The sequence below is a fragment of the Lottia gigantea genome, assembly GCF_000327385.1.
Source record: "Lottia gigantea unplaced genomic scaffold LOTGIsca_8, whole genome shotgun sequence".
Taxonomy (NCBI): domain Eukaryota; kingdom Metazoa; phylum Mollusca; class Gastropoda; family Lottiidae; genus Lottia; species Lottia gigantea.
The window spans coordinates 4,753,596-4,825,684 of record NW_008710662.1 but is presented as its reverse complement, the minus strand read 5'-3'; the positions used below and the strand labels follow the sequence as shown (position 1 = coordinate 4,825,684).

The window sequence follows — 72,089 nt, the reverse complement described above, 5'->3', positions numbered from 1 at the left end:
TCATCACACCTCTTTCTTTCAGATATGTTTCATAAACCAAATTCTTAGGAATAAATAGAGCAGCCTGTATTCATAGTTAGATAATTATACATACACTATTGTGAGTTTCATTCATTTAGGTGCAAAAATGAAACTACTGTGGCCTAATATTCTTTTACCAGTCATCGTTAGAAGAAAATGTCCCCGTCAATTTGTGTTGTGAAATGAGCAGTGATTGTATTGTAAAACGATTAACATAAACTGTTAAAATCTATGTGTGAAATGAGTTTCTAATCGTGCCCCCTTCTCTATTGTTACTTATATCAAACTGTGTAAAACAAGTCAAAAAACAACTGGAGATACATTCATAATTTAGCGTTAAACTTCATTCACCTCGTTTCCCTCATTCCCAACGTTTTAAAAACCTCAAAAGAAAAACAACGCAGTATTAAATTGTTTCGTTCCAGTTCCTGCAACTATTCTCATATTTCCAGAAATTGTAACATAATGGTGTCGAGTTTTTTTGCAAGTTTTATGAGGCATTTCCAGACGACGGGTATAATATGATTAACAGCATGGCTACATTGTTTGACAACATACAGACTGGTTTGATACACAAAAAAAACCTTACCCTTAATGCTTTTTATGGAGTAAGACTCTTTGGAGCTTGGCGAACAGGCGAGGTGAAATGATGTTTTCAACACTATACCTACCGTAACTAATTAGAGCTAGAGAGAATGGAGTAAAATAAGTGTTTGTGTCGATATATCAAGAGAACAAACGTCTTAATTAAAATAAATAGAGAATCGAGGCATGCTTCTCAAAACATTATTCAATTTCAAAATTTAGAATTGGTCTGAAAAGGAAACATGTTACCGGTGCTGGTAGCATGGTCTTGGGTGACAATGACGATCTTAACCAATCAAAAAGACACTGGTCAGGATTGCAAATACAATGAAAGTCAAGTATTTTTTACAATAGGAATATCATAATTTTGTCGCGTCTTTCTGTAATTGAACCATAGTGGTCAAATATGAGTTTATGGTTGAAGCTTTACACATACGAATTGGGAACTTCTTTTGAAATTATTTTAGGTGCGGTGGTCTGCGTTAATTTAAGATGGATCCCAGATCATTTTACAGTATGAGTTAATTGTACTTGGTTTAATAACTATATATTTAACTTGATCTTTGTACACAGCTTGTGCAAATAAAGTCATCCACCTGCGATTATTGTTGCTCGAATGGTTCACACACATTTTTGCTCAAAACTGTATAAGCAAAATTGATTAAGCTTTTTCGTTGGTTCATATTTATGGTGATCTTTAAGTTCTCCTTGTCTTTATTTTGGTGATTTTTGGTTTTTTTTTTGTGACAAGGCCATGTGTTATTTCGTGTAGTGGCGCCACTTGTCTACTGTCGTGGAATGATACGGCATTTAATAAGTTTAAGGGTGGAACGTCCCTGAGTATCTTTTCTTTTTCTCTTTCATCACAATAAATCACAATGTATTTTCACACATAGTAATTCTCTTATCTTTAACTGAACGGATCATTTCTTTTATCATTACCTTCATATATATTATAAATTTTGTTGCTGTTGTGGCAAAAAATAAATAACTTTCCATACAGTTTTATAATATTGTATAAAATGCTATATATGTATTACGCTGGCTAATCACTAATTATTTTGAGTAGTACATGTATTACTTTAAATGATTTATGGAACTTGTATTAGGTAAAACTTTTAGCCTCCTAATACATGTATTATTTAACAACAGTGAAAATTGTATTATTACAACTATATGTACAATATTATGTTGCATTATATTATATTATAATAGTATTGTATTACTTTACATAGCTTTAGCTCTATTTTGTTTTAAGATAATGTTGTATTAATTAATAATCTTACTTTGTCAAAATAATTATAATAATTTCACCTGTGAGATTAAAGGCCCGTTAGAATAAAAAAAATCATTTTAGTTAGAGAATTCTCTAACCGTTCTTACTCAAATTTTGTTGGAAACATCGATGGATTATTGAAATGGTCCAACGACTTGCTTACCACATGCTTTTTAAAATATCTTATTTTAAAAGTATATCTTAAACATGGATATTTGTACATGTAAATTAACTTATTAGGCACAGATGGCATCTTTTATTTTGTTTACTGTATTTGTTTATCATTTGTTATTTTGATTGCATTAAAATGAAATATGCTTTGTGGATTTTGAAAGTAAACTGATAGTGGTAAACTATGTGTAATGACATGTTCATTATGTATTTTATATTACAAATGTTCACTATAACAACATGATTATATTATGTTTATATGTAATATTTCTCACCTCACAGACTGCTCGTTTATTTAGAAATAATTCCAGAGAAATACCATAGTAAAAACATAACATTTTATTTTCGGGTATTATCTTGAAATATTTTAATTATATTGTGTATTATTAGCGACCCACGTGTCTTCAGACATTCGTTACAAAATCACTATAATTTCTCTTGTAAAAGTAAATATGTACATGAGTTAGAACAAGAAAATAAATCTTTATTGATGGTAAAACATGAAATAAAGAATGAATGAAGGAATAACAGAAAGTAAAAGACATGTTTATATTCTACATTCTAACAAGACTAGAATAGCTGGTTGATAAAGGTTAGTCCTATCAACCATGGCAGTCATGATACTTAATGAATTCGTGTGTTTTTAGAGGTGGGGGTTTCAATTATGAAAACAATAGCTGACAGAGATACCAAATTACATCACGTCAATGGCGGACAGTAGCACGTGTAGACGGGCGCCAGAATAAAGTGAGAATCAGCTGAGAAAATAGAAGTAGTAGAATCATGACCACCATGAGAAGTATAAACTGTAGACTATTGTTGTATAGGTAGAAATACTATCTGGATATTTTATATTTTGTGTATCATTTGTCTACATTTTCAACACATCGTCTGAATAACATACATTTATAATATTAGGGGTTCGAATAATGCATCATATCATTCTGCTGTTTTGCACCATTCTCCTGAGCAGAGATCTTGTTGATAAATAACCCTTAACTAACGACATCATCTTTCCCATTGATATTGAATTGCATCACAAAAGTGGTGATATTGCCTTGGCTCGCTTGCAACGTATTAAACAATGTGTTGGGTAAGTTTGCATCCAATACCAGAAGGATTATTGTGTATATATTGCTAGTAAGATTTAACGTTCCAATCTTTTTGCAGGAAAAAGCAACACATATAACTTAGGTTGTATTCTCCTTTTGGTTGTGAGTTGTTCTGTTCAATTGAGAGACAAAGCTCATTTCAGTTTCCACTCATACATCATGTTCAAGTGGATAATTATTAGCGACAAATACATTAAAGTTACAAATTCCACACCTCTTCAATGTACAAGCAAGTAGCACTTAACATAATTTGTTGCCTTTCGCCCAATTTTCTTTTAATTTTCATCGCTGATATCCGATACGATAATTACAATATAGAGACAACCCACGTAGAAATAGAGAAGCGAAAATAAATGGTAATGCGTCTTCTTTTTACACTCATAATAAAGATAAGGATTTTGTTTATTGTAACATATACTCTTAATATACCCTCTTCTTCTTGGTCTGAAAGCCTGTCTATTTGTTTCTATCAGTAAAATCAAATATAGAAACCCAATGTTAATGTTCTAAATAATGAGGACAAAATAATGCCTTTAGAACAATTTAAAAATGTTGAACACAGAATGCCATGGAATGGATTTACCAATAAGAAATGTTATTGGCACTATTAGAGAGTTCCAGCATTTCAAACATGTGTGTAATTTGTCTTTTTTGGTCGTTCGAACGATTAGACATTTAAACTGTACAATTATAGGCCGCGCTCTATGTAATCTAAATATTTTCAAACAAAATAAAATTGTTCTTGAAAATCATTATAAAAATTGATTTGCTTTTCTTTAACTTAGAAATTCGGAAAAAACTGTATTTAAATGGAAAAAGACATCACTTTACTTGAGAACTGTAGATGTGCTACCAATATCAGACGACTCGTTGAAATGAAATGCAGTAAATTTTCAGCATCGTTCTAATTTGATTTTAGACTCGTCAGGCTTGGACAAGAACGACCTATATTTTATAAATTCAACTGACATTATATCCAAACATTAGAAATCTGCTATGATTTATTTGCGTATGTTTATTCAATATTTAATCCACATTATGAGTATGTATACCGTAAAGAGTTTTATTATCGTTAAAAGCAAAAGGTTTGCAATTTCATTGTCCACTGGGTTGAAATTATCTTATGCCGAAACTCTACTTTCAGTTATATTTAAGACACGATCACCGAAAAACATTCTTGGAGTCCTACACTAGTAGCAAAGTTGATAATAAATATCTCAAGAACATTTTTATGGGGCAATTATCTGGAATTTGGATTTTGATTCTGAACAATGCAACGAGTGAATGCAATTATATGTAAATAGCTCTATGAACTCGGGATGTAAACATTAAGAAGAATTATGGGTGATTTGATATACTTTTGAGCAGAAATATTCACCAATCATTGAAATCTACACGGCTAAAGGCGAAAATGCAATTGACTTAAAGAATTCATAATTCCATGTTAGTTTATAATTCTGGTGTGTAGACACCGTGCAGACTTTTTTCTTGCTTCCCAGGAATGAACACAGCTACAGACATGGGTCGATTCAGATATATTACTTTCTTTGACTTATGAGAGACAACTGTTGCCGCCGTTGATTTTAGTGATAATTTGAATGGTTTGGTATAGATGTAGGGTGGTATTGTGAGAAAATGTGCCTAACTATGGGTCCAGATGTTAAAATCTAGTTTGTCGACTTGACTGTATGATATATGTATATTATAATAAGATTCAGTGGTGAAATATATAATTTACAACTTGTTACACCAAACTTTATTGGATTTCTAACGAAATTTGTGTTTTTCTTGAAAGAAACCAGATAACACATGAGTTGAAGTAATTAGAATTTAAGTGCAAACCTATATTCAATTTAATTATCATTCATATCCCCTAGCATGTATTCTACTAGGTTTTTCTGCATTGACAAAGAGCTGAAATAGGTTTTCAGATTGATTTGTATAAGTAATTTCATCGTAGGACACACAATTTCACCTATCTGTGGAAAGAAAGTATTACCCAGTTGAAATAAATTGAAGAATAAAAAGTATAATGTCATTTATTCTGGTAAATTCTGAACACAGTTATATGAAATTAATGAATGGATGAATGAATGATGAATAAATGCATGATGGATGATGGATGAATACAAGAATAATGATCATTGGAACGGAAAATGAAAAGAAAACATGAATATATCTATACAAATAACAATAAAATAACGCTAGATATCATTTCTATTATTGTTCATTGGTGTCACTTCTGGGAGATGCCTGTGGGTGATCGGCAGTCACTTATTATTGGCTAATGATCAGCTGTTTTGCTGTCAATCATTCTGAAATAACACCCATTTATTATCCAATATTTATATAATAAACAACATGCACTAGTAGTTTATGTCATGTTCTTATGTTCGATGATTATTAACACGATTTGTTTTGGCACATTACGGAAGATGGATGAAAACAACTGGGGATCGCTGAACTTTCGGCACAATTAACCGACATTTTAATTGCTATTAGCCGCCATCTTGAATATTACTAATGAGCAATGGTGTATATAAACACGTTAAATGATATGATGGTATAATCAATTATTGTCACCAATATAATTCTTTCTTTGTATGCTGAGTTGGTAAATCAACACCTGAAAGTAAAAAAAACTTATATTAGTTATTCATAAACGAACACTTAATATTATGCTATACCGACACGCCCCGTTATTGCTTTATTGCTGGTATCTTTTGATCACATAGACTCCATGAGATTATACAGCTAAAAATGCTATTGCAATAATATATATTGAGATAGTAATAGTAAAATGGATCTATAAATAATAAAAAGTGATTCCTTACCAACCTGCGATGCCAGATTCCATACCCATCGTTGAAGCAACATCAGCACCAAACCTTCCCATTGAATAATAAGATGACGGAAAGGGATCTGCTCCTTTTGTTAAATCATATTGTGAATGGCGACTGTCCAAACGACTTGATAACGAGGGTGCTGTTGGCATCATCAAAGAGCTGTAATGTGAATTGAGTCTACTGGCAGAGTCTATACTTGGATACGTTAAACTATGTGCACTTTGTCCATAAGAATGAGTCTGTGAATAATATGGCCAATTTTTATGAAAGCCGTAAAACGAAGTAGGGAAATATGTGTCGGCACCTAGAGGGAAGTTACTATGAGAGGTGGAAGCTGGTTGGTAAGCACTATTCCAAAATGATGGTGGTAATTTTCTCTGACACATTAAAGTCGAATCTGAAAGTAGAAAGAAAGAGAAGAGTTAATGTATGATGTGATATGAATGCTTTGTTCAGTAATTATTAACACATCTTTAACTGGTGATAAAATAGTCAGTGATATTTATAATAAATAAAATATGATGAGTATATGATATGATTATAATATTAAACATGTGCTCAGAAAACATCTATAGAATATTCTCACCCCTATCAATACAACATTATAATGACTATTTTAAACTAAAATAATAATAAATTCACCATAAATATGAGCTGGGTTAAAGAAGATATTTTCTGGGTTTATTTTCTAAACAAAATGAAAAGAAGTATAGAAGAGATAGAAGAAGAAGACTTAAATTTCTTCTCTTTGTAAAAGAAGATAGAAATTGAGATTTAATTTGGACCATGTTGACCACCCCTTTAAACCCGCCTTAAACCTCAGTAGACATGTTGTTTGAGTTTATTTCAGTGGAAATGAGGAAGAATACGAATAACACTAGATTTTTATTGTTTATTACGAGTATCTTTGTTTCGCCCACCAGAGATGTGTGGTCTTTCCTACTTGAAATACGATCAGAAACAACAGCCGATTTGAATGAAAGATGTTTGGGAACAAAATGGAAGTCGAGGCAGACGTTACCGTTAGTTTGGCGGTGATAAGCAGACAAGTTTGGCAGCGTCAGGTGTCTCAATGCGCATGACATATGTTTGAAATTAGAGAAATGTTAACAGTGTATAGATGATGATAAGAATGATTTCCACTAAATGATGATTGATTATTGTAGATTTCAATGTATTTATCCTACAACTCATTAATTCTATTATCAGTTTCACTTCTATTTTCAAACCATTTAAAATATCTATTGTATGGAATTATGCTGCATCAATTCAGAAAAAGTCTTAGAATTATAAATTGTGTAGAATAAGATTGGCAATTTTCTGGTATTGTTAAAAGCAAATAAATCTAAAACAGGGCTGAGTTGCTGTTTTCTGTAATTTATAAATAATTTTATATATATTTTCACATATTACCACTAAATATTGAATTTATTAGCTGCGATTGTTGCATTCTCTACAAATTGAAAATGAACCATGACAAACTACTTGAAATACTTTCTCTTGAAAACTTACAAATGTCATTAAAAGGAAATAAAACATTTAACGACACATGTCGCTTATAGCATGAAACATTTCACCAAATATTGCCTACAGACAACAACATGGCGTATCTTACTCACGTGCGATAATATTTCACTTCAGTACCCCTGTGCGTTAAACAAATTAAATGGCCTCTATAAAAATATCTCAAGGGACGTATTCAGCAACACTTGAGGCATGTCGATCTTACTAATTGCTGAAAAAGTCAATGTTTATCTACTTATCTATAAGATAGCTTACTACTGTTTATAGCAGATAAATAGAAGATATTATTATTTCTCTCTAATTCATTGTCTTTAAAATACAAGTCCTATTTAAACACTAAACAGTTCTAGGTAATGCTCCTGGCTTTATTATATTATACTGTTTAATAATGTTTAATTTATTAGAGTTTCTGTTTATATGAGATTTTAAATAAACAGTAATGGACAATATGTTGAACAGACTGACAGGGTGGTATCAAAATATCAATGTTTAACTGTAGATTTTACTAAGATTATAATACATGGCTAATTACAATAATCTCCAACTCGTTAAAATAAACATTTAAAAACAAATATTGTTTACAAAGTACTGTTATATGGTTTCACATTTGTGTACAGGTAGATAATAAGTCACTTTGTTAAATTCTTTCACGATATTTTTAAGAATTTTTCACTATGATATTATTATCACATTTTTATATGTATCTGATTTTTATAGGAAAATACATATATGTAATAATTTATTGAAATTATTACATGTTATTTTGTAACCATCACATATTGTAGACTAATCGTCTTAGTGTAATTGTACTTTATGTTCCATTGTAATTATTATTCATGTATGTTATTCTCCATTGTAATTACAGGTATTTTCATGTATCTTGTGTTTCATTGTAATCATTTATTATCTTATGTTCCATTGTAATAAATAAACAGGTATTTGATATTATATTGAATTCATAATTCATGTATAAGATTTTCCATTGTAATTATTATAAATGTATCTGATATTCCATTGTTATTATTATTAATGTAAATACATTGTAATTATTAAAATACATGTACATGTTATATTCCATTGTACTTATAAGCACACATGTATCTGAAATTACATTGATTACAAAATATGTATCTGACATTCTATTGTATAATAACACACGTTTCTGATATCCCATTGTGATTCTTTCACGCGTATCTGATATACCGTTGTATTAATCTCTATTGGTATATTATATCACATTTTTGTATTATGTTTTGTATATTTGTGTAATACAAGTAATTGGTAGATTCCTCTTATAAAAGCCTATCCACACGACCACATCAAATGAAGAAGATAAAACTTTATACAAAGGATTATAGTTTTTTGTAAAATACAATCGACATTTAATTGTTTGTAATATTTACCAAATATTTGTGAAAATCTAGAAGTGTTTTTTTTTTTTATATTTTACAAAATACGTATCTAATATCGGTAATGTATATTTCTACTTATTCCTTTCTCAAAAGTATCGAATATAGAAATATTATATATCTGACCTAAATAATTGCTGGCTTATCAGTTGTTTTCAGCACGTGCCTGGTGATCAGATGTTGATTACATCCTAGTTGCAGGAAATCAATTTCTTTTTAAAGTTTTACCAACAAAAAAATCATTATAATTATTACAAAATCATAATCCTAGTAAATCATAGTGATTAGATTTGTAACGTTTCACTACAGGGGTTTTTAATTATATGAGACGCCCTACTAATTTCTACCACATGTTATATTTAGAAAGATGGAAATGAATCGTTTCTAATCAGCTTAGTTTGGTCTGTAGGCTACTCATCATCTTACATAGGATTAACATGTTACACTTTTCTTTACAAACTCAAATTATATATAACGGAAGTTTTCCTTTTCTAATGATTTAACTGGTAAAATGTGACATGTATTACACAAACTAATTTCAATAAACGGTTTTATTTTTTACACTTTAAAATACCTGTTGCCAGCTTCAACTCTATCACGAAAATGTCAAATGTATCAGGGATAAAATGAAGATTTCAATGTATTATTATTATTATTGTAATATGTAATAATAGTATTATAACAAACTATATTTTTTTCTATGACATGTCTAGCTTTTAGATGTCTTATAGTTCATATCGCGTACATCGGTATCCCCTTGTTTAATTTACCTCTTAGAAAAATATCACTTGGGGTAAACTAAACTTTTAACACACCATGAATCAGACAAATTCCTGTGAGTCGAGGATTATCCCGTCGTGAAGACAAAATACAATGTAAAGGTTAGTTGATGTTCTACATGAGAAACGCCTCGTTGTTCATTTATAACCATTCGAAATGGTCAAAATCATTACACATAATATACATCAATGGGTATGATTTAGTTTTGTTTCAGAATTATCAAAGAAAAAGAAAATGACCAAAGCTGTAAATGACAATAAGTGCTTTTGTTTTGTAAGAAATCAAAATTATTGAAGAAATATAATTCAAATTTTCAAATTGAAGATACCATAGTGTTTCAGTATACTTTATCAATGACTAACTAAACGGCATTTCAAAGGAGATAAGGTGGTTAGATCGCAGAATAACTATTTATTCAAAAGAAAAGCCACAGTAACCTAAAAATAATCGCCTTCTTCCCAATTTGACCACTGCCTGTGATCGAATAGGATAGTCCTTGAAACAGTATCTTAGATTTAAAAACAACAAGATTATCGAATCAGTATTTTGAGGGCTGTAAAAATATGAGGGGTTTTCAAAATCAAAAAAAAGCAAAATTCTGCAAAACACTGCAAGATACATCTTGCCGAAAATAAAAACAATACATCCCATCTGAAATTTGACTGTTACTGTTCAAACTACTATCGTTAATCGACAAACAAAGTTTTGATATTTCTTGTTCAATGATAGAATTTAAAATCAAGTATGATCAATGCTGAAACGATGGGAAACTTTCCAAAGAACAAAAACTATTTGTGATATAATTTGTTAAAAACACAATAAAACGTGACAGCCGTTAAACGCGATTTCTTGTGATGAAAACCTCAAAGAGAGATGGTTTCATCTCAAACTCTGGTTATATAAAACTACAAATAACAGAAGAGAAGACTTGAGTTTATTATTGTTATTAAACTGACCTCTCTACAGGTCATTTTAAATACACTTTACAAACTAACTTTCTTTCTTGTTTCGCACTAACCAAATATACCAATCCAATAAACTAAACTTAACAATGCTACTTTCAGGTTAGGTCAACTGAAGCACGTGTGACTTGACCACAATGATCCTTTCTTAGATTATATTCTTTATTGGTTTAGGTCACAGCGTTCGTTAATCCTTACATTTATCCACAATTAGCACAAATTGGTGTCGTGCACCTTTCTACAGATCACGAACAAATCAAGAAACACAAAAGCCCGATGCATGGTTACTATGATGAAATAACGACAAAGATTTCGAAAAAAGGAACAAGCTTTTCATTTTGTCATGAATAGTTTATTTTCAAGATCCTAATAAGACAGATCAACAAAAATCGCAAAAGTATCCGAAACAGATAAACAGATTTAAAATTCTCCAACAAGAATACTAACTTTTGAATCAAATGTTCGATGAACGTTGTTAATTCCATTGGAGCGAAATAATTTTTCTTAAAAAGGTCGTAAAGAGGTTTTTCTAATTTTTCGCGATAAGTGACCTCATGAAACATTTAGTTTTAGTGGAATTGCAGGAACCACAGACGTCTGATCGAAAATTGGAATGGTACATTTGATGATATTCCCCAATACACATAAATTTCAGAAAACCTCTTTACAATCTCTTTAACTTATGAGAGTTAGAAACAAATTATTCTGGGATTAACACCTTTATTATAGAATAAACATATTGCACATTTTATGTTATTTTGAAATATCGAATTATTATGTTGAGGTTTTTAAGTCAAAACTGATAAAAGAGAGTTTCAGTTTGCTAAGAAGACAGAGGAAGTTCATCCTTCCTGAACACATCATTCTATCACTGTACAACAAAAATATTATCGACATTCAAATTTTTGAAGGACCATAATATAATATTTATCAGATACATTTGGATAATATTATCTCTTCATTGCATGAATTCTGATGGACATTTATTATTGTAGGCCTAATAGCATGATAGTGGTTTGTCATAATGAAGTATAGTATAAAGTATAGATATATGTTAAAACCTTTTAAATGTAATTTTGAATAATTTTTACAACATTCTTCTTTCTATTATCTTAAATTAAGTTCTAAAAAAGATATTAAAGCTTAAAATTTAAAAAAAGCAAATCACAAAGATCAATTTTAGCTACCCGGAATCCAACGTTTTTAAATAAAAATGAAATTTATAAATAAAGCCTTCAGAATTAAAATTTGATTATTTGGACCTGAAATTTGAAATTAAACTCGTGTCTCCTTTATTCCGGTTTTTTTTAACGAATGTACCTTAATATCAGATTAACATTCTGAAAAATACCATGAATGGCACAAATCATATTTGAAGACCCGACATTGTGTAGTGGTTTAAATAGCTGTTATTGGATTTGAAAAAAAAAATCCAGCAGATTTAATGTGTCAAATTTGAGAATATATCAAAAACAAATCATAATATTTAGGCTAATATGATTAAGGCCTAAAATGTGTTTGTGATCGAAAAGTCTGGAAACTCGAAATCATCGTCATGTACATTTAAGTGATATTTAACTCAAAATCGTCGAATTTGCATGTTGTCAAACGTGCCAATACCAGTGCAATAAAATGTAAAATTTCTTGATAATTGTTTTTACACATATCAAATTTCGGAACATTAATTCACAGTTCAAAACACTTGTTTGATCTTACTGGTTAAAATACACCTCTTTTCCAACTCCCGTAAAACAGATAATCAATTCATAATCGTATTTAGATCAAATATAACTTCAGTTGCATATTTACAAAAAATTGAAAATTGAATAATATGTTGATTACTATTACGCAAACGTTTTATATCAGTGCGATCAATATTAGAACATAAAATATAATGATCTTAATCTTTATTCTATTTTACAAATTTACGTTACGAATCTACGATTGGTATCATAAAATAATATCAAAACAAAACTTTCCTAAAATTCTATTGATTTGTCGTGGACAAATTCGCATCTGGAAAATTAATTTATGATCTTTTAAAGAAAATTTGCGTTTGAGATTACATAATATGTTAAACGGATCGCTTTAATTTTAAACATTCTACAATGAACAGAAATTATCGTTTTGAATTAAAATTCTCATTGTTATATATTTGTCTCCCAATAGTAATTCATGCGGTTAGCAAATTGTAAGCAATTGTTTGTGTATGTCGAACTAGAATATGGTTATGCAAGGTGTTGATGATTAGGTTAGCGTTGGGAATTTGAATTTGAATTTAGAAATCATTCAGATGCATTTAATATACTTAAATGCTATGTAGCCTTATACTTGATGAAATTTTAGAAAATGTGAATTTGAATTAAAACTGGTAAATGGCAAAAGGAAAAGAAAAAACAATTTACCTGTTCGTCCAAAATGTTTACTACCCTGTCTATCTACAGTATAACTACTAGGTTGACTTAAAGCTTTACTAAAATGTTCATCGACATTTGTGGCGATATCTCCGGTAAAATAAGTTAACAATAAACAGTTTGGATTGAGATATTGAGAACCATGTGGTTGCTCTTTTTCACTATCACTATCTTTTTCTCTGGGAGAAGTGTTCGTTTCTAGAAAATGTCCTGAAGATGTAGATGTCGAGGTTGTAGAATGGCTATCATACATACTAGGTACGCTGAATTTCTGGAATGAAAAAAAAAATATTTTTTTTACATTTCATGAAAGTAAAACTATATCGACTACCAATGGAAGTTTCAATGACAAAAAGAAAAAGTTACTGAAATTTATCTTGATATTTTTGGCCTTTGTATTGGCCTTTTTATGATGAATTTATTTTTGTATGCTTTTATACAATACATATAACACAAATCAATTAAACATGTAATATCAATACCACATAAACTGAATAATAGTTACATGAAGTAAGGCATCATATAAGAATATCTTCATTCTATAGGTTATATAATATTATATAGGTCCTATAAAATTATATGCTAAGAAGTTTTTTCATTTACAAAAAGTACAACCAAAATTTCAACAACATTAGAACAAATAATTTCATCTCATTGACAAAGTCATTTTTAAGTAAAATCAGGAATTTCTAAAATGGTGTGGTTTGCTTCCATGAGGCCTCAACAAAATCCCACGACTGTCAAGCATGCATGTTATCTCTAGCAAGAATGGTATGTTTCCAAACACGAGAATTTTCTGCCACAATTATGCTTTTATGAAAATCTGAAAGATTTTGCGGTAATCAATAAATCAGAAAGTGAAAGATTTGAAATGCTTTACCTGTACATCTTCGGTTGAAGATTTATACGGAAAATATGGTGAATAAAATTGATACATGACTTCGGCACAACTCATTCTATTCCTAAATCACATGAAATACTGGTGATACTTTCCTTTTACACCAAGAATTGTTTAACTGTCAGGACGAGATCTCATTCTATTTCTTCATTCTAAGAATTTAATGGGAGGAGCTAGATGCGATATATACGCATTTCTCTTGAATTCCATCAACTCTCACCTTGCCAGTAGCTCCACCTCTTTAGTGGAATTGACATAACTTACTAGCCAATAGGAGGGTTTATTCAGTTAAGATTCTCTTGTTTATTATGAAGTTGAGGAGAAAGATCGTGGATATAGAAATAAGCTCAGATAATTGAAGATTTACACTCAAACTGTCTTGTGTGAAACTTGACTTGTGATGGATAAACCTCTCTTTCTTTAAACAGTTTTAAAGAAGATGTACAAGTGCAGTAACAGTAAATACAAGCCTTTAAACATAAAATACATATAATAATATAATACTATATACGTATAAGGAAGTCCCCCTTATTGAATAGATTATTCAAGAATATCCAAGTGTTTTATTAGGCACTTTACTCTGCACAAAAATCGTGTGGGATAAATGAAATAAGCAAGGAGATTACTCTTGAAGCTGAAGAAAATTAATTATTCTTATCGGGAACTTTTACCAGGGACAGTGAATCTATACATCAAAGCACTAGTAATAAAGCACCTCCACATAAACAAAAATCAAATACAAAGTTCATTTGATAAGTAAATGTAAGATAAAGAGAATTGACAACAGCGTTAAGCACAGTTTGTAATGATTAGGTACAAATTGTACACCAATAATTTGAAGTTACTCCATCAATACAATAACTATTTTTGTCGATTTCTTACGTTTTCTTACTTACTTTCAACACACTTAATTTTTAAATAACCGATATGACTCAATATAGATATTTTCTATATTATTATAAAGAAGCAACGAAGGCTTATGGTTCAACAACAAAAAGATCCAAAGATTGGATCTAATACTCCGGGTTAAAACAGTGCTATGGATTGTACAGCAATCACAACCTTTCCCAATTATATGTATTTGAATATAAAAATGGCGAATAAAGGATAAAATAATTTTGAACAATGTTTTTATAATAAGAATGTAGTATTGTGTCGATAAAACCAACAAACAAATCAATAAGTTAAATACTTTTCTCCCATTTCAAAGACATTCTCTGCTTCTTCTATCGAATATCTTAAATTGCATTTTTATGTTATGTGAACCAATTTTACACTGTCTCATCCAATGTCGGTCTAAAAAATTCTTTAATGTATTTTAGTCTGAACAATACTATCCAACTTGGATTTTGATATTGATATTTCCCTTTAGTAGTAAATATAAACTGTTGAGTGTAGAAGAACAATCAAATAGCACATTGTTCATAAGGAGCATATGATTGAATAATTAGAATCTCGAAAGCTGTCAGATTTGAAGAAAAATGATCCTAATCCAAATTTACAAACTATTCTTTCCTTTTAAATTTATTAATCAAATTGAGATAAGGCGAGAAAGGGAAATTTTTCAGAAATATACTAAATTTCCAAGTCATAAGTTTTAAAAAGCAACTCGAACAACATTTCCCCGGTGTCCACGAAGGAAAAAATATAATCCTGTATGAGAATCAATGAACTTTTACGTTCAATCAACACAAGAAAATTCGAAGTTTTTGCAATACAACTCAAGGGAAATAACTTGTAACAGAATTTTTTAAAAATAGTTCAAAGCAGGTCTAATTCACAATTCTAAGGTAATAAAACTAAATACTTAGTCTAATGTTGCTGAGTAAATTTGATAACATTAAAGACACAGATTCATAATATTTACCAATAATTTCGTGATGATGACCATATAACTTTTAATAGAATATTTCAATGTTGACGTTATTTAACCTTGCTTTAAAGAATGAGTGTAGGCTTTTACATTCATGTAAGTTTTATATAAAACGCAGCGAGTATTTAAGATCAGACAAGAATCGTGCCTTTTAGTGCTTTAGGGTTAAAAATTGTAAGCGTTTCAAGAACAAGGACTATAACTCATACTAAATATTTTTCGACTTTTCTGATTTTCAATAGCGGTCATCCTTGGGTGATTACAAACACTTACACCAGGCTTCGCCAAAATCCAGAAGGAATTGCGCCTTCCACGAGCAATTGGGGACGGGCGGGCGGACGAACGGACATGTTGGTGTATATAAAGCCACAATCGCATGTGTCGCAAACCCCTTGTCTTATTATCAAAGTAAAAATATTGAAAAACTCGCGAAATGTTCATTCTTAAATCTTCCATATTATTTTTCTTATACACTTATTTCTTAATAGAAAGTATATGTGTACACTGTGTATATTAACATTTATATAAACATGAATATATTTTCTTTTTATCTAAGTTCGTAGTAAAATACTCCAAGTAAATACCGTGAAAGGAAACAACAATGTTATAAAGGGAATTGTTTTATTTTCTATTCATGTCTTTTATTTAAAGTGATTCCTGTTTTCTACCGAATCGCATCACGGACAAATTTATGATTTTGTTTAAAAATCGTCAAAAGCATTCATATACATGTATATGTAATAATTTTTTAAAAATAATTTCCACTGATGTTCTTTCTTCACTCAGAATGTTGATGTTTAACTCTCATAAAACATAAAGTTTTCAGTTAATGAAATGTATATTTGCATCAAATATAAAGGTAACATTTTGTTAAAGAAATTATCTTGTATGGAGAAAAAGATCAAGAATTCTATAAAGCTCTCGTGTCGTACCAGTATAAATATATCTAAAGATTCCAAAAATGTGACAGAAAAATGAAACCAACAATTTTAATTTATACTCACCAGGCGACGCATTTTACTGATCGATATCATTTTCACAAAAATATTTCCTGATTCATACAATTTTGTCCTAAAGTCACAAACATAGAAAACTTCAATATTAGAGATTGGATTATAGTGAACAGTTTCAATGGTAAAGTTAAACTGAATGTAACAAGTGTTAAAATAATTGTTTTATTCTAAATTTGAACTACAAAACAATTTTCTAGCATTCATTTAAGATACCCCTATATGGTTAAAGATGGTTTTTACCATTGATATTGAAAACAGCACAAGAACGTCTTTGAACTGAGACAGGTATGCCTACGATTTTAACTCGCCGCGGTCGACGTTCTTCCAAGACGGAACGCTAGCTGGCTAACCCTGAGACCTTTCTATTGTTTTCAAATGTTATACGTATGTACTTGTCATCAAGAAAAACATTGAAATAGAGAGTCTACATATGGAGCGATTTAAGACTCATCTCAAACTACTATAATATACAGATATTTCATTATAACACATATTGTTTCTATTTACTATGTAAACTACAGTGAGAGAAGGACGGTATGATATAGGGGCGGTAGGAGTCGTTTCGTCTCTTCTATAATGAAAACAGTGGTAACTCATATTAACTAATATTGTCAGGAATGTTTTTCTATATAATTGTCATATTTGTGTTAAAGAATCAATATTAGTGACAGATGGGGTAAATGGTGAGAGGAAGATCTATAAACCAACCCGTGGGATATAAAATAAATACCCCCGAAATACCTATCGAGAGAGAAAATCCAGATGCTTGTCAAAAGCACAAAAGTTACTAGATTGCGTAGTTAATACTTAGGTAATACCCCCTTCACATACACGTTTTTTTAACCGTTATTAACCGCAAGCATCCGCTAGTATCTGTAAATAACTCGCAACAAATTGCAGGCACTCTGAAGTATCCGTGAAGGGAGATATCTCAAAAAGTTTCTCACGATAATATTGTCCACAATTATTATTTTCCGTAACAATCCGCAAGTATCGCATACCACTTGAATACCACTCGTAATTTCCTAACTGAAAAATAACCTTGATTGAAGGATGCGGATGAAATACTTGGCTTATCATCCTCAGCAATCCAGTTTTGATGCTGGAATTTTTTTTGGACTATGCATATAATCAGGCTGACTTATGACACTTAGATGGCTCTTTACAGATTGACGGTTGTCTTTGGCTTTGTAAAATTCAAAATCAAATTCGCAAAAGAAAATACATTTAGATTCAGATTTTTTCTTACTCGTAGTTATTCACAAGCATCCGTAAATAACTGTCAAAAATATTCTTACTATTGTCCAGAAATGGTCTGTAACCTTCTTTAAGGGACAAACTATTGATAAATTCCTTCAATTATGCTGCTTAACTTAACTTTTAATTTGTCTTTGTCTATTTACGAACATGGTCAATTCAGCCGCGGACCGTGAACTTCATATTTCATGAGACAGGAAACGGTTTGTGTTAAATTTTAAAGAACATTTCCCTAGAATTTTAAAAGAAGGGGATTTTATGAAATTTAATGACGCAACTAGAGGGCAAACACTCAACGTACTACTGATGAAGACAATCATGATGTTCTTATATTTATCAAGCAGATCAACTGAACTGAACTTGATGGAAAATTGAAACTTAGTCTGATGCTTGCGACGACACTATTATGAAGCATTTAAGAGACGATTGTCATAATATTATTCCTATTCATAATAGGATCCTATCTTACTAACCATAGATATCCCCAAAACAACCTTGGTAATTTTTAATGCAACTTTCAAAATGAACAATTAAAACCAATCTTTCTGTAGCTAATATAATTTGTAAACTGTAATTTTTCTTTTTGACAGAAATGATTTAAGTATGAGATGAAGAATGAAACACATGGATAGATCTGGTTTGAACATTTAACCTGGTAATTGTTTATAAGCTGTTATTTATGATTCAGTACCGATTCTTTGAGGGTAAGAAAACGCAGTTTATAGTCGTAAATAATGGCGTGGCACAAAAATTTTCTTATCAAAATAACAATAAGGGTAATAAAGAAATAACAATAATATGATAAGTAAACATATACAATATGTAACTAAGGTGAAAAAAATGAGACAACAAAAATAATCAATTGTTATGTGTGTGTGGTTTCTGCATTTTAATATCATGTCGAGGAAAAAAAGTCTTTTTAGAATTTTTCTAAATATGAAAAACGCAAACGTCCATGTACACCTTGATAGTTTTCACAGATAGTTTATTTGTAAGCTATGTAACGGGCCATCAATATCATGGTATGGTTAAAAACTAATTAATGCACAATGAACTTAATTCAATGGAGTCAAAATTGGAATGGTACGAACACTTGGTTCTGATCTACTACCTTCGTCGGACCACAAGCTTACACAGGATATGCAGTTAAATTATATTTTATATTTCTTATTTCTTATCGCAACTGTACGAGGCTCTCGCATCTAAAACTGTTTGTTTTCTACAGCAGGAAGAATCTGGGTATTCGAATGATTTGCATGCAAATCTAGTGATATTCCTACGTATTTTTTCTGAGTAAATAGCCATAATTCATTGAAAAACAGATACATTCTTATTATAGTTTAATATATACACTAAAACGATGTTAGTTTTACCCTGTAAATATTTGTGATGTAAATGATTGTCTTTCTAAAATTCCATTACTTATTGAGAATAAAGAAATGCTGCTAATAGCCTAGTTGAAATTACTTTCATGTTTTATGAGATTCCTGGCAAGTGCCAGCTTAAAATATACTTCCTTACATATCAAAATAAAGGAATATACAGACGACCACCGCATAAGAAGATTTGATGGGATATTAGCAAGATTTTCCAGTTGCCACAAACGAGTGGCTGCAGAAAGAGACTTTCATGATCAATCTATTTTGTATAGTCGTTTGATGCATTTAAGGTTCTTGAGCACCATAAAGGTAATATTGATATAATAATTCAAATAACTGTATGTGCATAACTATAATTTCAGTTTGCGCTGAATTTTACCCTAATGGACGGAAATATACCGTAGACCCTTCACCAAAATAGTCAGTTCACAAGGGCATTGCCTATCCGGCTTTTGAATGGTTTGAGCGATTAGTTTCTGAATGATGTCTTTAAAATTTGTTTAATTAAAGTGAATTATATTACTTAAAGGCGGATTCAGCTCTACTAGCGATTCAAAGGCTCTGGTTGATCCGCAGCAACTGTGAGCAACTGGATGACCGCAGATTCCAACAGCTCGATAAGATCCAATTCTTGGTGGATAGTATTGAGCAACTGGAAGCGACTACGATGCGCCCAGGTCAACCGAATCTCCAAGATGCCACCAGTAGCTAGTAGTCCTTGCAAGTTCAGTTGATCTCAGAGTGCTGCAACGTCGTCTTGAGCCCTCCTTGTTTATTGATTTATGAGGTATTTCTACCATTGAACGCCTTGGGCAAGTTTCTTGAAGAATATAAGAAGAAGAATCTATGTGCCAGTTCAAACATATCTTGAACTTTGAGAATCTACATGGTTCAATGTTTTATTACAAATTAACAATGCATTAATATACTTAACAATATAGCCAAATTATTTTCAAAAAATAAAATATACAACTACATGTGTTTACTAATATCATTCAGTCATAACATTTCCTAAAAACTGTGTTTCCACTGAGAACACAGGCATCTTTAAGTTAATATTTCTGATGGGCAAATTGCATGAAGAAAAAAAAGTTTGATGTATAAGTCTCATTTTGCTTTTGGAAATCAATGGGACAAAATCAAACCCATCTTATAGCTAGCTGTACTTGACCAAATTGAAATTGGATTTTAAAAAATGTTAACCATCAGCAATGTGTGCACATATTTGGACTAAAACCAGCAGCATTTTTTCTATATAAGAGTCACAGTAATAAAGTTTTACATGTAAATTTCATTAAACCAAAATCAATCAAAGCGGAAATGAAACATTTGACAGTTGATTCAACCCAAACTTGGACTCTCAGTGAAATCACTAGAAAGAACCTACTAATTTCGTTCTTTAAGAAAACAAATACGAAATTGCTTGCTATATTTCCCATATGTGAGCAAATAGTTAGCATAGGTAAATATTGTGGTCTAAGTCTAAGTAGATTTTGTGATTTTTGTGTATTCCATTTACTATGATTAGTAATAATGAGGGTTTCTATTCTTTATTTTCAGTCTTTTGAACCGGCAGTGTTTGTTGAAGGAACATCTTCAATTTCAGGCACAGTAGAATTACTTTCATTGTTAGATTCATCTATAACAGTGGCAGTGGTTGCACCAGAATCTACAGTATTAGTAACTGTACTGTTAGTACTTTCCTGAGGGATCATAAAATTGTCTTTATTAACAGAGGCACCAGGAGAGACACTGTCAGTCACTACACTGGAGTCTACAGCAGCAGCATCAGCATCAGTTGCAGCTGAAGGCTTTACAGCACCTTTAGAGTCACTATTAGCAGATGCTTCACCTTCAAGAAATTTATTCCAAGTTTGAATACGTTCAGCTTTTTCTTCTTCTGTTTCCTCTACTTCATATTTAGTTTTACCATCATAAGTTTCAGCGTGTATTTGTTTTTTAGCAAACCATCGACCATGTAAAGCTTCAATACAAACATCAGCTTCTTCTGGTGTTTTAAACATTACAGATATTGTACCTTCTACATTACGCTAAAATAAAAGATAGATATTACTTATACACACATTCAAATAAAGAATGGGCATATAAATTAGATACCTTGGTCTTATTCCATCCATTCATTTCTATAATTTTCATGCAAGACTACAAATTGGTCAAATAATGAACACGATTGTTGTTTAAAACTGATGAAAAACGGAAAATATCTCATCAATATAGATGAAAAATATTTATCATCAAATTTTATCTTTCCACTTACTTGAAACTATGCATAGAAATATTAAAATAGAACCTAAAACCAAATAGTTACTCAGAGTTTCATGTTATGCAGTCTTCAGACAACTGATCATTGGTCCATAACAGATCAATTGTATGAAGATGGCATGTAACTTGAACTCATATTTTAATATTTATATATTGCTCTACAATTGGTGTATTGAGCCAATTTAACATGGAAAATATTTCTTATTGAAACTTTGCATAACCAAATTTACTGAAATTGTCAACTCACTAGAAGAGTATGGGTGTACTCAATTGAAAATTGTGTAGACAAGGGGAGATTTATGAGAGAATATTAGAAGCTATCAAATTAAACTCTGTAGGTTACAACCATCTGGAAAGTCAGCTATATATGTAGATATAGTAGATAGCTATGAGATAATAACATGTAACTATTTCTCATACAATTTTTCTCAATCATCTAATTTTTCTACATAAGTCCTGTCTCATTAATCATTATATTGACAATTTCTACAAACTGACTTGTTATTTTACAGGCTGGCTTCAAAAAAAAAAAAGGTAGGGAATTGAACTGATTAAATTCGAATATTGAAACTAGCTTTGCTGTTTGAATTTGAATACTGAAACTATGCATAACTATTTATATAAACTATGCTGTGCTGATTGAAACTAGCCATGTTTTTTGAAACTAGCTATGCTGTTTAACACTAGCTGTGCTAATAAAATTCGAATATTGAAACTATCTGTGTGAATGAATTCAAATATTGAAATTATGTTAATTTACTTTGATTATTGAAACTAGATATCATGATTGAATTTGAATATTGAAAATAGCTATGCTGACTGAATTTGAATATTGAAACTAGCTATGCTGACTGAATTTGAATATTGAAACTAGCTATGCTGACTGAATTTGACTATGGAAACTAGCTATGCTGATTGAATTTGAATATTGAAACTAGCTGTGTTGAATGAATTTGAATATTAAAACTAGCTATGCTGATTGAAATTGAATATTGAAAATAGCTTTGTCGAGAGAATTTGAATATTGAAACTAGCAATGCTGATTGAATTTGAATATTGAAAATAGCTTTGTCAAGTGAAATTGACTATGGAAACTAACTATGCTGATTGAAATTGAATATTGAAAATAGCTTTGTCAAGAGAAATTGAATATTGAAACTAGCTATGCTGATTGAAATTGAATATTGAAAATAGCTTTGTCAAGTGAAATTGACTATGGAAACTAACTATGCTGATTGAAATTGAATATTGAAAATAGCTTTGTCGAGAGAATTTGAATATTGAAACTAGCAATGCTGATTGAAATTGAATATTGAAAATAGCTTTGTCAAGTGAAATTGAATATTGAAACTAGCTATGCTGATTGAAATTGAATATTGAAAATAGCTTTGTCAAGTGAATTGACTATGGAAACTAACTATGCTGATTGAAATTGAATATTGAAAATAGCTTTGTCAAGTGAAATTGAATATGGAAACTAGCTATGCTGATTGAAATTGAATATTGAAAATAGCTTTGTCAAGTGAAATTGACTATGGAAACTAACTATGCTGATTGAAATTGAATATTGAAAATAGCTTTGTCAAGTGAAATTGAATATGGAAACTAGCTATGCTGATTGAAATTGAATATTGAAAATAGCTTTGTCAAGTGAAATTGAATATGGAAACTAACTATGCTGATTGGAATTGAATATTGAAACTAGCTATGCTGATTGAATTTGAATATTGAAACTAGCTATGCTGATTGAATTTGAATATTGAAACTAGCTATGCTGATTGAATTCTAATATTGAAACTAGCTATGCTGATTGAATTCTAATATTGAAACTAGCTATGCTGATTGAATTCTAATATTGAAACTAAATGTGCTTTTTGAATTTGAATATGGAAACTAGCTATGCTGATTGAATTTGAAACTAGCTATGCTGATTGTATTTGAAGATTGAAAATAGCTATGCTGATTGAATTTGAATATTGAAAAAAGCTATGCTGATTGAATATTGAAGCTAGTCCTTTTTTTTTAATTTGAATATTGTAACTAGATGCTGATTTAAGTTTGAATATCGAACTAGCTATGCTGATTAAATTTTGAATGTTGAAACTAGCTATGCTGATTGAATTTGAATATTAAAGCTATGATGATTGAATTTTGAAACAAGCTATGCTGTTTGAATTTTGAAAATAGTCTTGCTGATTGATATTTGAATATTGAAAATAGCTATGTTAATTGAATTTGAATGTTGAAACTAGCTATGCCGATGGATATTTTTAAAATGAAGTTGTGTTCACTATTCAGAAATGCTTTCTATAAGATGGTTCTTAAAGCTACCTAATTTTCAGGAGCCCTTGATGCAATTTTTCTGTTTTATTTTTCAAAGCAACTCAATACAGTTCCCTCAGATGATATTATTTGTATGTCACAGTGGAAACATGTGTCAATGTAGAATTTTCACATGGGATACCAGCAAAATTTTGTCATATTTTGGAGCTGTTGATTGTCAAAAAGAACAGAACACCAAGATCATATTTGATATAGTGTTCTGGTTTTTAATTAATTTCACTCTATTCCTAGCATGATATAACATTAAAATAATTACAATATATTAACAAGTGTCAGCTTCTATCCTGCCTAATATTTCATATAGCCAAAATATATTAACTGGGAGGGACAGTACCCAACAGTGAAAATTTGTTTACAAGTAATTATTCTTTAAGAAACATGATAATTCTTTATGAGTAAATTTTCTATCAAAACAAAATTTGCTAGCAAGTAATAATTCTCCTAAATTTTATTAGAAATATTATAATTTTCTATAAAATGTTTAGAAGTATATTTTAAAGAGGCAGTATGCCTCAATCTACATTCTATACCTTTAAACATTATACCAAAAAAGAAAATCTGACTGTTTTTGAAAAATATATAACCAAATGATGCATAAGAGCAAGGATTACTCCTTTTCTGATATAAATGAAAAACCTTGAAATTGTCATCACATTATTAACAAAGCCCAATATATTGTTGAGTACCAAGAGAAGGGATTGTCAGAATTTTTCTATTTATAACACACACACCCTTTTGTGTCATATGTATCATTCTACTTACATCATAAACGGTAACTTTTCTAACATCACCAAATTTAGAACATTCTGTTCTTACATCTTCTCTTAATTCATTAATTAATGATGGATCAGTCTGAAAATATAAATAATTTTAATATGAAATAAAAGTTTGTGCAAGAATTGCATTAAATCAAAATAAATAATGCTACATAATTTTTCTAGTGTGTAGAAATACATAAAATACCAGAAAGAAACTAAAATACAAATTTTTCTGCAGGAGACAAGACTCGTCATGAAATTATTTTGCATATCTTAATAAGTAAACTTTCTAAAAAAGAAACTAGATTTTCGATACTATTATATGTCTTATAATATTATTATATCTAGATTTTCATTTTAATAAAATCTATAGAAGAAGATGTTGGAAAAATATTTTTCTCAAACAACCAAGTTAACATCATGAACATCAATTGAACTTCAAAGATCAAAAACTTTTTATAGTTCATTATTCAAGAACATGAAGGATAATTTATTATGCTGAATATTATATAAACATCAATATTTATATTATTAAAGGACTTTATACAATCATTATAATTAATAATAAATATTATTATAAACATATACTTAATTATTATATAACCTGTCATTAGAATATTCTATAACCTCAAATATGATAATGAAATATATCAATTATCAATATACTTTGAAATACAGTTAATTACGACTAGAGAAAAATCATAATTCTAAAAAAAAAGATTGCAAGTCATATTCTATAAGTTGTACTCTAAATTCTATTACTTTAGCTCTATATATTAGTACAGAGTTCTATTTCCTATCAGTAACATTACAGAACAAAGGTTTTACAGATGCGAAACCCTACAAAGGAAAAGTGTGTTATTTTGAATTGCGTCAAATCTAAGATTTGCTACTTTCTTTCTATCTTTCTATATATCAAACCAATACAGATGCCTGGGATAAGTTTACAATTCTACAAATAATTGTTTATAATATTCACAAAGATACAAGCTTCTCCACATTTTTACTTCAATGTATCAAAGACAAAGCATGTGCTACTAATTATACATCAACTTGAGGAACCTGTGACTTTTCTCAACAATGCCTAATATGTGATTGGAGATGAAAATATATCAATGTGAAAGTGAATAATGATCACCTTACAACATGATAGACATAACTTATTGAAATATAACACATTGTCATCATTTCACTTCACGTCATGTATTCATTTCTACATTGTTCTCATTATTGTCACAGCAGTCCTTGAGGAACAAAATTCAAATCTTTACCTCATACACTAATAAATATTCAACATTTTAATATTACTTATAATTGTAATTAAATTGATATTATGATCTTTGCAATCATAGCAAAATATCAGAAATTATTCAGATAAAAAATCTGTTAAAGTATATTTTGGAACTTATTCATGGTACTAAAAATTCAAGCCAAAATCATACATAACATTCAAGTGTGTCAAAAAATGTATTTAATAATTTGTGTATTAGAAATTCATATGGTGTTGAAGACAATGATATATACTATTTGATTAACAGTTTCTTATAACAGAAGAATTTTAAGTTTTCAATTATTTTCATTGCAAATAAACAGTTAACAAGATACTGAGTGCTATGACAGTTGACCGCTGAAAGTTACCAAGCCTTGTGTTCAACAGCTGCGAAAATTGAACAGTGTGGTCTTACTCACTGTACACAATCATCTGCCTGGACTTAACTATAGGTTTCTAAATATTTTACTTCTCATAAACCACTCAATACAAGGAACAAGCTAAAAACAACTAACACCAATGTATTCAACTTGGGACCCATTAAAACAGTATCAGTTTCTAGCTAGTAGGAAAATGTCAGAAATGTCATAACAAGAAAAAAGAAGTTGATGTTGTTATTCTATGTTTATATATATGATCAAGTTATTGAGGGATAAGACAAGGAGCTCTTCTATTTCCTTCTCAATTTAAACTTAAAACACATGACATTAGTTTTATATTCACATAACTTGTTGAGAATACAATACTGACTAGAAGTTTTTATTATCAAAACCTAGAAATCTTGTCAGAAATGTATTGTTTGGGTTTTATTAAAACATGCAAAATATTAAGAAAGCCCATCTCCATTCTTATTAGTGACAATTTTTTCCTTTTGTCATTTGACCATAAAGGGTGTGTAATCTTGCAATTTTAAAACAGAGAAAACAAGATCATGCTGAAACTATGAAATATTCTTGTAAAAAGCATGACATAATGATATTTTGGCTGGCAACACAAACAACAACAACATGTAGAAGACTAGGAAATAAAAAGAAGTAATAAAATGGATAGTTTATTACTGTAAAATATGTTATTAATGAAACTACTGTGGTTTTTACATGATCTAATATTAGATGAAAATTAGTTTATTTAATAAACGCCTAATTCTAGCATAATGCCAGACAAGTCAAATATTTCTAACATGTCAACTATGTAAAAAGACAGAATGGTGCAACATTAAAGCGAAATAAATATCCTGAAAGTATCAAAACAACACAGTGTTTGAAATATGTTAAGCAGTTATTCCAGAAAAGAAATATGGCGCCCTGCTTGTGAAAGAAGATCAGAGTACCTTATCAACTTTTCTTCTCTTTATTTGATGACAAGATGGAATGTTATATTGATAAGTTCATTAAAGTTAGGAATTTAAATAGAATAGAAATACACAGAGAAAAAGCCAAGCTAGTGTATTTCAGCAAAAATTTATCTCCCCCATAAATCATTTAATAAACTATCTTCACTAGAGAGAAGTCTAAGTAAAATTCATTATGTACAGCACCCATCCTTCAATGATATATATTTGGTCTTCTAGAAATCTTTATCTTATAATCTAGTTACTGTAAAAAGTCCTAATTATTTTTATGAAAAAAACTATAATCATATAATATACAAAAGTACAAATATCAAAATATTTTTGTCCTGTCAGCCAATCAAAATATCAAAAGAAAAATCACCAAAATCATATTTGAGTATACAAGCAATGGCCTAGCACCCACTTTTCTAATAAATTTTTGGTATATCAAGGGTTGAAACTACATTAATGTTCATCGGATCGTACACAAATAGGAACTTGTTCAAGAACTTGTTGAAATAATCTTACACAAAATTCAAAACAAAAGCTGTTGTCTCTATAGCATTCAAAAACTGCTTTTAATGTATTTCAGTAGGGTTAAAACTCAATCAATTTTTGTTGAATCATATCGAAATTCAAACTTGTTAAAGATCTTGTAGCTACACTGCTAGTTTTACAAAATTTAATTTGATTCTGATGTAGGCATAAACTAGTCCTATCAAATTATTCGCATGTGTTTTTGAAACATAAACCACATTAAAATATCTATTGTTTTGATCTTTTCCTGGGTAAAAAAAAAACAAATAAAAAGGTTATCCTTACTCAGAAAAAAATTAAAAGACTACTTTTAGAGTTGGTTGAAGATACTAAGAAATATTATTATAATGCTTACTAATAATCAAAAAATAATTGTATAAAACACATAATGCAATTGTTTCAGAGAAATAATGGAATGGGGTCCAATTTGCCATGAACAATTACTTAGGTTTTTGTTTCTTTGAAAAGCCATGACCAAACTTTTAGTAATGATATTTGGAAATTGATCTTGAAGTTCCTTGTAATATTGTTTGATAATCAGAGAAGCATTTTTGGCAGTGGAATCAAAGGTTGCAACAAAGGGTATGATTTAGTTTTGGGTTTAATAGTCATAAGGGAACTTTTTCAATGGGCACAACAAGAATATCTTCAATGGAATGATTGGGTAGGTTGAAGATTGGGATGGGTCTATCTTTCTTATGAAGTATATCAAAACGATGGCAGGTAAACTGAGTATGCAATGCATTTTGGGTCCAACATATTGAACATCATATTTGTTACAAGAAATAAGGTAAATTACATTTTTATCTGTACAAGAAAGAACGTCTGACATCTCAAATATTTTCCCCCGCTTTTCTTCTTTTCAAAATGATGAGAAGAACATACGACACCTAGAACCTCCACATGATATAAAGCCTTTCAGTGAAAAACAGAAATTTTAAAAAATTTTGTCCTCTTCATTGATATAAGCTTATTCACTAAGAATTATTTTTCTTTTTCAAATATACACTATTTACAGATTCAAAATTAACTTACCTCAAATTCTTTTGGATCAAACATATTTTTAAGAATGACAATTCTTTCATGTTTTAATCGGATATCAACTGGTTTATCTAGCTTCCATTCAAATAATCTATAATAATAATCTTTATCTGAGAACCCAGTTCTGTAACTGTATTATAACTGCTTCAAAAATAAATGTGCAATAATATTGGCAATGGAGTTTTTGACTAGAAAAATGGTTTTCACCCCAAATTGTACCTCCAGTGTATTTTTAACAAATTTAAAATAATGATTTTTATATGTTTTTTGCATAAAACTATGTGTCAGAATGCACCAATTCAATTCAATTTAATTTGGCCTCACCAGTCAGTCTGCCCCTATTTGTACAGTTTCGGAAAGCTGTCACCCCCACTAGATATTGGTCTACAGTTCAATTATGGAAAAGGAGCACCAATTCCAAAAACCAATTGTCCTGCTAACTTATATTGTGTATACATGGGAAAAAAAGGTTGGCTTCATGAAATGCGATCATGATTGAAATTGTATTGATATCAAAAATTTGTCAGATGTTGCAATGGATTTCAATACATCATGGAACTGTATACTGACATAGTTCTCTGAATACATATCCTATCATCATTCAGAATCATAGGATGGGAGGTAACTCTAATTTTGTTAAAAACTAAATAACTTCAACCCACAACTAATCCAAAAGTAACTATTTTCATGGAGCCTCAATCAAGCCAGACTAAACTAAACTCGCCTTAATGAACAAATTCAAAACCTCATCTGGTTTATACAGAAGCGTATTAAGGCCATTCATTTTTTTTTCTTTTGAATTTTCAAGTTAGTATGTTGAATTTTCAAGTTAGTATGTTGAATTTTCAAGTTAGTAACTTGAATTTTCAAGTTAGTATGTTGAATTTTCAAGCCAGTATGTTGAATTTTCAAGTTAGTATGTTCAAGTTAGTATGTTGAATTTTCAAGTTAGTATGTTGAATTTTCAAGTTAGTAGAATTTTCGAGTTAGTATGTTGAATTTTCAAGTTAGTATGTTGAATTTTCAAGTTAGTATCTTGAATTTTCAACAACTTTTCAAGTTAGTAACTTGAATTTTCAAGTTAGTATGTTGAATTTTCAAGTTAGTTACTTGAATTTTCAAGTTATTTACTTGAATTTTCAAGTTATTTACTTGAATTTTCAAGTTAGTATGTTGAATTTTCAAGATACTAACTTGAAAATTCAAGTTACTAAATTCAACATAATAACTTGAAAATTCAACATTCTAACTTGAAAATTCAAGATACTAACTTGAAAATTCAAGATACTAACTTGAAAATTCAACATACTAACTTGAAAGATAAATAACTTGAAAATTCAAGTAACTAACTTGAAAATTCGAGTTACTAACTTGAAAATTCAATATACTGACTTGAAAATTCAACATACAAACTTGAAAATTCAAAAAAAAAATGAATGGCCCCCTAATATGCTTCCGTAGGTTTATTTCCCTTACCCTGTAAAATTTTTTTCCTAAATTCTCAAAAAAAAAGCAAAATACGATATTAATATCTGACTTCTGTTTAAATAACGGAACACAATTCACTTGATGATGAAAATGTAAATTGTTGAAACATTGCATACAATAAATTCCAGGCGTAGTATACCACAAAATTGTTTTCTGTTTTTTTATTGTAATCTTTACCCATAAATTTTGCTTAAAGATGACTTACTTTTCTTGTTTTTCCTTCATTTTTCTCTTTTGTTTATTACTCAATTTCTTTTTCTTCTTTGTTGGATCAAATTCACCCTTCATTTCAAATTGTGCTTTTTCTACACTGATTGTACTTCCATTATATTCTAAACCATCTAATAACTTCAATGCCAAATCTACTGATTCTTTCTGTAATATAAACATAAATAACTTAAATTTCGGTGCCATGGATATAGAATATGAAATTGCCTTCACGACCAAAAGACATATGTAATACCTAGAACCTAGATATTCCATAAACTTAAGCATTTTAAGGACAGAATGTTACAAGTTCACACCACAACATGAATTGGGCTGTTTCAAATATCCAGGGAGCCAGCATAGGTTGAGAAGAGGCCCAGTATGCTACAGGCTGTTGCACGTTAAAGATCACTCCACATTTTGAAACTGAAAAATAGTAGGCTAATTTCCCTCATTGCAAACTGCATGATGTTGAACGTCTTTATTAGCCAATTAGGTGCAGAAGTGCAGAAGACTAAGAAATAAAATCTCATGCATTTCATTTTATCCATTTTTTTCTTGTCAAAATGTAGAATATTATAGAATACAAGAATGTATTTTACCTTTATATAGCAACAGAGACCATCACCTTTCATATTCCCTTCACTGTCTTTATATAATTTCAATTTAGGTTTTTTATTATGTGGATCAAACATAATAAGTCCATATTTGGACATGAGTTGTTGAAATTCTTCTTCAGTGATACTAGATGGTAAACCACTGACATAAACATGGGTTCCTTCATCAGCTTCATATTTAAACCAGGTGGCTAGAAAATATCATTTGACTTAATATTGCACAACTCTATACATTTTGAATTTTTGTGGGAAAATTTGTTCATTTTAGATTTGACAACATTCAGACATAATGTCCAGAAAACAAAGTAATTTGTTTACAGTCCATCTAGTAAGAAACAATTTTTAATCTGATCATTGATGTTTATATTTGAGGTGCTATAAATTTTCATATATTCTTAGTATATCCAGAATGAACAACATAGATGTTCACATTTTCATGTGGATGTATATTTGGATAATTTGTAGATAGTTGATGTTTATAGGACATATTTCTTACAAACCTGGTTCTTGTTCTGGAGCAACTTTTCTTTTTTCACCAGCTTGTTGTTTCTTTAACTCTTTCTTGCTAGGTTTTTTCTTTGTTGTGGTGTTACTACCAGGCGTAGAAACTTGATCCCCATCAAAATTTTTATAATATTCAGCATATTCTTCACCATAATAATAAGCATAGTATTCTGCATTATCTTTGAATGGTTGACCAGTTGTAGGGTTTATATTTGATTTATCGTCTTCAGTAGTACTAGAGGTAGCTTCATCTCCTTTATATTCATAACCATAATAATTATAATATTCGCGACAATATTTTTCATATGCTTTCTGATCATATTCTGTAGATTTCTCAGAGTTCTCTTCTTGTTTTTCCTCAGATGTTTGACCATTGTTACCATAATTTAACTGATAATTTGCAATAAAATCTTCATCAATCTGAAAAAGTAAAATTCCACTACAACTAACAAAATTTCAACAAATTATATTGTAAATCAGCAGCACAGGATAATACCAACATAACATGAGTTAGATACTACATACTTTCACCCATTGAAAAGGTTTTATCTGTTGACATTTTGGACTTGTCAGATGTCTGTTTGAAAACCTTTGTGCTTATTCAAGCTTAAAAAATGTTAACCTTTGGAAACCAAGCTTTCTTCTCATCATCCCATTCATAAACTGTGCCATCTTTATCAGTATATGTTTGTTGGCTTTCTGCTTTTATCTGAGCAAGTTTTTCTTCTTGTAACTGTTTAGCAAAATCGTCATCCATTCTAACATAAAAAATTGTATCATATATCGTGGGTGATCGCTTGAAACCTCGTATAACGATATATGACGCAAAATTACTTTTCTAGAAAAACGCAAATAATTATTTGTACGCGTATTTTGTTAAAATCTTTTTTTATAATTTTTTTTACTGCTATACTTGGTTTTCATTCTTTGAAAATATAAACCTCGTATAACAAATTGAGATCTCCGGCCTATTGAACCAAAAACATGTATAATAATACCGTATACGAGGTTTTTCATTTTCATCCACATTGAACCTTGTATAATAATACATTTTACGAGGTTTTAAATCTGACTGTTTATATACGTGCTATTTAATTAGTGCTCTTTGAGATATTCACAATCAAGCTAAGAATACGAGGATTTGATCACAAGATCCACACTTTTTTTGAGCTTTCGAACGGTAACAAAAAGTCAAAATGCTCAATATGGCAATTACAGGGTTACAAGCGGTCACCCAGGATATACAGTTTAGTATGTGCTCTAGTCTTCTACAGCCTCATAATAGTTAGTAGTACCATCAATTCAATGGCCTGGGCCTACTGCAGGACTGTCTGTTTTAAGAGTGAGTGTCATTGTGCCTACTTTAATCTATTGTAGGCTTTTAAAAAGTAGATAAAATAATCAACAGCTCATGATACAGAATCTTCTTGAACCAAAGGCAAGTTCTACTCTAACAATAAAAATACTGGGTTTTATTTTTGGAATAAAATAAATAATTATTGGAATGGTCAATTTCAATGGAGGGAGATAACACATTTATAAGTTCAAATTATATTACACATAAAATATAAGCTAAAAGCGTTGGCCTTTGCTATTTATATTACGAGTAACGTACTGTTTAACTATAAGTATAACCAAATAACAAAATAGACTAGATCAACTGGGCAGACGATAAGGTTTGCAGACAAAAACTAAGATCAAGTCCGCAGACGATAGCCAGCAGACAATAAGAAAATAGACTTTTTGACTCATCCTCACCAACCAACGGCAGCGACACAAGGAAAATTACCGGGATTCCTCCAAGGGACATAAATCATATCATAACAACACATGTTGTCTGTGAACGTAAATTTTCAATAAATAACTGGATATAGAAGTAATTTTATTTTAACAAGATAAGAGAAGCTGGGGAAAACGTTTATTATTCATTTATCAGGCAATCACAAGATAGGTAGATCATCACAGACTCCTGACTTATTCTTTTTCGTGATTCCTATGGAGAAATATTATTACAATACGACAATGGAAAAAAACCACCCATATTACTGTTTTGCCACTTTTAGACTAGGATAAATATCACGATAAATAAATATTCTTTAGATTCTACTAGGTGTAGAATCTCGGAAATTCTGCTTTTAATCCGAAAACTCGACATGAAACACCCTCATGAGGCTAACTTTAAGCAGCTATAAGTCATTTTCGTCGACATCAAAACTACTATTAACCTCGTTTTGCCACTTTTAGACTAGAATAAATATTAAGATAAATAAATATTCTTTAGGTTCCACGAGGTGTAGTATCTCGGAATTTCTGCTTTTAATCCGAAAACTCGACTTGAAAACCCCCATTAAGGCCTAAGCTAATATCACATCAAACTACTATTAACCCCGTTTTGCCACTTTTATAATTGAATAAATATTAAGATAAATGAATATTCTTTAGGTTCCACTATGTGTAGCATCTCGGAATTTCTGCTTTTAGTCCGAAAACTCGACCTGAATCACCCCCATGAGGCTAATGTTCACAAGTTATATATCACGTTTGTCGACATCATAACTACTATTAACCCCGTTTTGCCACTTTTAGACTAGAATAAATATTAAGATACATGAATATTCTTTAGGTTCCACTAGGTGTGGTATCTCAGAATTTTTGCTTTTAATCTGAAAAATCGACCTAAAACACCGCTTTATTTGATTGTTCACTGACGAATACAGCAAATCTGAGCCTTCGGCAAAAAGACTAAAATAATAGAGTATAGTTTTTGTTCTGGAAGAGGAAACTAAATCTGTTTTAATTTTTTTTCTTTTTTAGTTCTGAATGTAACAGATGATGGTTAGTGTTTGAAAAAGTACCCTAGATTACGGTAGTGTATGCATGTTTTGGACGGCAAAGCGTCTTAAAGGATGTAAAAGATTTCATTATGGGTTTTGGACATGGATTCTAGAGTTTGTTCACATTTTTATGTTACAAATGTTAATTGCTTCTATAACTATTAAATCAGAAAATCTTACATATCATTAATGCTCATAAATAAAAAATTGAATAGTTGTCTATTTTTTCAATACTTTTTATACATGGGTAGTACAGTATAGCGTTAATCTATGGACAATGTAATAATGAAGTCTTCAAATAGTTTGTTGACAGTGGCTCAATTTTTTACAATTTAAAAAAAAAATGTACCAGAGTAAGTATCTAAAAGGTTTACACCATTATAAAATAGTTCTACAGACTCCCTGTTGTTCTGTTATGAACGATGGTATCTGGATTTTGTGCATGAAATATGCATAGGTTTCCCACTATCATTGGTGCAGATCGAGTCGTAGATGGGATATGGACAATGGCGACGCCAGTGGGGGAACAGCCCCCCCCCCCCCCCTACTACCTTCCCTTAGAAAATTGTTTGCACCCCCAACTGTACCCCACATTATTTTAAACAAAATTAGAAATTTAGATTTTTATACGTTTTTGTCTCAAAACATGTGTCAGAATGATAGTGATTGCTGACACATGTTTTGAGACAAAAACGTATAAAAATCTAATGGTTATCAATTCAATTTTTTTTAGGGAGAATTCTCTCTTGCTGCACATTGAATTCGGCCTCGACAGCAGATGTATTCATCTTTTTTTCAAAACAATATTATATTCACAAAATTATGAAAAAGATTAGGTAACAGGCTGTCGTCTATATAACCCCTCCCCTGAGTTCCAACAAGCCCCCACAAAACAGTCTGCCAGTGTATTTGAAATAACATATAACATTTGTTAAAAATAAATATTATTAAAAACTATAGGTATCATAATAATAAAAAATAACAATAAAAATGAAAAACAAAAAAATTTATTTTTATGCACCCGCAGATGTATTGTGAAACACCCGACATGGAAATCAAAAAGGCGCGTCCCTTGACACTGAATACTCCAGCCATGGAAATCGATCATACCAGCTGTTACTAAAATGGCACCCAGACTTCGCTGGAAATTTTATTCTCGGTTGCTTTGGAACGTCTTCTTTTCCAATGTCACCTGGTACTCCTGTCTTTTCAGAGCATCTTGGTACTGCATCCGTTGTGTTGCCCGCTGTGGTTTTGATACCATTGTCAGTCGTAGTAGTGTCGGAACCATCAAGCAATTTGTCTTTTTTGATCAAATATTTATCCATTTTTCCTACGTTTGTTTGTTTGATTCATATGAATACAATTTAGGATAATATATGTCTATTAGTATTTATAATCAACCAATCAAATCTTTTGAATTTTGAGACGGGACAGATTACAATCCAGTATCAGACCAATAATTTTGTTACCAATGACGCGTTACTGCAGCCTTTTTATGATTTTCAATAAACTCAATTGTATCAAATTGTCTATTCTAATGTAATTAAATTTAAAAATGTTATGAAAAGCTATGATGTAAAGCTATGATGTCTGGTTTCATCCTCAGCTAAGTATAAAGAGAAAGATATTTAAAAACAGTTCTTAAGTAGGTCTACAGATAGGAATAGTTAGTATTTTGTTGAACCATTTCGCATAACGCAGCCCTGAAAGCCATAACCTTATTTTTCGTTACGTATATCAAAATATCGAAATAATCATCATATGATCGACAATGCAAGATCAGCTGACTGGTGCACTTACTCCACCATAAAATGCCTGACCAGAATGACCACTGTTGGCTATTCACTCAGACTCAGTTACCTGCCGCTCCTATTAATTCAGGAAAAAGAAAAGGTGTATTTTAAAAAAGTGACCGGTACATTTTTCTAGGGGAAGGGGGGCAAGATTTTATTTCACTCCCCTCCCCCCTCCCTTGGCTACGGGCCTGAAACCAAACGAAACCAAGATCAGAACGAGTTTGGAAGAATGAAGGAGATCGAGTAACTCACGCCACACCATCCAGGGCCGAGTTTCACTGCCATGCCATTCGACCCGACCAGGTCTAACGAAGAATCAACAATCAAACCAACAACACAGAATCATCCAATTTGAACCAACCCAACTACCAACTACTACGACTACCAACAACTACCTAGTTTGCGATATCAGCATCCGCTGGAAGCGAACGTTAACTTGTCATCTACCTATATACCTACCTACCTGCAGATCGACACAACAGATTTAGGAGCTGCATTGAATGTACGACCGAATTGTCTATGTAACCTGATTGTATTTAAGTGTACATAAAGTTTAACTTATTACTTCTTGGCATTTCCAACACCATACTTTACCCACAGCAGAGTTGAGTAGTTACTCCTCTGCCATGTAGCGATTCCGCTACAGTTGGTGTCAGAAGTGGGATAAATTGTATTTTGTTGGATATATTTTGTATTAATTATTTAGATTTATTTTATAGAATTATAGAATTATATTAATGAAATTTTGAGCTGATTTAATTGTAAGCCATATTTCTATTTTGATACATTCGACGGTTACTCTGTCGGTTACACTTCGATTGAGTTTCCACCTTGAGGGCTTTAAGCTATCTTGGTTTAACACGTAGGTTAGATACGCACGTTGTCCTCAATTGAGTTCTATGACCCGAAAGTACATTTTAATTCTTGCACTGGTCTTCTTATAGAAGCCAATCACTTGTACTTTTCTCAATAGGATATCGGCACTTTATATTTCACATAGGATAGGGTTGCACGACGCTCTTTTTGCCGTAAAAAGTGAAAATAGAGCTCACAAGCGCCTTGTTTTAAGACATATTATTTATTATTAATATACATTTTCCTCTGTCCAGAGAAGTTACTTTACATTTCTCATTGTTTTTCATAAACATTGCCGGAGTAGGGAAGTCGATTAATATACAGACCGCAACTGTGGAAGAATTAAAACAGATAAGATTTGAAGGAGATAAAATAGCTGAACGTATAGTTCAAATTCAAAATATGTCTACACAGTTTGTAACCTTGTCGACACAAATGGCACAAGTACAAAAACGAATGGACATAATGGAAGACAAATCAAGACCTAGTGTAGATTTACCAGTTTTACCCACCATGACTAGTAAATTGACTACAACAAACCAAGACTCTAAATATGTTCTACCTAGAACATTGAAGGATACGCCAAACGCCGTAAAAATCGAGCTTGAGCGTTACGAGTCAAAACCAGTAAAACAAATTGACAATAAATTCAAGGCCACAGTAATAAAACTGACTCGGACAATACCGACATGGACAAGTCTGATGGAATCGGACCATACACGTAGGCGACACAGAAATAGACGAAGACGGCATAGCCTAAGTCCACAGAAACCAAAAATGCCAACCTTCTCCGGCGACCCTAAAGGAGCCATTTATGTTGCATTTCGCGAGAATCGCTCGACATCAAGAATAGTCGAATACAAAAAGAATAGATCGATTAATGGACTGTTTAAGAAATTCGACTCTTGAATACGCAGATAAGCTTTCTTCTGATCTATCGTATAGAAGAAGGAATTAAACATTCGTTTTAGCGAGAAGGAAGAACCTGTTTCTGCTAGGCGCGAATTACAATCGCTACACAACTATAGACCAAATCTCTTGCGGAATTTGCTCAACGTGTTCAAACTTTGGCCATGGACGGTTATACATCGACGCTAGCAGTAAAACTAGAAATCAAATAGCCATTGAATGCTTTCTCCGTGGTTGTAAGGAGAGGGATGCAGCGCAAAAAGCTATGGAAAAGAATCCGAAATCAGTTCAAGACGCTTTGAAACATATGAGACTATTTTTAGCAAACCAGTAAAGTCTATTTGGCTCCAAGAACTTTTCACATCAACAAGTTAATTTTAAGACCGAATCGGACACAGAATCTACTAAAAACACCAGTGAGATCAATCTTGATACTCTACACGAAAAGATAGGAAAACAACTTGATTCTGTACTTGGGAAACAATTTGATTCTGTACTTGGGAAACAACTTGATTCTGTACTTGGGAAACAACTTGATTCAATGCTTGGCAAACGGCTAGATTCTATCGTTGACAAATTGACCGAGTTAATCAAAGCAAATAATGTTGATAGAAACAAAGGCGAAGTTCCCTCTTATAATGACTTCAAATACAATCGGCGAATACAGGGGGGCTAGGCAGAGTTTCCCTAGATAGTCTGAACGGGACAGATCTATAGCCAAGAACAGGATCGTGAACCACCTCATCATTATAACGATAGACGTTCCAGTAACAGGTACTATAGTGTAAGACGCGGTGACAGGACAGAGTCGGATACTGAACACTCTCAGTCTGACTCCGGACGATCTCGAAGACAAGGAAAGAACTGCTATGCTTACATTGGCTAACGAAAATATAAAACGTATAATGGACGATTAATTTTTAAAGAAATGATTAAACTTTCAGGATTAGGAGACCAACCTGTTTATGCGCGACGCGTTTCAGGTATGTCAATTAAAATAGGTAACAAATATTTTGATTGGGATGTGTATGATTGCTATGGACGATGACATAATTTTAGGCTTAGACTTTTTGGCGCATCATAAATGTGTAATAAATATAGAGCGCCCTTCAGTTCAAATCGGCAACGACACAATCAACGCTGATTTACGATCATACGCTAGTAAAGACGATTTATCTGAAGTATTAGTCAGTAAACGGATAACAATACCTCAAAATTCAGTAGGTTTATGTCGAGCAGAACTTTGAGACAAATCGAAGGAGATTTCGTGTCTGAACCTAATCCTAGTAATAAAAAGGGTTTGTTGGTTTCCTCAACCCTAGGGAAGTCCAGATATACCATATTTCGGGTAATAAATGACTCTGATTCATGCAAGACATAAAAAAAAAAGGACATCATATAGGAAATGCTGAGAGGATATTCGAAAAAAAAATTAGACCAGAATCAATTCTAATTCATTTTCGCCAACTTCTAGTTTTCGAAGTGACATAAGTAGATTGGGTAATCAGAAAGAAAGACGGTTCATTACGATGGTGCATCGATTTTAGAGCCTTGAATAATATAACGGTTAAAGATAGAAACTAAAGAATGTTCATTTATCTAAATATTTATCCTAGTTTAAAAGTGGCAAAACAGTAATATGGGTGGTTCTGAAGTTTTTTTCATTTGTCGTATTGTAATAATATTTCTCCATAGGAATTTTTATTTTGGTCTGTAGGCATGATGCTTATGCTTGTGTAATCGCGAAAAATAATAAGTCAGGAGTCTGTGATGATCTGCCTATCTTGTGATTGCCTGATAAATGAATAATAAACGTTTTCCATGGCTTTCTTATTAAAGCAAATTACATCTATTCAGTTATTCATTGAAAATTTACGTTCGCAGACACCATGTGTTATAACATGATTTACGTCCCTTGAGGGAATCCGGTAATTTTCCTTGTGTCGCTGTCGTTGATTGGCTGAATAGCGAGGATGAGTCAAAAAGTTCAATTTTCTTATTGTCTGCTGGCTATCGTCTGCGGACTTGATCTTTGCTATTGTCTGCCCAGTTGATCTCAGCCCCAAAATAAAATGTGAAGTGAACGAATCAACCGGAAACGTAAAGCATAGCCAATGGTTGTGTTCGATTGGTTGTGTTTGTCCCTTACGCCAACAGACCAACTACTCTATCGAATAATATGGACTAATTCATAATCATAATATGAAGCCTTCAAATCTTTGGTCAAAACAAAATTAATGCAAACTCTTTGATGTAAGTCATCAACGTGTCATGAAATATTAGATGACATTCTAGTCCAAAGACCAACACTTGGTTGGTGTGTGGGCAGAGTGTTTGTTTTGGTTTTCGGACTAATCTTTACGACAACCTGAAATTAGAAATAAGACTAAATCAAATATGATCAAACGATGCCGCAGAGAACCAATATCACAGAGCATTTTAAATTTACTAGGCATACAGGCCTATTATGATCAGTAAACTAGTTCTCTTGTAAGTAGAATTATATAAACAGAGTTTTTGTCTTCTTTTTTTAATTTTTGTTGTTCTTATTCTTTTGCTTAGAGAATTTATAGTCTTAGACATGTAGTCTATAGACCTGCTAGAAAACGGTATGAATAGTATGAACGTGATTTTACATGTACCGGTAAACTATATCTAGAGCCTAGTTGTAAAATAAGAAAGGCTGTTGAGATGATGAAATTTTTCTTTTTTTGTACTATTGCACATGAATAAATGCCTGTGAAAAAGAAACTGCCTGGTTCACGGCTAACTATCCACTGGGATCTTATAATAACTTGCAAAGTCTACAATCCTTCCAGAGCTTCCATTTCAGCAATGGGGTTGTCATTCTAAAACTATCATTACCTCAAAGCAACTGGTATTTGTGAATATAAGGATTCATTTTATCTGCTAAATTTAGTCTAAATTAAAACAAATGCAAAATTTCTTATGTCCAAGACATTGGTACTGGTATGGTTTTTTTTATTTGTCTTCTGGATTCCTTGCTTTGAGCTACATTTCATGTGTACCAACTAGGCAATGATCACTGATTATGTTATTATTTTCTTTGAAAGAGTTTGATCCATGAAAAAGTTACACGTTTGGATATCCTAATGAGTCAAACTGATGGTTATACATTTTTTGACCAAGTTTTATCTCCAATCTATGAGGTATTGGTAGTATTCTAGTAAGACTTCGAGAGTAGTATTATTATTAATGCTCTGAGTTTCTGAATAAATTTCACATTAAATTCAGTGTACCACAGTATATCAACCTTAATCAGCTGTGTATGTTCTAGTTTATTGATTTCTATTTGTAGATGGCTTATGAAGGTGGATGTATAGTATGCAGTTAGCAGACAGAAACAAGCATTTCAACATGGCCTCAGTGTTCAAAACTTATCGTTCACATATCAAGATTGTAATATTTGTGTTGGTTATTGTTATATCTTGGAATATTTTGGGTATAATGATTCAAGGTGACAGTGCAGTCAAATGGTATTTCAAAAAGGCTCCATGTCAACAGTCTGAAGAAACATTGACAGAATTAAAGAAGTTAACTTTTATCATGCATGATGTATTACAGAATTTAGGAGTAGCCCATGCAGTGTGTTATGGAACTCTGTGGGGTGTACTAAGATCTGGTAAACTGTTGCCATGGGATAATAATATAGACATGTGTGTTATGTATGAAGAAATTAATAAAATAGATAAAGAACTGTTACAAAAAAGATTCAAAGATATTGGTGTAGAAATGAGCTTTTCATCCAAAATGGGTCATTATGAATTGAAATATCAGACAGTTAATGGATATATCAATGTATTTGATAAAGAGTTTTTTCGATTTCGTAGCTCTTCATTGAAACAGATTGGATGGAATAATTTTCTTTTTTCCAGTAATAATGAACTTTCTATTCCGAGCCATTTACTAGAAGCACCATTTCCAAAAATCAAGTTTTATGATAAAGAAATTCCAGTGCCAAAAGGTGACTTTGAAATTTTAAAAAGTTTTTATCCTGATAATTGGTGGATGGAAGTAAAGCCTTTAGGATGCTTGTAATTGAAAATTCTTTACCATTTTGTAGACTATTATTTTATCAATAGGTGATAAGGGGTATTTGATTTCTTTTTTTTTTGTTTCATTTTCATTGCTACATTATAGAAAATTTCTATCCTAAGTATGATTTTGCTGCATTTTATGTTCAGAGTCACATGCCAGAAGCTACTACTTTTTGAATTATATATTTAAAGAAATGGATAGTTCTTATTTTGACTTAACACATAGATTTTTGGAATATGTTTGCAAGGTAAAGCAACATGCCAAGAAAAAAAGACCATCAAAAATTGTAGTCAATTCATGATACATGTATAAATTTTTATTTTGGGGATTTTGAGGTATTTGAAACTATATCTTATACTTTTCAAATTTGTTTTATGTTTCTACTGCCTTTTAACAAAAATATAGTTGTAGGCCTACTCTTGATTTTTAAACTGTCAAATATTCATTTGATTACATCATGGTAATTTTATGTTGAAGATGAGAATGATTTTAACAATTATGTGTTATTATAACATTGCTTAAATCATTAGTCTTTCATGCTTTTCCATTATTATAATGATTCAAGGTGACAGTGCAGTCAAATGGTATTTCAAACAGGCTCCATGTCAACAGTCTGAGGAAATATTTACAGAATTAACTGTTGCCATGGGATAATAATATAAACGTGTGTTATGCATGAAGAAATTAATAAAATAGATAAAGAACTGTTACAAAAAAAATATTGGAATAACATTCCAATGAATTAGGAGATATATACTCATCCTTGAATATTTTTGTACCTTTTTTTCAGGTATATCAGGATTATTTTCATAATACAATTTAATGGTAGTTTTTAGACACCTATGAAAATTTAGGTCATCACTACCATCGCCCCTAATTTTGATTTTTCAATAGATTTTGATTAAACTTGGTGTGCTTATGTAAAGGTCTTGAACAAGTTATATTTTTTATTGAGAGGATATGAATTTCATATCTGTATGTATTTTGCTATTGGGATCAATCCTACTCTTTATGTGCAATTAAAAGTGAATACTCTTTCTGCAGACAGCTGATTTTGTCATTCATGTCCACTTTCAATGACATTGGAATGTAAGGAGGTAAAAGACAACATGTTTTACAGGTCATACTTGGTTTACATTTATTATTAAATGTCAAGAAATAGCAATTATTATCCCTCTCCAGTCAAAATCTCATAAACATGGTGATATTTATTACATAGATGTATATAACGAGTTATAGACTTGTATCAGTTCTAAATTAATATTCCGGGACATACATCAAATAATTTTGGTTAGAGTTGGGCAATATGATAGCATCAAATAAAACTGGTATGAGAAAAAAAATCTCACATCGCCTAACTCTACTTAGGTTGTATCTTATTTGATCTCTGTTATATAGGTTATATTGTATATATTTAATTTGTATGTAATTCTAATTATAATTATGAGATTAATAATTGACTAATTTAATAATGAAGACGATATTGGTTAACACCATAATGTTTAATCAATAATATAGGTTATACCATATTGTTTAGCTATAAATAGTAACTAAGAGGCAATTCACAAGAAAGTGCACGCATATTGCAATTCAGAAAACTTTCAGAAAATTGCATATTTATTATTAGGGCCTGTTTTTCTTGCTTATAAAGTTCCTCAATAGTAGAAATATGTTATTGCTTGGGCAGCCTTATGAAACATAATTATACATATATATTATAGTTTTTCAGAATTCATGATAATTTAATCCCATTTCTGTGAAAGAATAAAATATATGAATAAAACACTTCAGTGTGAATTTAGAAGTATTTAATCTTATCAAGTAAGGGTTTTATGCAAATGACGTCTTAGTGAACAGATCATGATATAATAACCCAATATGTAACTGACAGTAAATTTATATATCAATAAATTCAAACTGATTCAAAATTCATCACCGAGAATTTGTATTTTAGTCAATAAAGACTCTAAAATCATTCTGACAACCACCAGTGGTGGTATGTTAACTTTTCTGCCAAGCTATCTTTATCAGAATTAGACAAGACACTAGTTTAGCTTTATCTGATATTAAAGAGAATGTAGGCCCTCTTACTAGTTTTCAAATTTCATAATTTTTATAAACATTTTATTGCTTTCTGTCTCAATTCAATAATATGCCAATGTTGCTTTTTGTTATATATTTATACGGTTACATGGAAATGCGGTCGTTTATTGCCATTGCTGTTGGTCTGTCTGTCAACATTTGTTGTGGGCACAATAGAGACTTCAGTTTTCATCTGATTTTGATGAAACTTGGTGTGATCATTGGAATTAATAAAATCTAGGTCAAGTTTGAATTTGACGACTTTTCGATAAACATATTTTCCCTTTGACAAAATATATTTGTGGGAACAATAGGAGCTACAATTTTCAATGGATTTTGATGAAACTTGGGAGAATTGGATTGATAAGATCTCGGCCAAGTTCAATTTGACAGATTTTTGACGAACGGTTTTGGAGTTATTGACCTTGAATTTATGTCAAAATTTGTTTGTTGGCACTATAGAATCTAAAATTTTTGATGGACTTTGATGGAACTTGGTGTGAGCATGAAATTGATAAGATCTCCTTCAAGTTTGAATTTTATGAATTTTCAATGAACGTTTTTTAGTTATTACCCTTAACTCCGTCAGACTACAGTTTCCATCTGCTTAAAGTGAAATTTGTTGCGATCAAATATATTGATGAGATCTTGTACAGTTCAGATTTCTTTGTTGAACGGTTAAATGGTTGAGTTGTTGCCCTTGACTAAGTCAAAACGCATTAACACATACAAATTTGTGGTATCATATATATATATTATTTGATATATTGGATAAGTTTTTATTAAACTAAAAGGTTAAAATGTCAAATTTGTACATGCGCCTGGTAGAGTCCATTTGTCATTCCATTTGTCATTCCATTTGAATAATATGGAATCAGTGATAAGATCTTGAGTAAGGAGTACTTTTCTGAGTTAAAATAGAAACTTGACAGATTAATCATTATGGTTCATGTTGCTCCTTATTGAGTCTAGAAATTTAACAAAGCTGTATGTTAAACTTTCCTGGCAAGCTATCTTTATCTGATCCCAATAAAACTTCAAAGTTTCCCAGTCTAAGTTGAAATTGGTAATTATCAGATGAACGGTAAGGAGTTATTACCCTTGACTTAGAAAAACAAGTCAAAATTGGCTTGAAGGCATGATAGAGACTACAGTTTTTCTCCAATCTTGATGAAACCTGGTATGCATATATATATATTGATGAAATCTCGGTCAAGTTCGAAATTGGATATAATCTGATGAAAGGTTTTAAGGTTATTGCCACTGTATGACGGATTTTGACGAAACTTGGCATGAGTGTTGGTTATCACCCATGGATAAACCGTTTTGAAAAATTGAAAAATATTTAGTATGAGTTATTGCCCTTGTTCTTGAAAACGCGTTAAAATTTTAGCTTGTAAACACTCTAGAAGGGACAATTCTTGACGGATTTTGACGAAACTTGGCATGAGCGTTTGTTATCACCCAAGGATAAACCCTATAGAAAATCAGAAAAATCGAAAAATATTTAGTATGAGTTATTGCCCTTGCTATTGAAAACTCGTTCAATTTTTAGCACATGATCACTTTGATGAAACTTGGTGTGAATGTTCGTAATCTCCCAAGAATGAACCCTATTGAAAGTCAGAAAAATTGAAAAATATTGAGTATGAGTTATTGCCCTTGTTCTTGAAACCGCTTTCAAATTTAGCTCTTAAACACTTAAAGGCATGATTCTTTCTGGATTTTGACAAAACTTGGTTTTAGATTGAAGATTGAATATTTGCCTTTTAAAGTTTTCACGAGCTAAAAATTGAACACATTTTCAAGAACAACTCATACTCAATATTATTCAGTATCGCCCTAAAGAATATTTCATACTGGTGATTGTTACTGTACTGCTAATTATTTTTATTCAAAATCAAAGCTAACATTGGGCGTATATTACCTTACCTGGCAAGCTATCTTTGTCTATGCTACAGCATTATGTTTTGTACATGCACATACTAACGCAATAAACTTATCTATTGTAATCTAATTACATTCTGTCAGCTGTTACACATAATGATAGGACAGTAAGTCAGAAATCTTAAAAATAACTATCAATATCAAAAACAGACACAGAAAATACTAGTTTACCATATCTTCACACTCAGTTAAGAGCTTGAAGAATGACATTATAAGTAACCTAAGTTTTTTCCAAACTATGTTTGACATAAATGGGTAGTTCAGATCTAGATAATTGTATTTGTGTAAATAACAGGTTCCAAAGCAATAAATACTTTATTAACATAAACAACTTAAATATATATTTGCCCAAAGATATACAATTAACAATTAACAGAATATGAAACAATACCCTAGATATCTTAAAACATAATTGGTGTGAATTTGGCGTACAATACTCCCCGTACATGACGTGCCTTTAACTCAACTATATCTGACGTCCGCCTATCACATGATCAATTAAAATGGCGGACTACTACAGTGATAGTTCAGTCACTGAGGAGGGAATGCAGTTGTTATTGTAGTTAAGTCATATACTGCCATTTTCTCTCCATGTGCGGGCACCTTTACCATTAACCCCAAGGAGATCTTAAGGTTACATAACTTTTACCACACTAAAACACCCTTTGAATTAACTCAGGAAAGGGTTGAAAAAAATAATTGGTGAAAAAGTATCAAAAGAATGAAATAATGATGCATTTTTCTTCAATGTTAGTTTTGGTTGTTAACATTATGACACAGACTTTCTGTCAAGACTTATGATGGGCTGTATTTGCTAGAGTACATTCCAATCAAATTATTGATTTACTAATGATAAATGATAAAGGTAACTATTGTCAAGCTATAAGAAGTTCTTAATCGCTTGACATTATAAAGATGAGATATCAATTATAAAATTTTCTACAAACACAATAAATCAAGTCAGTGTCTTATATTACCAAACATGAATGAATATTCTGCCATTTTTCAATCAAAACATTAATATATTATATTAATATTATATTATTAATTAATTATATACACTTCCACACAATCCATTATCTCTGGACAACAATTCCTACAACTTAATCATGCTATTATGTTATTATATCGCACAATAACAGTTCTTTCAATTATTCAAAATTATAATTTATATCTCAGAACAATGATTCCACCAATTATACCATAATACTCTTTAAGATATATATTTCTGAACAACAGTTCTTCAAATTTTATCACAAAATTGTTATTTAATTTGATAAAACTACTGTTATTTTACATTTATTTCTCAAGCATTGTATTATTTCAGTCTTTTCAGAATTTACATTGTTGTAATTTCTCTTTGCATACAGCAAAAACATTTATAGTACCATTTCAATTTAATCTTTATTACTCAAATTGATATTTGATGTAAAAGAAGTATGTTCTTATCTTGTGACCATGGCCAGTGCTTCTATAAGAGAGTCTCTTCTGTACACCCAACACAGTTCTTCCATTTATATCCCACTACTGTTAAAATTTATATCTCCAGGGAAAAGTTTTTCCATTTATATCTCACTACTTTTTCAATTTATATCTTAGAATAACAGTTCTTCCATTTATATCTCTACTGTTACAAATTTATATCTCCGGGGAAAAGTTTTTCCATTTATATCTCACTACTTTTATGATTTATATCTCAGAATAACAGTTTTTCCATTTATATCTCACTAATATTAAGATTTATAACTCAGTCAACTGTTCTTCCAATTATATCGCACTTCCTGTTACTACTATGATTTATATTAATATTAGCTATGTCAACTTACCAAAAGGGTTGACGAATTGACAAACCCTGTTATAGATTGACATCAGATGTTATGGAAGGATAACCATGCCATGCCTCGCTAGCAACACTGCCAGTGTTTATTTAAATGGAGTTTAAATTTGAAAAAGCGTTTAGTAATGAACTTAAGAGCTTAAAGCAAAAACAGTATCTTTAATTTACTTTCAAAAAAGCTGTTATGATTTGTACATGACATGTAATTTTGATAACACCGTTTCTATTGAGGCTCGATCATCAATACATTTCTAAAAATATAAAATGATAACTTTTAATACAATTGATTTTAAAGGGACAGGTTCGCTATTTAGGTCTCAGAAATATGTTAGTAGTATCCATAATTACTAGAAATATAAAATCACATAATTCCTTCAAAAATAGTTAAAATGAGAATTTGAAATTATATTTCTATATTTGGCAGAGTCTCAAAAAAGACGAGTCATCTTTTTAACTTCAAACGCGGATAACTCTGGACACACATGGATTTGTGAACACAATTACTGATTGGCTTAGCTAAATGACAATTCCCTCTGAGACTAAGATACGATTAGTCCAGTCTAATTAAAATTATTAACTTTTATTTTTAATATAGCCACTTCAGTAAGGGTCTAATGAAGACACTCTTAAAAGATTGTCAAATTAACCTCTAACCTGATCAACGCCGAACGTTCAAAAGTAGCTGTATTAAAAATAAAAAACTAATAAAAAATGAAACGAAAGGTTAGTCTTATTTTAATTAGACTGTGACTGGTCAAACCCATGGCGAACCTCTCCCATTAGCACACAATGTTAATTTCTTATTTGAGAAGGTATGTGGACCAAAAGAGATAATTTCATAACTTTATCTCAAAAGATACCAATAGGTGAAATTTATAGACAGATCTAGCCTTTTTTGTACACTAATAACATTTCTATTTTTTAAGCATCACAACGTAAACACATTCTACAATACTTACTTGCCAAAGTAAGTCCAATATTGGCTGATATTTTTTCCACATTTTTGGTAGATCTGGCATTGGCCCTGATTTCATCTGAAAATAAACGGTTCAATTAATTTCAGTTTTATAATCATTAAGAACATAATAATCAGTCTTGTTGTATCTACTTAAATAACAACTGACTGTTATTAGACTGGTGTTAACATACAAATGGTATAGTGAGGTGGTGTGTGGTTAAAGGCACTGGATACTTGATGTAGTAGAAAAAAGAGGAAGCAAATGTGTGTTATAGGTCTTTACATAAGGGAACAATTAGTTACTTCAATTTACTGTATCAATAATCAGTACCACATTGATACCAGACCTTGCAGACGTAGCTTTAAAATGGAAGATTCTGACCAGAGTTTTGAAAACTTACTTCTTTCCACATTTGATCTTTCTTTAGATGATACAAATGATGAAAGACAGGAAATGACATACAAAGTTCATACAATAAACAAGCGCAACCCCAGCTGTCTGACTTTTCATTGATTTCAGCACAATTATCATCGATCTGAAATGATTCATTGACAACACTTAGCTATGGCTTTGGATTGTTTTCAAAATCTTTTTTTTTTTAAAATATTTTTGAAATGGCATTGCATTGATGGGATTTAGTGTTGTTTAAACTCAAGTTAACAACCAACTTACAAACTGATATTTATTATAAAAATATCATCAAAGATGTGTTTTTTTATTTTTCAGTGTCAAATTAAGCAAACTAATTGATTAATAATTGGTGTTTCTAATAAATTATCATGTCATCTTAATCATATCATTATATTCTTATTGCACATAATTTAGGGTTTTAACCAATCATATATGTCAATTTATGGACATGTGAGACAAATTGGTATTTTCCAAGTCATTAGATCACCTCTACTTTCTCATGGTATTAGTATTAGCAATAAGGGAACCCATCTTTAAAATATATTTTAAGTGTGGAAAAACGTTTTGACATTATTCTATAACTAAAAAACACAAGGGGTATATTATGGTATAACTCACTTCTTTAATAACAAAGCACATAACGTTTCAGCACAATTTTCACGTGTTGTTATCAGATGATGAAATGAAGTAGTGGGGGTAAACTTCTAAATGTCGTTCAAATCTTATGACAATATTCTAAGTTTTTGATTAAATTTATCATGACAGTTACATTTATATCTTTTTCTGATTTGAAAGAATAACAATAAAGGAGATAAAGAGCATTTCTTGTTGAAATGAACTACACGTACTTAGATTTCAATTCTGAAACATGTCTCACATAGGTGACATTGAGCTCTATCAGCTTATTATATAAATCATGCATGAACATTTTAAGCTCAGGTAAATCAATGTGAATGGTAAATTAAGAGTACTACCTCTGGAGGGACTATAGTAGGTGGTAAGAGTTGTTTGATTTCGTGATATTCCATCTGTCTATGTGATGATAAAACTGAACATGATAAATCTGTAATCTTTAAACAATCATTAGGATAGTCATTGACCATTATCATATTTTTACCTGAAAAACAATAAACATTAATAATAATTATAAACAATAAACTGGCTCAACTAGATGAAAGCGGGCCACTGGACCTAAGTAAGTGCAGTTAATATTTTTTTCACATATGTTCTCCTACATTTGTTTCTGGTGATGGGGGAAACGTGGAATTGGTTCAACCAGTCCTTATGATAGTTGAGCCATTGACACTAAATATAAACAAACAAAATATAATAGGCTACTAAGCCAGGTTATAAATCATCCACTTCGGTTTTGTAAAATATATGCTTCTAACAAGATTATGTTCCATGTGAATATCATATCAATAATAGGGTGTAATAACTTTGTTACATAGCTTAGAGTATGTCCACATGAGATACAATCAAAATGAAAGCAAAATGTGCAGTTAGAAAATAATAACCTGATGACTGAGCACAAGCAAATTGTGGACATATGGACGAAAAAAAATTGTGACAATTACATTGTTTTATGAAAGATTCACAAAGATCTAACTGTTTTTTCAATTAAACCTTTTTAATGTGTCTTCTAATTCGGCACATATTTTCTTTATTTTTTGAATGGTTGTATAAAATATAACAAATACTTACTAGTCCATTTCAGATATATAATATCAAATTTATGTAAGTGTAGAACTCCAGTTAATATGTGACACATCCATAGACATATATCTTTTTCATTGTCTGGTATTTTAAGTAGTATTTCATTGAATGGAATTCCTAGACAAATCAACAATTTCATTCAAAAAACAGAAAGGAAAAATAATTCCTTTACTATTTTGTATAGCTATTCAACTTTTTTTTAACTATTCAAGGTTTTTTTTATATTTTTGATAACCTTGCATTCAGTTATCTTCACAATGTCAAGCTATTACAATCTTTGCCTTATAATGTGGCTGCAATAGCCACCTTTATTGTAACACAGAATGTAGTGATTAGATTGGATTATATGCTAGCAAATACAACCAATCAGACCCCTGGACAGAAAGACTGTAAACATAATTGGACATATTCGCCAGCTTATAATTCAATAAAATAACTGCATTTACAAACTTTTGTGACTGTGAAATTTGGCTATTGGAGTCAAGGTATGTTTGTAATAGCTTGCTATTGTGAAGATGGTATCACAGTAGGCAATAGTAATTTAGCGGATATATCCTGTATCAAAATTGTTTGACTTCTTTTGTAAAACTATAAATTACATTTAAAGATGGGTTTCCTTATTTTTTAGTGTCTAATTAAGCAAACTATTAGATTAATTGGTGTTTCTAATGAATTATCATGTATTCTTACATATCATCATGTTCTTATTGCATGAGATTAAGAGTTTTAACCAATCATAAATGTCTATGTATGTACAGTCTGGATAAACAAAAAAAAACTTTGTGACCTTTTTTTAAAAGTCACTCATTGGAATTCTGCAGGTAATTTTCCTCTAATTTAGCTAATAATGAATTAATTATGGACATATGAGACAAACAGGTGTTTTTGCAAGTCATTAGTCATATAACTATTAGCATTTTCATTTTCAGAAATGAAAATAAGGGAACCCATCTTTAAGCTTACATGTGTTGTATCTTGTGAAAAAAATATGCACATACCACTAATAAATCTTGTACATATCAATAAATCTGTATTATCACATTCACATGCCCAATAATGTTGTACAATATAAGGTGAAATAAATTTTCTTATTTGTTTGTACACACTCAACTGTTGATGATAATCATTTAAATTGGTCTGCAATAAAAATATAATCAGTCAAATATTAAAAATATCATATATTGACAATATTGAGTCTCTCATGATTATAATATTGCCTTGAAATAGTACTGCAAAAACTATAACAATCCTTCCAAAATTACAAATTGTTTTCATGTCTTATATCAAGTAGTTGCCAAGCAAGATACACCCACTTTCCTCATACATTTTCAGTATATCAAGGGCGGTCACCAATCTGTGTCAAATCATACCAGAAATCTAATTTGTGCAAGATATTGTTGATTTAAGCAAACACACATTATAATAAAATTCTGACATAAACTGTCACTGTTCATCTAAAGATTATCACATTCAAACTTGTCCAAGATCTCATTACTATAACTGATCAAACCAAATTTCATTTAAATTGGATGAAAACTGTAGTCTGTATTGTTTTCACAAACAAATTTTGACGTGTTTTTCATAAGTCAAGGGCAATAACTCAAAACTGTTCATTGAAAGATAGCTAAATTCAAATTTGTCCAAGCTCTTATCATTATAAATATTCACACCAAATTTCATTTAAATTGGATGAAAACTGTAGTCTCTATTGTGTTCACAACCAAATTTTGACGAGTTTTTCATAAGACAAGGGCAATAACTCAAAACCCATTCATCGAAAGATCGTCAATTTCGAACATGTCCAAGATCTCATTACTATAAATGATCACACCAAATTTCATTCAAATCAGATAAAAACTGTTGTCTCTATTGCATTTACAAACCAAATGTGGATGGACGGACAGGGGCAACAATAATATACGACCACATTATAATGTGTAATAAATAATAAAAACTTGACATCAAATACCATCCTTTAATACCCAACGTTTCGTCAAAAAAGTTTTGACTTCATCAGGGGAAGAAAAAACCTACAAATGTTTGTTTCTTCCCCTGATGAAGTCAAAACTTTTTTGACGAAATGTTGGGTATTAAAGGATGGTATTTGATGTCAAGTTTTTATTATTTATTACACCAAGTTCAGTATACATCAAATGAATCACTGTACTACTAGTGGTATTGGTGATCCCATCAAAAAGTCTTCTGTGATTCGTTATTGCTGCCTGTTTTTTCTTTTTGGAATCACCACATTATGATGTGCGCATATAAAAAGTCTTTGTTATATTACCTTTTTGATCACCAATCTCGTGTCTGTCTTCCTCAAGCTTTCAGCAATAATAACATTTTTCTTTTTATTTAAAGCCATTAATGATAACCAATCTATGCCTTCTTTATAACCATACTTGTATCCTGCACAAATCTGAAGAATACAATAAACTGTATTGTCTCTAATGCTAGGTTTCCACGATAATGTTATCAGATGTAATCAGTTGCGCTTTGATTTAAAATTGTTTAGATTATGAGATCTTTTCACAACCAATATGTATATTATGTTCTTCGCCAAATCCTTATCAAATTCACTTATGTATATTGTATTCCATATCTATGTTTGGAATGAAGTTAATGCCCCCACCTGAGTATATTCTGTCAACTCTTTACAGCCTGTTAATGTACTTTCATAATCACTTAATACAGTAACAGCATGTTTTATACTCCATTCTTTCCTACAATAAATTAAATCTATGTTTTAAATTGAGTATTTATTTATTTTGGAATGGTTTTTAACTTCCAAAAATGTAGGTTTTTTTAACGAAAAATCCCTCAAATTTCAAACCTTTACATCTGAGATCAAAATGTGGAGCTGGTCCTGTGACTATCAATTAAAGGAGCAGTATACCTAATGAGCACTAATCTAATCTTAATCTTACTAAAACAGTACTGCCCAGTAACTATCAAGAAAACACTTACACTGTATTGAGAACATTACAGCATATCACTTGCTCAGTAACTATCAAGAAAACACTTACACAGTATTGAGAACATTACTGCATATCACTTGCTCAGTAACTATCAAGAAAACATTTACACTGTATTGAGAACATTACAGCATATCACATGCCCAGTAACTATCAAGAAAACACATACACAGTATTGAGAACATTACTGCATATCACTTGCTCAGTAACTATCAAGAAAACACTTACACAGTATAGAGATCATTACAGCATATCACTTGCTTAGTGACTATCAATAAACACTTACACAGTATGGAGAACATTACAGCATATCACTTGCTTAGTGACTATCAATAAACACTTACACAGTATTGAGAACATTACACCATCTCACTTGCTAAGTAACTATCAAGAAAACACTTACCACTGTATTGAGAACATTACACCATATCACATACCCAGTAACTATCAAGAAAACACTTACACAGTATTGAGAACATTACTGCATATCACTTGCTCAGTAACTATCAAGAAAACACTTACACAGTACAGAGAACATTACAGCATATCACTTGCTTAGTGACTATCAATAAACACTTACACAGTATTGAGATCATAACAGCATATCATTTGCCTAGTGACTATCAATAAAATACTTACACAGTATTAAGAACATAACAGTATATTACTTGCCTAGTGACTATCAAGAAAACGCTTACACAGTATTAAGAACATAACAACATATTACTTGCCCAGTAACTATCAATAAAACACTTACACAGTACTGAGAACATTACTGCATATCACTTGCCCAGTAACTATCAAGAAAACACTTACACAGTATTGAGAGCATAACTTCATATCACTTTCTTAGTGACTATAAAGAAAAACCTTACACAGTATTGAGAACATAACTGCATATCACTTGCTTAGTGACTATCAATAAACACTTACACAGTATTGAGAACATAACAGCATATCATTTGCCTAGTAACTATCAAGAAAACGCTTACACAGTATTGAGAACATAACAGCATATCACTTGCCCAGTACTATCAATAAAATACTTACACAGTATTGAGAACATTACATCATATCAATTGCCCAGTGTCTATCAATAAAATACCTCCACAGTATTGAGAACATTACAACATATTACTTGCCCAGTGTCTATCAATAAAATACTTACACAGTATTGAGAACATTACACCATGTTACTTGCCCAGTAACTATCAATAAAATACTTACACAAAATTGAGAACATTACACCATGTTACTTGCCCAGTGACTATCAATAAAATGCTTACATAGTATTATACTTACACAGTATTGAGAACATTTCACCGTGTTACTTGCCCAGTAACTATCAATAAAATACTTACACAGTATTGAGAACATAACAGCATATTACTTGCATAGTAACTATCAAGAAAACGCTTACACAGTATTGAGAACATTACACCATATCACTTGCCCAGTGTCTATCAATAAAATACTTACACAGGATTGAGAACATTACACCATGTTACTTGCCCAGTAACTATCAATAAAATACTTACACAAAATTGAGAACATTACACCATGTTACTTGCCCAGTGACTATCAATAAAATACTTACACAGTATTAAGAACATAACAACATATTACTTGCCCAGTAACTATCAATAAAACACTTACACAGTATTGAGAACATTACTGCATATCACTTGCTTAGTGACTATCAATAAAATGCTTACACAGTATTATACTTACACAGTATTGAAAACATAACAACATATTACTTGCTCAATAACTATCAATAAAATACTTACACAGTATTGAGAACATTACACCATGGAACAGGACAGATATCTTGTTTACATTGTAGACTATGTTTTGTTAAAGCATGTAATATCTGACATGTAAATATTGAAGTTGGTATAAGCTGATTGTCAATACATGATCTTAACTCTTCTATAGCACTTTGTATCTAAACAATATAGGACATAATAATACAAATGATAAGGCAATCAATAGGAATAATACAAAAAATAAATAATTTATAATCAATGAAGGACATAATAAATAATATATAATATAAACACTAAATAGAGCAAAAAACAGCCTCTTTGGGTTTTGCTATACCACAATTTGACACTGTCGTACCGTACATGACTGCAGTAAAAGTCTTGTAAGATTACAATGGAGGAAGATAGTACCAACAGTATTCAATTAATGTGTAACATGTAATTAACATATGTATTGCGTATAAATAAGATAACACATGCCTGTAATGATAGAGCTTACCTCATTACAGGTTTTGTCACAACATAAAGTCTTATTATAACAATTACAATATTTCTCTATAGTGTCTGGTAAGCTAGGGTCATGTAAATATTCTCTTTTATCAATCATATCCAATGACTTAGGCTGAAATATCTAGATGGTACAGTTATTACACTTAAAAACACATAAGATATTTCTACATGTATTGTGCTGACTTTTTTTTAGCCTAAGCCTCTCTGAAAAATTTATAAAATTTGCTATTTCAAGGAAGAGAAATGCCAATGAATGTTCGTTAGGCTGCGTTAGTACTATTAGGGCCTACTTTCAGCATACTTGATAACAAACTTTTTTCATACTGAATATACATTATTTCAAATAATTAAAAACATTACCTGTGGTAAGGCTGGTATATGCAGATCATTATTACGCTTTGAACAGGTATTAACATTATCTGCAAATAAAATTACAATTTTCACCTGAATTATTTCTGTGCTTTAAATAAACTGTTGATTTGAAATGTTCTTTGAGATGATCAATGATCATCATAGGGAAATTAAAATAACTATGAAAATCTTACCATGAGGAGATGGTGTTGTACTTTCAGAAAATGAGAAGATCTTTTCAACTGAGACTTTATTTGACAGCATCTGTCTCTCAAATTCTCCATGATAAAGCTCCTTTTTTAACTTCCCTTCTTCTCTCCTATTATCTAGTACAGATGGCTGATTTAATTTATTTTCAGTAACAGATTCATTCTTCTCTTCTGTTAACTTGTCATAACAAAACTGTGATAAAGGAGACACAGATTCTGTTGATTGAGGTGTTCGGGAAGTTGGTGCTAAACCAGTATCATAGCTTTTGAGTTGGTTGAAAATCTCTTCATTGATATATACACTTCCATTACTTGTACTATTGAAAACAAACAGACTTATAGTTGGTATGCCATCAGAGATTGGTTTAGTTGAAACTTCATTATTACCAGTCAATGGCAGACCCTTGTCAACACTTTGGGTTATGACATCTTGACTCTTCTCACTACTAGTTACAACATCTACACTATAATCAGATTCATTCGAGCCGCCTGTCCAATATCCACATGATGATGATTTCTTCCTACGTAGTTGCTGCCTTAGTTCTTTTCCATGGTCAGAAATATTTTTGTGAGATTCGTCAACAAATGAAACAGACTTTGGTCTTGGTTTATATACAGGTCCTTCGATTTCAAGTTTCTTCTCTTCCTTTAGGTCACCTTGACACAGAATGTCTGGAGAGGAAGGGAATTCATAAAAAACAGGACTGGTACTAGGAACAACATCCGGTAAACTTAAACTACGCTGAACAACTAGTCGCTTTCTAGCTTTTTTATCATTGGCTTCCTCTATTGAAAATATGTCTCTGGACTTTGAAAATCTTTTCCGTTTATGCTCCACAATATCAAAAACATTGGAAGTCGAAACAGGTCTTCTTTGAACATAAGCCTCATCAGATGTGGTATATTGTTGTGCAAAACCCTCCATAATGTTTACATTTTGTTATGCAAACCATAAGAATGTTGAACAATAAATGCTGAAATAACAATCTCCATTCATTCCTAAAATAAAAAAAATTTGAAGAATAACTACGGGTATTTGTTTATTTATGATATTCAAGATAGCCAAAAGTTATATGTCCAGTAGAGTGAGTATGAGACATTGCATGCTCAATTATTTTGTGGATTGGAGAATATGACAAAACGTAGCAATATTTATTTATAAGGGCTGATATATAGTCAACAGAGGTTGTCTGATTATAATGGGAATGCAGACTTTATGGATGGACAGACAAAATTCTCCCCCACACTGCACTCAGATGTGAAACCTACAAATTCATTTGAACATTTCTTCATCAAAAGGAAATCATTTTGTTAAAAGATGATGAGAGTTAAGGCCCAATTTCAGTGTGGCTGTTTTTCTGATCAGAGCAGGGTTTTATAACTGATAAAAACTTAATGATAATTGGGAACTTAACTCTGTACTCCAGTGTCTTAGCCTTGAGACTTTATAACTAATTGCAAAACATATTTCACACCACAAACAAAAATGGCTGAATATTCATTTTAAATAATGATATCATCAATAACAATAGGCCTATAATTATAAAGTTCAGATCTAAAATAATTCATCATCTTAAATGTCTGACAATAGTTTTACCAACCCTGTTACTGTCAGACAGCATCAGCTCTCACTGTCAATCATTCTCATAGCACAAGCAGCTCAGATGAAGTGTGGTTGTTGTGGTTAATAACTTCCTTATTAAAACTAAATGGTGTCATCAGCATCAATTCACCTAGATTTCAATCAACTTCACACAGGGTTCGAAGCTAGAGACAAAAATTCCATAAAAAGAAATGACTCATTCGACTTCGAAATGTTACTTTTCTCTACCTTGTATTTAACTTTCAATTCAGTAGCATCAAGACATGTAGGTTGGGCTATTGGATTGGTACTTACCCATGAAATAGGCTATCATAATATCTTGTCACACAAGTCTTGTGCCGTGGTCAAGTATACACGAATGTCATTGCCCTCCAAGCATATTTTTTCTTATATCTGTGTCGGAAACTTAACTTGCCATGGTTAATCTATCTTCTGTAATATTCTTGAATATCGATAGTATTTCTTGGAATTGTAATAGGGGAGATAATGGGATAGTCATGCTTATTAATATTATTTTATAGTGTAGTAGTGGGTGACTGAGTTGGCCATTCTATGCGCAGTCAATATTTCACTTCAAGTGGCTAATGCTCTGCAGTTCATGAAAAGTTATCCACAGCAGTAAAGTGCAAGGTAAGGCCAAGGGTTTATTACAATGCAATATTAACTTCAACTTCAATAGAACAATCATTGTACTCCTAGGTACTGGTTACGTTTTAGTCGTAGTGAAAAGTTATTATTGGTTACCTATTGATAAAGGGAGCCTACTCTGCAATGTATCTCTTTGTCCAATGAAATTTGCTGGTTAAATGTAAACGCGGATTTACAAAATAATTTTTTGTTTACAAGAATAATTTAAACTTACTTTATCTTGTGCAAAAAATATCAATGTAAGAACTAAACGGCCTTCATACCCACTTCAAATGCTAATCCTGTTTTCCGTTATGTATTGTAATAGGCTTAAATCTACCATTTTTTTGGAATACAAAAATTTGAGAGTCAACAGAGAGTTAAACATCTTCTGTCTGAGTTTACATTGCATTAAGCTCTGAATTACTTCTCTCATTTTATAAATATTCAAAATGAAATTTTCAATCGTACGCCATTTGTCATAGAATGCCTTCGGATCCATAGAATATGAGGTTCAGTGATTTTACATTTAAAAAAGAAATACTTCTGTCCCAGGAAATCCATGTGAAAATGACCCACTTTCCAATTTCCCTCTGTAAAATCATTTTTATGATTACAGTCAAGTAACCTAATTTCGTGCTAACCTATTTTTCGTGCATTTCCGGAAATGATTAATAATTTACATGTGCAACCTCGCATGACCTCCGCATTTCATTGCTTGTTTTGATAAACATGGGTTTTCTGTACAATATCAGCCAAATTTTTCACCATTTTTTATCAGTCAAATTTCCTCATAATCCCAAGTGGTAATTGGAATTCCATGTGTCATCTGCTAGAATGTAGTACAACGAATGAAGTCACGTGATTAACTAGCGGATTCCGTGTCAGCAGACAATTTCAATGGAACACAAAGTAGGCCATATTCTTATGTTGTTTCAGTGACTTTTAGCAATAAATCATGCTATGTATCTTGATTTATCACCTGGTATCCATACAACGTGTTTTTCTAGACATATTTATAGATCAAACATTGTACACGAAAATAGGTGATGCATTCTGCCGCCGTCGTCGAGTTGGTTGCTCATGAAATATGGGTCAAAGTGAAGGATTCATTAAGAAAATCGAAAGAAACCAATTTTAATTATTTTGTAGAATATTCGAGGAAACATCGTTTTTTTAACTGTGACGAAATGCGGTGTTGATTCGTTATATCCACGAAAATAGGTTACACCACTGTATATTTTTTTCCGTGGTTATCATTTTCATCAACCCAAAGACAATCTAAGACTCTCACTAGTATTTTATAGTTGGTATTTCAATTCATAGGAAAATGATAGTCAAATTTCAATTCAGAAAACTGTGTAGTCAGAGAGTAGTGTAATCATTTTGAGTTCAGCTAAATGTCTGAAGTCAGAAGTATGAAGTATCGACTCAGGACTATTGTCATCTTCTAACTCAAAATGTTTCAATACTTTTAAGCAAAATTTGAAAAAGTTGGATCAAAACAAAAGTCTTTAAGCTTATGCTTAAACTACACGCTGTTAAGGGCCATTATTGACTTGTTTACCAAACAAGGTTTGAATTAATATTGTCTGTAATTCTTACTCGTGCACTCAGGCAGAGTCTCAGTCCCACTGCTTGCAAACGTAAATGACCAACATATTGTCCATCAAGTTAATCAATCAAACTTAATGAGTCTCACAAGCTTTTCACTCTTAATGGACCAAGAATTGAATTCTTTCTCTCATGCCAAAGACTATTATATTCAAACACAAATACACACAAATTTCAATCACATACCATTGCTTTAAAATGTCTTCATGCAAGATTTGATGATTTTACATTTGAAATAGATGCACCTTTTCAAATATTTTCATTGAAAAAATTTGCATTGAATTGACTAATGATCAATGGGCAAATCACACCGAAACGTTGCAGAAAACTTTAACCAGTGATTGTTGTTCCATAAAGCTGTGTCTATATATGACTCGTGTTTTGTTTTGTGTTTTAATAAATATTCAATATATATTTATACGTATTAATAAAGCTAATAAGCTTAATAATTAATTACTTCTGATTTATTCTGTCAGTTTTCAGTAGCAGTTGATACTTTCTATCTATGTACTATTTGGTTAAATAAGCTTATAGATTAATAACAAACACTTTACAACATTCTAGATAAAAGTAATACCAGTTATCAGTACCAGTAGAAGAATTCTATTATTTTTAACAGTACACATAGATATGTGAAAGAATGTCATCTTTGGCAGCTCTGAAGGAAAAGCTGGCGAAAAAATCAACTAGAAATCTTTCAGATAATGATCTAAGTAATCAAGATGTGATAGGTAACTTTGATATATTAAATTGTAGAATGAAAACGGTTTCCAGATAATTATTTACTTTTGCAAGGAATGTGTCATTTATAGGTCAAAGTTTGATTTCTACTTGCCATCTTCACATATCAAGATATTACAAACTTAAATTTGACATTGTAAATTTGATAATTTTGTTTCATTTTATATGTTTTTCATGATTGTATGTGCCAAACTTCTATTACATGAAATCTATAAGATATTAACCTTTAAGCTTGTTTCCTTTGACCTGTGTTAGTTTTGAAGTTGACATTGAATTTATCAAATTGTTTATGATTTATTTAGATCAAGAAAACTGGGAGAAGCGTCTACAAGAAGATGGTTTAAAGCCTGATGTATGGTTAGAATACATAAAGGAGTTGAACCAGAAAAGCTATTCCAATGAATTTACTAAATATGATAAATTATGCAATACTTATGAACATGCATTCAAGGTATATGTCATATCTTATATAATGCAGTCTCGTGTTCTTTCTTGTTTTCTTTTACGCATGCCATCCTTGAACTGATGAAATTGTGTCTTATGTCCTGGGTCATTCAAATGCTCTGGTGATTTGGATTTCTGGGATACTCATTGTCAGTCTACCAGTGTTTTTGTTAGTAATTAGCATAGAGAACAAGCATGATATGAGTCACAGAACACAAATTATGGGATATTTTTTTGTATCATGAACGGTGCTTGAAGTAAAGATTTTATTAATTGTGGGACTTTGCTACTGCAATGTCGAAATGTCAATTCTTTTTTTTTTTTTTTTTTCCATTTTTACACACCTTCCTGAGCTTAGACTACAATAGTTGCAGTAACCATTCAACATTCACGAACCTTAGATATAGGCGACGATCTGCATAAATATATCTTGGATCTTTTTTGCAAAACCGGAAGTGCCACAGTTCAATATGTGCAAGAATAGATAATCGGCTCTAGAAGTTGTATTTTTCGGTCGATTTTCTTTGGGTTTGCATTTTTGGAATCTACTGTTAAAATCTGAAAGAATAGCAGTTTCAAAATTTCAAAATTCGAAAATTTGTCGCAGACATTTTTTTTGCCAAATTTTGCTCTTTTTTTCATTTTTTTGGCTCTTTGTCTGATTAATCTGAAAAAAATTGAGCAAAGACAGTTTAAGAATGTAAACAAAATGGTACAGTCAAATTTTCAATTTCACTTCCAGTTTAAACAGGAAAACGATGTTCACTTCCGGTTGAATATCTTCCGGTGTAATTTGTATAGGACAAAAAATTTTATGCTGATAGGTAGACAAAGTTATGACAAAAAAACGAAGAAAAAAAAATCCGGAACAGACGTGCAACTTTGGCCGCCATTTTGATTTTTCTGAAATGATTAGATTTTTATTCAGACATAATGGCTCATCCGATTTAAATGATTTTGGTGTCAAATGAAAGAAGATAAAAAAAAAAATGACATTAGGAAGCCGTTTTTCGATTCTCAATTTTGCTTTTTTGCAACATCCGGTTGAATTTTTTCAAAGTTTGAAGGGTCATATCTCGTGATCTTGAACTCTGATGACCTGACCTTCATACGGTCAAAGGTCATTGACCTTAACTATCAGTTAATACTTTGACATTTGACCTCCGACATATACTTCCGGTTTTATAGCTGTCCGAAAACAGCCAAATTCGCAACTTTGGACTGCTCTAGCACGTAACCTAATTAACCTAGAGGATTAATTTTTCATGCTCTTTCAAGTGATTTATAACAATCGTTTTTAAAAGCAAAATTGAAATTCGTGAATTTTTCAAATTTGAGTTTTTTTTTTACAATATTTCTGTTTCTTTGAGCTTGGTATGTATATATCTTTTGACCTATTTTATGTAGAACATTGAAACTTGGAACACAACAAGACAATATGAATATAAATTGCCCTATGACAAAAAAGTTGAGGTGCGCGTGGCACATCCGGGTTGAATTACTAATTGTTTACATTTTGGGAAAGGGGCATAACTCGCATAGGATACATTTGTTCAAAAAGGAATTTTGCACACAATTACCTCATTATTTTGGCCAGTTTGTGTTAATAGGTCAATTGTTTCAGCTTTATAGTTCCAAAAAAGGAACGGGTTTTGACATTTTCAATTTTCTATTTTGACCTTTATTGACTCTTGTTGACCTATATCTTTTGACCTGTATGATGTAGAAGCTTTAAATTTGGAACACAACATAACATTCAGAATATCAATTAACCTATGCAAAAGAAATTGAGGTGGGCGTAGCACATCCGGGTTAAATTACTCATTATTGACAATTTTGACAAGGGACATAACTCGCAACGTATACATTTGTTCAAAATGGAACTTTGCATACAATTACTTCATCCGTTGAGCCACGTTGTCTTAGAAGTTCGATTGTTTCAGCTTTATAGTTCAAAAAAAGGAACAGGTTTTGAAAATTCAAAATTTTCAATTTTTAACCTTGACCTTTTTTGACCCTGATTTTTGTAGGATCAAAGGTCATTCACATTGGCTATCTATTTATACTTTTATATTTGCTGTCCTATCTCAACTTCCGGTTTTATAGCCGTATATATTTAAAAATTTTGATAACTTGTATCTTGTAACCTTGACCTTTGTTGACCGACTCCCTTTCAATGTCAAATGTCATTGACCTTGGCTATCTTCTGATACTTTCATTTGTGAGGTCTGTCTACTTCCGTTATAACAATCTTCCAAAGAATTCTTTTCAACTTTAGACTGCTCTTGCTCGTAGAAGGTTGATTTTTTTCAGAGTCTTTTGCATTTTGCTACATTTGCAAAGTCTCACTCTGTGCCACGTGTGGCTCTAGTATTGTTTTGAAGTAGTTATTTATTAATTTATTGTTAATATGAATGACATTGTTTTGTACTATTACAGTTGATTTCTTCTGACACCAATAAGAAAAATGGTTCATACGCTCGACTCTGGTTGAATTATGCCAGATTAAAAGGGTATTACATCTTTTTAACGTCATCAGTCGAATAACACAAATATTGTTTTAAAATTACTCACATCAAAATTAATTTTGATTGATTTGAAAATTAACTATCTAATACTTTCAAATGACTTATTGAACTTGATGGAACCATTATTAAGAATTCTGAGGGAATGGATGAGAATTTCAATAAATGTTCACTTGAGCTAAGCATGTTATATTTGCACAGTGGATGAGATTTATTCAAGTTATTTTGAAAATCATGTTTTCATTATTTCTATTATATCATTTAGTGAATTTAATCCAGAAGAAGCTGAAAGTATTCTAGATAGTGCTAAGTGTTTTGTTAGACGATTTGCTGTTGTCCATGTAGCTTGTGCTGAATTTGAAGTCAAACAAGGTTTGTGAATTGCTTAACTTTAAGATCTAGCTTAAATCTGCAAATTGTTTTACATAAATAATAGTTGAAAATGGTTTATCTCATTTTAGTAAGTGGTAATTATACTGTGTCTTAATGTCAAAATGTTTTACATATATATATACACCAGAGGCCAAAGTTTCTGGTACCATTTGATGTCACATGATATTCACATCATACGCTTTGAGTCATAACACTTGGAGAAGTTAGACTTTATGGTATATGATGTTTTATTTCATTCACACTCAGTGTTCATAAATGTTCTGTGTTAAAAACAATGTGTTCGAAAGCTTGAGCTGAACTATCCTCAGATCTTGTCATATTATTCAATTATAAAATAGTAATTTTGAAGGTAGTTTGAATATTTTTTGTAGGAAATGAAAATAAAGCTAAAAGATTATTACACAAAGCAACATTATATGATGCTAAACCTAAAGAGTTGATTAATACAGCATTAATTAATCTACAGAATGGGTTAATTACTCTATTAGATGATGAGGAGAGAGAGAGTGGTTTCTCACCAGGTATTAATTTCAATTATTTATTATCTGTTATAATAACATCTGTTCATTTTTAAGGATCAGATTTTAAAAAAATTCATTTAAATTAAGCGAATTAAAAGTGAAATTAAAACAGTGGTTGATGTTTAAAGTTCTGCATGAAAATATAAAGAGTTCAGACACAGTTAATAATTGAATGTCCCTGTTCAGATGCAATATATATAAAGCTATCACTGAATTAAGCTTTCAAAAAAAATCTCACTAATCTTCAAAATAAAATCTTAACAATCAATTTATTATTTTGACAGTGTTTTGTGATGAAGAACATTCATTGGATGAAAAAAATGCTAATAGTCAATCACAGTCAATGTAAGTACAGCAATAACACCAAAATGATACACAATCTCAATATGGCTGCACACGATTAAAACATTTTCTGTATAGGACTGTTAATACTCACACTGGAGAGTTTGTTTAACTAAATCTATCCGACACGTTCTGGTACCTCTGTTATTATATTTTGGTACTGAGGTGATCAAGTATACTGCAATTCAGATTTTCATGATTACCATGATATAATGTTAATAATAATGATTTATATTATAGGGATATCAAGACTGAAGAATTCAATACAGCACCATTAGCTAGACCTGTATCTATAGCTGATTCTTCTCTACTATCTAGTACATGCAAACCCTCTATTAGACATTATAAAAGTACACCAGAATGTCGTAATAAATCATTTTCTTTGAATCCATTTTCAGCAAACAAATTCAATAGGTATGAATAAATAAAATTAAGTGGAGGTCCACATCGTACTTTTTAGACTTATGATGATGATTTGCAAACCCATGCAGTATGCAATGAGTGAAACATTGTCTTCATAACGATTAGTACAATACAGCAGTTCATTATTTCCTAAATTTTATGCTTTAGTTTTGTTGCCTATATCATATATCAAATGAATACTGAATCCAGACTGACATTAAGTATGGTTGAGATTTAAATCACTAAAGTTTAGTTTGATGGAACCTTGTCTACCTTGATATTAAAGATATTTTTGTTTTCAAATTTTAGATTGAGTTCGTCAAATAAAATGAAAGTTGGACCACCAATGAGAGTGAAATTAAATCTACAATCTACAGATACTATTGGTTTAGAAGAAACATTAGAAGATAGCACTATAAACAGTTTTAAACCACTAGATTCCTTTCATAGAACAAACGGTATACTAACAACAGATTGTTGTTAATTATCTGTGCATTACATCTCTGAAATACTGGCTTGGGAATCAGAATTTTTCTTACCTGGAGGAAGAATCAAATCTATTGAACCTCATTGCCTAGCAGACGACAATCCTACGTGTTGTGTACTACTGAATAACAAAAGATTGATGTAGTTACTGAAAGATATTTTTTTGTATTTCAGAAACATTTGGTGCTCATTCCTCTGGCTATGTATCTTCAACTACCAATGATTTAACTGAACAAAGTGATATAAGTGACAATCAGAATAAACTGACTGAAGAATTAGGTCAACCCTCCAGTCATTCTACTATAGACCTATCATTACAAGCACCTAGTAAAAGACAATGTATTGTGGAACCTAGTGACTTTAAACAACCCTCTGTAAATACTTCCCCTGTCAAACAAACTATGAATACAGTCAATAATAACCCCTCTTCCCCTGCCCCGTGTAAATCTATATCCTCACCCCTCAAATCTGTTCAAAATTTGATGGATAGACACCAATGCTCAAATGATAAAGAAAATGTTATGAATGTCAACAATACAAGTTTGGAATCTGAGATGCCAATGGAAGTAGAAAATCAACCAAAAACAAATCAACCATTACATTTACAAGTAAATCAACCAGTGGACCAACAAAAAAATCAACCAATACACCAACAAATATCTGAACCGGTGCACCAACAAAAGGATCAACCATTACCACCCCCATTAAGTCAACCTATACCAGAACCAGTAAATCAACCTTTACCACAACCAGTAAATCAACCTTTACCACCTAAAATACATCAACCATTACCCCAGCCTACTTTGTATCAACCTGTACCAACACCTATGAAAGTAAGTTTTCTTTAATATGGTATATCATTTATTTAAACCTTGTGTAGTAGATAGCCATTACTAAAGTCAGAGGTTTGTGGAAGAATTCCTTTGCCTAAATGAACAAGTTGAAAGAGTGTGCCTTTGCCATTCTTACTAATTATTTGTCAAAGATTGTTTGGTGTAAAGATTTGAAGAAATCAAGCATATTTTCATTTAAAAAGATCCATATGAAAAATTCATATTAAATGTGTACAAGTTTGATGTATAATTTGTTAATATTTATATTTGTTAGTTTGGTAATGATGTAAAATGTGTTAATGGACATGTGTACTCGGTATTAAAGATAGCTGGTAGAGGAGGTTCAGCCAAGGTATTTATTTTTATTCCATTTTATATTGATTGTCTGATATACTTGTATATTTATATTTTACATGTAGATAGTATTAGCTTACTTGAAAACCTCATTTTTTCCTAAAGTCACAAATTTTCATGAAAGCTGAAAATTAAAAAAAGACAAAATGGCTTCTTGTTAATGACTCTAGTTTCTAAACATGATTATATATACCAGGTGTACCAAGTACTAGATGAAAAGAATAATGTTAGAGCATTAAAATGTGTAGATTTAGATGGTTCAGCTCATGTTGTTATAGAAGGATATAAAAATGAAATCAATTTATTAAAAAGATTACAATATTGTGATGCTGTCATCAAGATGTATGACTAGTAAGTAATTAAAGTACATCCTAACATGGAAACCAAATTAGAATTGTCCTTGTAAGTTTGTGATTCAAAGAAAGTATGCTAATCTGAATTAACCATATGTAGGTAGACTATAAAGGCATTATAAAAATTACATTTTCATAGATAGTAGTGAACAATTTGTATGCTATGCTATATCTAGATTCTAGGGACCTTATTGAATTCAAAAATAATTATTACAAGTAGTAGTGAAGTGTTTAGATAATGCAATCCAATGTCCACATAGCAAATAAAGTGGAGTCATTTATCATCCACATGGCAGTAACAACACAAACCTGAATTAAGAAGATATAAGCTGGAAAGTAAAGGCCTCAATTTTGAAATTTTGAGATATATAGATATAATTACTATTTGCCTGTAGCAAATTTGCTGAATACAAATTTACCAAAGAGAACAAAAACAACCAAATGATTTTTCTGTTTCCAGTGAGTTTGATGAAATAAACAATAAGTTAAATGTTATATTAGAATATGGAGAAACAGATCTAGCTGTACATTTATCAAGTAGGAAAAAAGGTGGAAAAAGTCTTGGAGAAGCTGTTATTAAATTCTATTGGCAGGAAATGTTATCAGCTGTTAATGCCTTACATAAAGAAGGTAAATAGATTTCGTTTTGAACACATTGAATACAAGGCTTATAACGCAACTTACATCATCTTCTTAATCAATTCCAATTTAATGATGTAAAAGTTTTGGGCTCATGGGAATGGATAAGGAGGCGTTTAACTACACAATGTTACGTTTCTTATGTTTTGTGTTATGAGCCTCGTTCTGGATTCAATATGGCATATATTAAAAACTATGTCCCATGAGTCGGGTCTTCTACCTAACTACTACCTATTAACATACTAATGTGAATTAACCTTTGTTTCAGGTATAATACATTCAGATTTAAAGCCAGCTAACTTTATGTTTGTGTCTGCTAATTTAAAGTTAATAGATTTTGGAATAGCTGATGCTGTACAACAAGATAAAACAAGTGTATTTAAAAATGTTACTGTGGGTACTGTAAGTTATATGAGTCCAGAAGCTATCAAAGAATCTTGTGATGGTCAAGCTAAATACAAGGTATTATTATTATTCTCTTCTTGTGGCCAGTTTGCGGTAGGATATAATGTGGGCCTATAAAAATGATTGATAGACTTCATTATAAATACATTGGTTCCTGTGCAAAATTTGTGCCAAATATATCATGACTGCATTTGACCCTTTGCTGTCTGTATTTACGTTTACCTTTTTTTATCTTGCCTCAAGAAATTTTAATCACTGTTGAATATCTGAATGCTACCAATGCTTATATTCTAGAAACCATATCTTGGTTGTTTTTTTTTTTTAACTACTATCTGACACAATGATTACTAGCCACATTTTGACTATTATTTTAGTATGAATTGAATTATTAATTTTAGGCCATACCAAAATAATAATCTGTTCGTCGGGAATTTAAAATTAAAAAATAATATTCCGTATGTATCAAAAGAGCTCCCGTATGTAATATTTTGAAATTTTTAATTTTAAAAAAAAATTATATTGCCCGTATGTCCGTACCTCTAAATTGATCAGTTAACATGATTGTTTAGCTCTCATTTTTAGTTTCATTTTTATTTCTCTAAGCCTAAAATTTGGTAGCAGGAGTAACAAATTGCGCCCTCTATTTCGGTTTGTCAGTTTGTGGACATCGTGCGACAATTATAGTAGAACATGTTCCAGCTGTTGAAAGAGTGAGTTCCTACAGTAGTTTTGGCCCTTCGCTGAAGCAAGAACGTTTTCTTGACGACCGGACGCATCGAAATTCCGGAAGTTGATGATTATCAGAAATAGGCATGGCCGATGCAGTGCTAGAATTAATATTTGTATTTGTCTTTTTTACCGAAATGATTTTAGTAATCAAAATTAGGTCACACCAGAAACTTATTTTGCCATACATGGCGTTTGATGTTGAGCCTGAAAACACTTTTAAAGATGTTTATGGAATTCAATCGTGTATATGACAGATCCCAGAAAAAGTGTACATCAAGGACAATATGGAAAAATCAGGCGGTGTCTTAGTTACACTTTCATTGAAAATTTCTCTGTGTGATGAACTGAACTCCAAGTTTGTGGACTTTTTAATTTACTTGCCTTCTCATTCTTCGCCTGAAGAACCTGTTTGTAATACTTCCAAAAGGGATAAAAATGTTTTCGATTTTATGATGGCATCAAGAAAGACATTAATGTTTCCTGAAAAACCTACACCACCAGTCTTTGACAAAACCTTAACTGGACCTCAAAAACTATTTTGTGATGTGCTAGATTGGTGCAAAACAATTGATGATGGCTGGTCAAAAGACCAGTTAATCTGTGCAAAAGAAATTTTGTGGAAGATTACAAATAAATACTATTAATTGTTATTTTATCTGAATACATTCAAAATCATCCATGCTGGAAAATTTAATGGTACGAAGGGACTTTTTTTTTTTTTTAAATTAAAAAATATTATATCGCACCAACCAAATCAATGATTACTAACTTTTAGACATTTTTTTTTTTTAAATTAAAAAAAAAAATTTCGTTCACTCGTACCTTTTTTTTTTTCAAGAAATCCCGAAGAACAGAAAATTATTTTGGTATGGCCTTAATATTGTCTGTGGGTCTATGAGATTGATAATCAAAGGAAAAATATATTATTTTGAAATTAATTTATTAATTGTGATAATAATTATTATAGATAAGTGTGCGAAGTGATGTTTGGTCTTTAGGCTGTATATTATATGTTATGGTATATGGTAAAACACCATTTCAACATATACGTCATCAGCTAGCGAGAATACAAGCTATTACTGATGATAAACAAGTAATAGATTTCCCTGATATACCAGATAAACTACTATTAGACGTTTTGAAGGTAACTATTTATTTTGTTTCTTGGTTTTTGCACACAATTAATCAGCTACATTTTTCTTTTATGCAATTTTGAAGATCGGCACAGCTTGAATGGCAATTGAATACATCTTATCAGATCTGCTTCTGTTGACATTAGAAAAAGACTCAAAACTTTTTGCAACTGGACAGTCTGATGCCATTGTGGTGATGGCACCTATTTTTATGATCTCTTATGGATACGCACATTGTCTACCTTTAGACCCCCATACTGTACACGAGATTACAAAATACAAGAGTAGGTCCCTTTTTTTTTGGCATTCTTTTTGCAAATATATTGGAAATGATGATATCCAAAATTATTCTTGGGGTTTTGACCTATGATTGTTTGTCTCAACTTATAACATGTGAATTTTTATAGAAATGTTTAATCAGAGATGTTAAATTGAGACCTACAACTGATGACCTACTAAATCATCCTTATTTGTCACAAGGTCCTAGTGTAGATAGCCCAGGTAAATATTTCTCTATTATGTAGGTCATAGCACTTTTCCAATGGAGCTGAGTTGGTCAAGAAATTTCAGAATCTCTATCCCAGCTTCATGGTGCCACTCATTGACTAGATTTTCCAATTTGCCATCCTTTACAGAGATTTCACATAGCTTATAATTATTGTATTTGGTATATCTATTATTAAGTTTTAACTCAATACCAAATCTGTTAATTTACAGTTCATACTCCTAAACCAAGAAGCATACAGAATATACTTGATCAGATCAGTGAGTTTTCACCACGAAGTATGCAAACATTTCAGGTAAAACTTTCTTCTATATCGAGTTCAG

General features: G+C 31.1%; 6 protein-coding genes across 6 annotated transcripts; 2 read left to right on the top strand and 4 right to left on the bottom strand.

Annotated features, from left to right (window-relative positions):
* Positions 1-5,744: 5,744 nt before the first annotated feature.
* Positions 5,745-8,709, bottom strand: LOTGIDRAFT_155616 (hypothetical protein; the record flags this gene model as incomplete). The annotated part of the gene is made up of 3 exons (XM_009067149.1): positions 5,745-5,791; positions 6,004-6,408; positions 8,694-8,709. The coding sequence occupies 3 exons, from the start codon at positions 8,707-8,709 to the stop codon at positions 5,745-5,747; spliced, it is 468 nt and encodes a 155-aa protein (XP_009065397.1).
* A 4,419-nt stretch (positions 8,710-13,128) lies between these two features.
* Positions 13,129-13,335, bottom strand: LOTGIDRAFT_58865 (hypothetical protein; the record flags this gene model as incomplete). Its single annotated transcript, XM_009066782.1, has 1 exon — positions 13,129-13,335. A coding segment is annotated over one exon (207 nt), but the record flags the coding sequence as incomplete, so codon positions are not given.
* An 8,005-nt stretch (positions 13,336-21,340) lies between these two features.
* On the bottom strand, positions 21,341-32,586 carry LOTGIDRAFT_62731 (hypothetical protein; the record flags this gene model as incomplete). The annotated part of the gene is made up of 7 exons (XM_009066784.1): positions 21,341-21,571; positions 24,909-24,998; positions 29,077-29,173; positions 30,776-30,945; positions 31,380-31,585; positions 32,135-32,318; positions 32,521-32,586. Coding segments are annotated over 7 exons (1,044 nt in total), but the record flags the coding sequence as incomplete, so codon positions are not given.
* Positions 32,587-41,673: 9,087 nt separating this feature from the next.
* Positions 41,674-43,177, top strand: LOTGIDRAFT_155613 (hypothetical protein; the record flags this gene model as incomplete). Its single annotated transcript, XM_009067148.1, has 2 exons — positions 41,674-42,330; positions 43,145-43,177. 2 exons carry the CDS (start codon positions 41,674-41,676, stop codon positions 43,175-43,177), a joined length of 690 nt encoding a protein of 229 aa, XP_009065396.1.
* A 13,925-nt stretch (positions 43,178-57,102) lies between these two features.
* On the bottom strand, positions 57,103-59,201 carry LOTGIDRAFT_229715 (hypothetical protein; the record flags this gene model as incomplete). Its single annotated transcript, XM_009067147.1, has 3 exons — positions 59,015-59,201; positions 58,532-58,651; positions 57,103-58,116 (listed from the first exon to the last, which is right to left on the bottom strand). A coding segment is annotated over exon 3 (939 nt), but the record flags the coding sequence as incomplete, so codon positions are not given.
* Positions 59,202-67,928: 8,727 nt separating this feature from the next.
* LOTGIDRAFT_108333 (hypothetical protein) lies at positions 67,929-71,785 on the top strand (the record flags this gene model as incomplete). Its single annotated transcript, XM_009067146.1, has 6 exons — positions 67,929-68,000; positions 68,199-68,353; positions 68,816-68,985; positions 69,263-69,456; positions 71,096-71,272; positions 71,669-71,785. Coding segments are annotated over 6 exons (885 nt in total), but the record flags the coding sequence as incomplete, so codon positions are not given.
* Between the last annotated feature and the right edge of the window lie 304 nt (positions 71,786-72,089).